At 42.9% G+C, this 71,755-nt stretch overlaps 2 protein-coding genes across 3 annotated transcripts; one reads left to right on the forward strand and one right to left on the reverse strand.

Annotated features, from left to right (window-relative positions):
* Positions 1-14,425: 14,425 nt before the first annotated feature.
* On the reverse strand, positions 14,426-27,162 carry LOC132087031 (E3 ubiquitin-protein ligase Topors-like). The gene is made up of 2 exons (XM_059493057.1): positions 27,103-27,162; positions 14,426-15,829 (listed from the first exon to the last, which is right to left on the reverse strand). Exons 1-2 carry the CDS (start codon positions 27,160-27,162, stop codon positions 14,426-14,428), a joined length of 1,464 nt encoding a protein of 487 aa, XP_059349040.1.
* A 4,159-nt stretch (positions 27,163-31,321) lies between these two features.
* Positions 31,322-36,655, forward strand: TOPORS (TOP1 binding arginine/serine rich protein, E3 ubiquitin ligase). Of its 2 annotated transcripts, XM_059492525.1 has the most exons (3): positions 31,370-31,552; positions 32,589-32,702; positions 33,138-36,655. In XM_059492525.1, the coding sequence occupies exons 2-3, from the start codon at positions 32,643-32,645 to the stop codon at positions 36,117-36,119; spliced, it is 3,042 nt and encodes a 1,013-aa protein (XP_059348508.1). In that variant the 5' UTR covers positions 31,370-31,552; positions 32,589-32,642; the 3' UTR covers positions 36,120-36,655. The 2 variants fall into 2 exon arrangements, with proteins under 2 accessions (XP_059348507.1, XP_059348508.1); XM_059492524.1 differs by lacking the exon at positions 32,589-32,702 and having other exon boundaries at positions 31,322-31,552.
* Positions 36,656-71,755: the final 35,100 nt, after the last annotated feature.

The following is a 71,755-nucleotide window of genomic DNA, read 5'->3' on the forward strand; positions in this document are numbered from 1 at the left end:
CCCACAAAGCCTAACAGAATCAGAAAAGGGCCCTAAATCCTTGAAATGGCAGGAAGGAGTATCCAGCCTTTCTACCTTAACTTTCAAATGTTAAGCTTGACCCTACCTAACTGCATCACCACAGTTTGTCTTTAGGAGCCTACAGGAGTGCCAGATGTAGCCCGGACTAAAGTAGGGACATGGGTGGAAAATGAATCCAGAGGCAGCTTGTTTTTCTCTGCACAATCTGTCCTAATGGGAAAACATGCAGGAGGACTTTACTTTTCCTTTTTGTCTCTGCACTGCCTCATGTTCACAAGTTATAATTGTGAGGGTGAAGTATTTGACTCCAAATTAAGAGGGGATGACAGCAAAGGCGGCAGGTTGGACCTTACATTGCATATGATTGCACAGCTTGGAAGGAGGACTAGGGCTCTGGGTGGAGAAAGAGAGCAAAGAACGGGAGCTGAAAGGGCTTGCCCGGGGAATAGGGTGATGCTGCAGCAGCAACTAAATACTCTGGGTGATTTTCAGCAGGATGCAGTTCTCCACATGACTGAGATCAGGTTTTTCGTTGTCGCTAGAATTAATTGGCAAAGTCTCTTTGAAATGAATTTTCGAACATCTGATGTGTTTTCTTTTTCCCTGGGGATACTAACTAACAGTTCCCTGCTTTCAAACACCATCGGAAACTTAGGTTAAAGCCTCAGAGATTACTTTTGCTTCCAAGTTTGGTTGAAATTGCCTTGTGGATTTGGATACATAATTTCATTGGATAAATTGCTAAACTGGGACTGCCCCCTTCAAGTCATTTGCTCAGAGCCACCTGCTCAGAGGCACCCAAACCATCAATGTTTGTTGATGAAGAAGAGTGTTTCCATGCTTTTCTTTCTAAAATGCTATCCCAAACTAAAATCCCTATATTCTTGTCTAGAATAACACATAGGAAGTGAAAACTAGAAACATTAGTGAGGTTATCAGTTTGCATTTCTCAGCACCTTATTGTTTGTAATTCTTGCCTCACTCTCCCTTGCTCCCAGAAATTCTGTGTGACCAGAATTTGGAACACTTCCCCTGTTTCATGGCAACAGAGCTATGCTGTAGAGGCTCCACAAAGCCACACACATTATGATTTTTATCCCTTGTTGCCGTCTGGCTGAGTGTAAACACTTCCTTCCCAGTCCTGTCTGAGCCTTTTTGGATGCAAGCAGCTACAGCAAATATCAAGTGTGACTTCATTTGCTGTAGCTATCTGCCCTCTGCCTCCTGATCCTTCGGGCTGTGGCTGCTTTCCCCCTTGGCTGCATGCTGGGAGGCTGGTGACCCACTTCCCGAGGCTGAAGGCCCCGTGGAACAGAGGGTGGCTGCAGCACCCCGCAGCTCTGCTGAAGCCGAGTGCTGACAGCCAGAAGGCAGTGAGGACTGAATGCAGTTGCCTCTGAAATGCACACTGTGCACTTCCCCCAGCAGATTCCTCTGCCGCAGCCGCGTGACAAAACGTGCTCTTGACTCACTCCTCACAGGTAAATAGTGGCTCAGTGCTATCAGCTTGTGTTTCTTCCTGCCAGGAGCCTCCAAGGGTGCTATTAAGCAGAGGGTTCTAAAGCTTTTTTTCCTGAGGAGTAGCTTTATACAAGTAGCCTGTGTCACACTGATGAAATTATTAGTTCTGTCCTTTCTTGGCAGTCCTTTGGGCATTTCATGGTGCCTTCCTGAGGTCACTGGCACTGCTCTGCTGACTCCTACCTGGCATGCTACTCCATTGGTGAGCTCAGCCTGCCAAAAAACAACTTTGTCTACCAGGGTGCTCATGTCAACAGCTGGGTGCAACTGGATGAGCTGCAGTTGTCGTTCCTTTTCAAACTATCAGATGCTCTTTTTTTTTTGTACTCTTATTTACTATTAAATATCTGTTTCCAATAATATTGTGTGGTTTCTAAGGATGCTGTGTGTAAACTCATGTGTCCTTTGTGCTTTGATGTTGTGGTTTGAGAGGAAGTGAGTTTTTTTGGGATGCTGTGGTCAAACCAATGGGTGCTCAGATTTGAATATTGGCACCTGGTGTGGCCACTGGGGACATGGATATGCCTCTGAGAACACGGGGGTTAAAAGCAGAGAACTCTTAGGAAAACTCCTTTTGTGTTCGGGTGGTGAAAGAGCTCAGAGCTCTCCCTGCCCGGCTGTGGGCTGGGCAGGAGGGGCAGCCACGCGGCCGGGTGAGGTAGGCCGAGCCTGGGACAAAGAGGGGAGGTGAAGCGGCCCCAAGAATGGAAGGGTGGAGGAACATTGGAGAGTCATTGGGCAGCCACCTGTTCCCCCTTCCTGCCCAAGGAGTGAGGGAATGAGAGAGAGAGCGAGAGCCGGTGTCTGTGCCTGGGCCACCTTGAGATTTGATAGCAGGGCTGGCCGAGAAGGAGAAGGGGAGGGATGCGGCGAGGAGAAGGTGCCCAGCAAGGCAGCCGTGGGAGTTCTGGACAGGCAGAGACTGAGATATTTAACCCTTTTCTTGGATGATGGAAACCTTGCAAATGCTAATCCTCCTCCTGAATGAGAAGAGAGATAGGGACGAATAGCAGGAAATGGGCAAGTGTGATGCAAGTTTGTGCAAGTGAAAGATGTCCAAGAGAAGTTGAGAAGAATCTTAGGTGGGAGGAGATGATGGAGTGGCCTTTGGCTGGACTTTTCTTGTATAGCCATGGACAGAACCATTTTTTTCCTGTGACACAGAGACTGCATTTAGGGGGAGGCAATGGCTCGGAGCCAAGGGAGTGCAGTGATGTTGTGTGAAGGAGTGCGTAAACAGAGACAACGGGTGAGGAGGGTGGTTGGTGCCCTCGATCTTCAGTGGAGAAGATCTCTGTTCTTGAGACCCCTTGGCCCCAGGGGGTGAAATCTGGCGGGGACAGGTGTCCCAAAGGTGAGACTGTGCTCTTTTTGGAACTGGACAAAGCACCCTTAAAAGGACCCTAGAAGCAGCTCTGGTCCCTGTGCAGTGGTGAGAGCACTGGGCATGGAAGGAAGAGGTCACGATGGCAGATGTTCTCTGGGCAGTGCCACGAGCGACATGGAAACACACGAGGTTTCAACGGTGTTTGCTGGGGAAGCCTATGGCACAAGAGGGACTCCTCTCCTCTTGATGAACTGAGAGTTGATTGTCTGAAGGGTGGTGATGGACCGAGAGTTGGTGATCTGAGGGGTGGCAACTGAATTGAGAGTCCAAGGTTTTGTCTTACTGTGATGCATTGGGAACTTGGTTGGGGGGAGGAGGAATGTTTGGAAGGTTTTCATCCTCAGTTCTGTGTGTTTCTTTTATATATTGTAAGTTAATAAAGTTTTTTTCCCTTCTATTCCTAAGTTGGAATCTACTTTGCTCTGTTCCTGGTCACATCTCACAGCAGACACCAGGCAGAAGGTATTTTCATGTGGGCACTGGCATTGTGCCAGCATTAAACCATGACAGGTGTATTAGCAGATGGAGTACTTGGGCATGTTGCAGTACCTGAGAGTCTGTCTGGCTTCTGAAGCTGACCTGATATCTGCTGATAATTTTCCAAAGCAGAAATTCTTTATGGGAACATCATGGCAAGGTCTTGTGGATGAGCTACATCTGAAGACCAAGTGACCACAGCCCCCCATGCTGCATATTTCCTTGCAGAGGCTTGCTCTGCCCCATCAGTAACACTGAACAGCACATTGTACCTGGTTCTGAAGTTTTGATTTTCAGACTCTCACCAAATGTGTGCCATTGATTCCTAGGTGCTCTCTTGCCCTGGGTCCCAGGCATAGCACTTGGTTCCTTCTATACTCCTAGCTCCCTTTAGGGCCAGGGCTATCCTCAGGAATAACATCGTCTCCTGTTAAATACACTGAGAACAGCCCATGAGGCATGGAGTCCTTGGGCTTAAACTGTAAGTATGATCCTGTGTCTCTAGTAAGGGCATTGGTTTTCCTTTTGTGAATTCCTGCCCTAAATCCCACCCTATTCTGCCAAGGGGAGCCACCAGCTGCCATGTTATCCAATGGCCTTTGGCAGAGCTGCTGTGTCCAGCAAATAAAGTTTCTAGTAGTGTTTCAGCATTCATTCTGACCCTACATCCCTGTCAGGATCTTTTCCACATTTCCTATTCAGGTGCTACCTGCAAAACATATAATCTGTCACAGGGACAAAGACTGGATTAAACATTCCTCAGCAACATGTATTAGAGAGATTCATCCCCTGTGATCAAAGGCCCTATCCTTATCCTGTTACATTTAATGGAAATTTTACTAATAACCTCAGAAGACCAAGATATTATTCTCCCTGATTAGTGGACAAGACCATTACAACATTACAGCTTCAAAAGAAATGATAAATCCCTTTGTCTACTCTTTGGGTGAGGGAACAAGGCATGTGTGATGCTTCCTCTTTGGATGATGTCTGTTCTCGCAACTGGTAATCATCTGAGACAGGAGCTGGTGTCCTGTCAGAGGAGTGTGCTGTAGCAATTTCTCTCATCATCAATTTAGCCCTGAGTTTGGAAAATGGCTCCTACTAGATCGGAGCTGAGCTAAGTTTACGTCCATGGTTGTAGCTGTGCATTTCCAGTCCCTGTTACCACTGGTGCTGCAGAACCTGGTGCTGAACTGCCACTACTTTTTATTCATTCCTAGGAGATTTGGTGAAAGGGTGTTGAGATAATTGCTCTGTCTTCCCCTGAAATTTTTATTTTTGGAGTGTGTCTCAAATGTACTTAGAGAAAAGGAATGAAATTCAGCAGTATGACTGCACTAGCAGAGCAAATGTTTTGCTGGTGGTAGCTATTTCCCCCGTCATGTTAGCACTGAATTTGTTCTGGTATTCCTGAAATGCCTTTAAACACTTCGTTTCTTCTTAAATGCTTCCTTGTGTGAAAGCTAGCTCTGGGAAGACAGTGCTAAGCCTCTTAGTAGAGCAAAGTTGTGCCTGTGTTTACACTTATTCCATCACCCTCGGTGGCACTTGAGCTGATTCTACTTTTTATGCCTATCACTTTCTCATTTCCTTTGGCTATGATCCCTCTTTCTTTCTGCTGAAATGTTTGGAGGGCAGGCAATTCCATGGCTGCCTGCAGATGAAGCCAGATCAGCTTTCAGCACTGAGCTGTGTAACAGCTGCCCAGTGTCACTTGAGAGCCAATTTTGGGACAGTGTCATCAGCTTTGTCAATCCATATGTCCCAGGGAAATTTTAAGTGGATAAAAGCCTAAGTGTCTATTAATTGGATCAAATTCTTAAATGTATATCTGAGACATCAAGTGTCAAATGGAACACCCAACTATCACAACTAACTGCACAAAACTGTAATTCAATGATATCAGAGTTCCATGAATTCCAGCTATCCCTAGGCACATGATAGCTAAAAGTTTGTCCTGTGCTCACCCGAGCCTGTATATGAATATGTGGGAAAAATATTAGTAGCGTTTTTGCAAATTTTGCCCTTTTTTTGGTGTTTTGTTAAATAAAGGTTCTAATTGTCAGGTTTGTGTTTGTCAAAAGCATGTGACAAAAAAAGCCAGTATGAATAGTATCTGAGTTTTAGTTCCACAAAGCAAGTGTAAAACTTGGAAGTGGAAGCTTGCATATATATATATATATATATATATATATATATTTCTAATATATATCTTTCTAAGTTTGCAAATATAAAAATAATCTTTCTAATACTAAAAATGTCCCACTCGCCTTAGATGTGGGACACTGTGTCCTGGAAGATGTCCTCCTGCTACCTGAACAGCAGAGCCCCAATGAGAGCATGCCCTAAGTTGCTCTTTGCCACTGCATTCATTTCTGAACAAGACAAGAAGAGTCCAGGGCTGGAAGGTCAGCTGCACACAGGCTGCATCAGATCCCAGGCGGCTTCTGGCAGGAGGTTCAGCACCAGCCCATCCTGTCAGCAAGTGCCAGGCTGCTGACGGGCTCTCCAGCTCTGCACGCAGCTCAGACAGCTGGTGGTTTGCATAGGTTTGCATAGACAGCCCCATAACTGAAATTATGGGGAGCAACACAGCTCCAGGTGAGCTGTCTGCAGAGACCCTGCCACTGAAAAGTAAGTCTCAGGACTGAGTTTGAACATTTTTCTCTTTGTCTAAACACAAAAGCATGATCAGTTCAGCTTGGCTCACTTGCCTTGTTTGTACTGGTTAAATTACTCACTAGCCTAATAGGGGCTTTCCTTCATCCATTATCTTAATATTTCTTTAATTAATTCATTCAATTTAAATAAGAAACCAATCATATCTGGTGCAAAATTTACTGAATTATAGAGAATTGTGGCTGCTCAGAAGCTCACAGTCTGACATTACCTCTAGATCATTTCTCAATAGACTTCTCTGCATCTACAACATGACAGTTGCCTTCAGGGTGGCCAGAGGAATGAAAAAAAAAATAATGCTTATTTATTTTATTTAAGTAACTCATATGTTATAAACAAACTAGTAAGCACACCTCAGCCAGGCATGGAGCATTTATAAATCAGTGTAAAGAGCTCTGTTACTCTGATAGTCAATCGGTATATATTGATTTGCATTTTTCATTGATCAGACCTGCCTGCATGAGATTAGCCTCTTACAATTATCTTATATTTGAAAAGTGAATTTCTTTACAGCACAGGATAACTTTTAATAGTACGCAATAACCTGGCATCCTGGGTCCTTTTAAACAATGGATTTCACTGTGGAAGGTCACATAATACTTTTTCCAGGAATAACCAGGAATTTTTTCAAGTTGGATAAATTCCAGCTCTAGTAACTACACTTCGCCTTCCCCAGCTTCCCCAAAGGTCCAATTAATTCAGGCATTCTTAGCATAAGACTGTTACACACTGCTACTGTACATGACTAGACAGCTGCTGCACTTCCCTCCAGTGACAAATACATCTCAGTGGTGCATGAGCTAATTCCCTGCCACCACTCTGATATGGTGTGCCTGAATGATTCCAGTTCTCACAGTCCTCCAAGAAAAACCACACTGGTAACACACAATTTTATCATGGTCTTCCTAGACCTGCTAATCTTGAACATCCTTTTTTTGTCCTGCTGGTTAAATTCACTCCTGGATCTTGAACTCCCATAGGTGGGGAGGGTCTCAGAGCAGGGGATGTGCCAGGTGCACTGTCAGGTTGTACTCACACAGCACATGTTGTTTTGAATAGCTGAGAAGGCACCCCCACTGAGGTAATTGGTTACCTCCCCATTGCCTAACAGGCCTGTGACACCTGTGTTGGCTGATGTTTATCTGTAGTGAAAGAAAAGTTAAAACCTCAGACAGCGAGTGGAGATAGAAAGCCCATAGCTGCAGTGGTGCCTGTTCTGCTTTTCCTTTTGAATGTGTTTTTGCATCTGTTATTTTGACCAGGTCTCAGTCCAATCCTGGCAGCAAGAGCGTGTTGCTTTGAGCTTATCTCTAATGGTCTGGTGTGACTCCTGTGGATTGTAAAATCAGCTGCAGTGCTCACGTCTGACCCTTGCTGCCAGACTGCAGCCGGCTGTCACATCAGAGTGTCAGAGCTTCTGAATAGGGGGCTTTCCAGGCCTTCAGAAAACTTGCCCCTGTCATAATCACTGAGGTAGTGAGGATGTTTCAACACCAGGGTTGAAAGCAGTGGCCTCTTGCTTCTGTAGTTCTGCTCAAAAGCAATGTGAGGCCCAAAGGTAACCCCTGGCTACACCACCTTGGAGGGACCTCTGTCCTGCTGGAGCAGCAGCTAAAAGCAGCTGGGCTACAATGAGAGATGGTCTCACAGAAAGAATGCTGAATATGACAAAGATCAGAAGGGGGCAGCTTCTCTACTGTGTGCCTTGCTCTTTGACCTTCAGGGATCCTCTTGGACATGTTGTAGGATTTCCAGTTGTGTCAACTCCCAGCATACACATCCAGGTCTGCAAGATGCAATGGGGACAAATTATTTGTGGAGTTGCTGTGAGATGGGATAATGCACACTTCTGTCTCATCTGCACCTGTGGATGCACCTACCTTTCAGCCCACAAGGGTCTCAGTTCAGCTTGCATTGCTTGAGGGGTAGAATTTCAGCTGGCAGCTTCTGGGTCAGGCTAGTGTTGGCAGGTGGAGTAGCTCTGGGAAGGAGGTTGTTCAGTGACAGGTGTCCTACGTCAGTCTCTCTCTGGTGTCTGTCAGGGTTTCACTCAGTGCTGATTTACAGCTTCCTTCCTGCATGGCTTTCAGGACTAGCTGTCATGGTACCAGACCCCTCTTCCGATTGTGACATTGGCATCCTCTGACCACGACACAAAGCACTGGGAAAAGGCTGCAGCAGGGAGGTGGCCTGTGCCTGCCTTTACTGCATGTGCTACCAGAGTCAGCCAGCTCACATTTCATCTGAGCTCAATCTGCAGATGAACACATTCAGTACACATCCTTCCTGGGGAAAGGCTGTTATCCCTGAAACTTTGCTTCTTCCAAGCCCATTAGCTTCCAAGATGTGGTATGGAGTGTAGACAGTAAGTTAAAGGATTAGGAAAACACATATCATTTCACATGTGTAATTAGGCAAATTGAAATTCTACAGAGTGGGATGGGGAAGAGACTGGAAAGGGTAAGAGTGAAAAAAACCCCATGGTGAGAGGGATCAATTTGATTTTTATTTATGGCTCACCATGTGGTATATATGAGGTGAAACATCACTGTAAAGACTGCACACGTGTGGGGAGTCCTGTCCCGGGGAGCCTTGGCCTGGCAGCCACTCAGGCCAGACAAAGCTTCCCCGCTCGGGCTGCGAGTGACCCCACTTGCTGGGGCGATGCTGATGCCCGGGTGCCTGGCACAAACCGCCTGGGAAATCGGGCTGCGGGAGGAGCTTTAGCGCATCAAAGCAATGAACTGCGACACCACCGATGCCATTTTGCTTTGGGTTCCTTCCTTGGAGGGATCAGGGGCTCGCCCGGAGGCTCAGCCCGGCCCTCCTCGCCCCTCGCTCGCTGTCCGCGCTGTCCCGCCGGGCTCCGCCGCTTCCCGGGCAGGACAGACAGACAGACATCCCGTGCGCATCCCGGCCCGGCCCGGCCCGGCGCGGGCACGCGGTGCTGCCCCGCTCGGGAACGCGCCCGGAGCTGCGCGGGCCCGGCCCCGCTCGCAGCGCCCGCTCCGCCCGCCCGGCTGGGGCTGAACGGCGGCAGCGGCCTGGCCCGGCCTGCTGCTCCTGCTCCCTCTCTCTTCTCCCCTCCCTGCTCCATATTCTGTCCCGCTTCGGCAGCAGCACTTACCCTGCTTTATCAACAAACAGTTCTCAGATATAATATTGCTGCACTTGTGCTTTATTTTCATCTGAGAGGTCTATCAATAGGAATCCTCCACATCTCCCCTTTTACAGCAGGATGGGGCATTCATACACCCTGTTTGCAGGGTCAGACAATAGGGATGATATATAGCCAAGTACCATATGTCTCCAAGAAGGGCTTATATTCTAATTTACTGTATTACCATATAGTCACATTTATTCCAGCTCTAGTATTTTATATATATATATATATATAAAACTAGTCACACATGACCAGTCACACAAATGGGGATGCCATGGTCTTGACAGTATGCAGAGTTCAGCTGATCTCTTTGTGCTGCTTCCAACTGGATTTTTATATTATTTGCATTGCAAAGGTCTGAGGACTACATTTTATGTGAAATTTGCAGCTGAATGTATTTGCTCATTACCATCTCATCACCTGTTACAAGAAGAAAGCCCGTAACTTCAAATGAAGAACCCCTGCCTTGGTAAAGCTGGGCTGTCTTCTCTACAGAGAAACACTGAATGTTTCACCTCAAGAGAACTAAACTAAGAAATGCTCACATTTCAGTCCTTCTTTCCATTCTTGGGCTGATAGATGGTACCTATGAGGAGTTACCTGTTCAAAATAAGACAATTCAAAAGGCAGTCAATGAAGCCACTATCCCTAGCTTAAGGCAATGCAACATTAGGCCTTAGCTTTATTTATTGCAACCAGAAGGGTTTTTCATCAGAAAATAGTGGAGGGATTTAGCCTAGTGACAAAGGTGTCAGCAATAAACCCCTCTTCAAATAACTGTATTTCATTAGGCCTGATCTCAGGTTTCAAGGAGGTCTGATAGAACTGTTGTTAGAGCCATCTGTAAAAGTAACACTGAGACAGCTAAATTTTTTGGGGAGTGCAAAAGATAGCAAACTCCATGGAGTTTATGGTCTTACATAGAACAGCTGCAAAACAAGCAAAGGAAAATATAGTCGTGGCTGTTTCCCTGAGGAGGAGCTGAGGAGATGAACTGGCAAATAAATTGTCTGTGCTCTCAGGCAAGGTGAGAGCTACTGATTGACCACAGCCCTCCTGTGATGACACAGCATCTCCCAAGCCAGACAGGGTTTTAAAGAGCCATTTAAAACACAGCTAACATAGAATTTCTATTAAAGACTTCTGAAACTGTACTGAAACACAGACATAGCTGTGATGGGAAATGTGGGCTGCAAATGGATGACAATGGAGAACTGTAGAGATTAAGAGAAAATAAAACCTGTGGTGTCACATTGTAATGTCCCAGATTAAAAGACAGATTAAAATAAATCTGATATTTAAAAATCTGAGCAAGATGGACCCTGCTCTGAAGGGTAGGATAGGAAAGGAGACAGTTCCACTGGGCAGGCAATGGCAAACTGCCCTCCTCAAGATGGAGCAAGTCAGCAGAGGGGGATATTTTTTCCATCCACCTTAGTCTGTCCAGCACAAGTGACCATATGGGGACATCAGCAACTCATAGATGATTGATTTGTATTTTTCCTGACAGCTTGTTTCTTTCTGAGTGGTCCATTAATTTTGGCATCAGGCAAAAAAAAAAAAAAAAAATCCAATGCAAAACCAAACAACAACCAATCAAAAAACTTGCATAGGGAATTTTGGTTTTGGATAAAAAGAAATGTTTTACAATAAATAGTAGGACAGACTTACAAAATTCAGAAACAATTTTCATTACTATTCCAGATATAATGAGATTTATTAATATATATTAGGACAAAGTCTGTGTAAAAATATGTAATTTAATATGCTTTATAAAATGGTTGTATCTCAAACCACCAACTTTACCTTTGAATGGGTAGTAAAGATAATTTGCAATTTCCTGAAATACTAAAAGCTGAGAAAACCATGCTTTCCTAAGACAGATATTGGTAGACTAGAATAAACTGGCTGTGTTTTCTGTGCAAGATTCACCCACAGATAGTCTATGAGTAAGTCAATACTGCTATCAATTTTTCTTAATTAGGAGGCTTTTACCCATGAGGAAGAAAGAAGCATAACTACATCTCAGAACTACTTCGCTCATGCTTCAGCCTGCTGTTGGCCAATTTATCTTTTTCAGCCACAGCTCTAAACAGCTTCTGGGAAAAGGGCTCATTTGAAGAGTACATACTTCCAGTTTCAGAAGCAATTGTAAAAATAGCTTAGTAGGATTCTTATTAATAAGCGTATGTTCTTTTAGTGCTTCCTCAGGGTCAAGCATAACTCATCTATGTTGTTTTTTGCTATTTAAGTTAGATAATGAAACTGTAAGTGATGCTTTAGAAATCAGTATAAAACTTCTGTGCTGAATTAAGTGGGCAATATCAGTTGCCATATAGAACTGAGTTACTATTATTTTTAGAAGACAGGAAGCTGTGCCTGTAGCCTGCTGATAATTTACATATTCACAGACATATTTTTCACTAAAAGAAATGCTTTTTTCCCTGCTATGTTGTGTGAAAAGCCCAAATGAAAAAAAAAAAAAAAAAGATTGATGTCATGCATGTGAATGTAGAGAGCTGTCAAATCAGGCACACACCCTCGTCCCTCCCAGGGAACAAAATGCAAAGTAGAGACTTCTAAAACCACTTGCCCTTTAGAAAACGAGACCATACCCACCAAACTAAAGTTTGACTCTTTCCTGGCACAACTATCTCAGTAGACACAAAGTCATGCCTGTGAAAAAAAAGTAGAAAAAAGCCTGTTTCTTCCTTTGCTACATTTATAATAAGTTCAAGCACAACTTGCCACAATTTGAAAGTGAAAAACTCAAATTGAAGTCGGGTTTTTGCTAAGTTCACACAGTGTTCCTTTGAAAATAGTAAAGTAGACAGAGGCAACAGTCTCATACTCTACAGTGTAAAAATGGTGCTTTACTGTTATCAAGACCCTTGAATGAGGCTTTCAAGCTGCATAAAAAACTAACACACAATTAAAAGACAGGAGATAAAACCTGTTTTATATTCCATATTTACAAATCTGTAATTGTTTTAAGGATTTCATTCTCTTCCCATGCCTGCATGTATAATTTGAATTACTCTAGTATGAAACTAGATTAGGCCAACATATGAGAACTTAGATAGATATTTTCTCTTTACAGCCATCCAAGAATTAGATATCTAGCTTAAATTGTCCAACTAGGCTTTCATCCTAGGCCATCTAGTTTTTGCTGAAAGATTGGTGTCTTGGTTTTCATCCATGGGCCAGACTCATCAATGAATTATTACTCCATGCTCTGTTCCCAGATTTCTCCTGGGCGCTTTAAGAATGTGAATCAGACATAAATCAACAACGCACTTACTACCTGCATGGGAGTACAAACATCTAAGGGGAAGAGCTGCAAGGGGTTTTGCTATGCCACAGCAACACTGCTCCAAAATGCATCATCACATCAGCTTAAGCAGTGTAAGGTGGAAAAACGTATGTAACCACTGCCTGAATTTGGGACATTATCTGTATTTTTTCTCCCTGAAAGTGCCCAACCTTTTGCCACGTACGCAAGGTGTTTCTGACAGGCAAAGATCACAAACTCCTTGCATAGACTCAGAGCAGATGTTTTGTCTTCTGAAGCAAAAACTTTTATCAAAAAAGTAACCTGAATTAATGGATTTTTCATAAGGGGCATATGGCAGAGAGATGCCACAGGGATGACGCATGGTCAAAACCATTGAGCATCTCATCTGCTTGCGCTCTTCATCTTTCCATAGCTTCCAAAATGTGCAAAACCAATGTTAAACTACAGCTTTTATTAAACAGAATGAAGAGAAAAACATGGAATTAACCTGTGCATGGAGTGAGACATTTTTACCATTCATGTATAAAGCCTTTTGATTTTCAGAAAGCCATGTGGAATATGAAGGATAACCAGGAAGTTATTTCTACAGCTGGCCTTCTTGACTTGTTTCTGGTGCCTAACTATGCATCAGTCACATACTTTATATTCTCCTAGTGACATTGATATTAGCAACTTGAAACAAACCTGTCTAAATGCTTCAAAATTATCAGGTGAACTTCTGTGAAAAAATTCCCAATTACTTACAGTGATAACAAGGTAACAAAAGATTAAGAAGGTAATTTTTACCATTAACAAAGCCCAACATAATCCAACACACTTCAAGTATCTACGAAAGTGTATATTATCAAGTATGCTCCATTTCCTGGACAGAGTCTCAACTGACAGTGCAAAAATCAACACCCTTGATTTATTTTTCCCTTTCATTAGGGTCTTCTGATGGTACAGGAGGAGTGTAATTTGAACAGAAAGGCATATTGTTTAAGTCTCATCTCATACATCTCTTTCCCAACACTGACTCAGGATCACTCCACTCCCAAGTCCTCCAGTGCACACAAGAAGTTCCATGTTGGTTCTTCCTGTGTCAGGAGAGAGCTAACAAAAGAAAGAAATGTCAGGAATGCTTTTCTGGGAGTGAAGTGCATTTCCCACTGATCATTCATAAAGGGAAGCTGGCATGTGAAGTATGTATCTAAATAAAATTATAAGGACACAGGAGTGAGGAAATAGGCAAACTTCATGCAAGGTACGGGTTTCTGCTCTCCCGAGAAGATCAGTACTAAAAAAAACTTTGATTGTGTTTGTCCTGAAAACTGGGCAGTATCCCCTATTGTCCTCATGAATCAAAGAATTAATAAAATAGTATTTAAGCAGCATTTTCTACCTCTGCCTGTAGAAAAGATGCTTTCCAATGGCTTAGCCCTTCTTGCTAAGCTAATGTTCCAGGCTGCACTGTCTGCCAGACTAGGGAACTTGATTTGGAACAACGAGATCCAGTCATGCAGTGAGGAGATTAACTCACATCCGTTATAACACCTTTTGAGACAACTCATTAAATGTCTGGCTGTGAAGTCCAGCAACTTGATGGCATTAATCTAATGTCTCATCCCAGCCCTGAGGTTATCAGTGGACAGCTGTAATTACAATTGATTGAAAAGACATTTTCACAGAGGAGTTTCTGTTTCCTGGAATTCAGGCATTTCTGAATATTTTTCCTGTGTTGCCCAGCCCAGTCATTCCAATCTTATTATCTGCAGGCAGGCATATGCAGCTTTTTAGTAACTTGAAATCAAGGTATGAAATTGGCAATATTCTGATGACAGGCAAGCTACAAAGTTAAGCTCTAATGACAAGCTCACATGGTCTTTTAATGGCACTGTATCTACTTTCTGCAACCTCCTACATCCTCCCTGTATGTTGGGGAACGTGGTGAGAAGCTCCTGCTTGGTTCACTGTCACTCCAGCTGTGACACTGGACTGGTCGCTGTTTCTTGACCTCTTCCCTTTTCTCTTCCTTGATGGACTCCTCAGAGTCAGAGGACAGCTCGACCACTTCTGGGGTCCTCTCAGCCAGCGGCTTAACGTACCCAACAATGACACAATTGTCTGAGGAAGAGCCACTGTCGTTTGAGTCAGCATTGGCCTGTAACTCAGTCTGCAGCTTGGTTCTTCGGCTCCCTGAAGCAGAGTCGTCGTCAGAACTTTCTGATGACTCCAGAGGAGAAGCTATGGTTGCACGAACCTCTTCTGAAACAGAATAGGAAGGCCCCGGAGTTTCGTCATCCCACGGGGCCTGACCAAGGCCAGGAACAGACAAACTATTATCCGGCCCTTGCGGGTACGCCACATTGGGAGATATTGTAATGATTGATGAGTCTGAGTGGCTTCCTTCCTCATACGACGGGGCAGGACAGTCGTAATTGGCGTGTTGATCGTATGCTTCTAAGTTAAAAGGACAATGAGCAAAACTGATGAATTCGTGCAGGAAGTGCTCTGTCCGATTCAGCAGAAATGGCTTCAGGTCCTCAGCAAAGGCCTGGCTTTCCAGATCGTACCTGGTTACGTTGCTCATGATGATGTGCTGCACAATGTTGATCAGAGACCCGTGGGCACCAAACAGGACCGTAAGCTCTCGCTTCAGCCAAGGAACCAGGTGGTGAAGGCAAGCAGGGTTGCGGCGGAAGAACTCGGCCGAAATCTCTCGGTATCGGCCGCCGTCCTGGATGCTGCGGATGCGCACGCCGGTGCGGTACAGAGCCCTGCGGAAGGTGATCATGTCCTCCTCCTGGATCTGCCGCAGAGATCTGCCCTCCGCGCTGGCCTTCCTCCTTGAGGCCAGCCTCCTGAGCATCTGCTGAATCTCCCTGTGCCTGTGTCGCACCGGCTCGCTCGACAGCCCTTCAAACAACATCCCGTTATCCGGAGGGGACGGCATCCTTCGGGAAGGGGAACCGCGCGCGCGGCGTTCCCTCGTCAAGGTGGTGCGGTAACGAAACCTCCGGCCGTCGGGGCTGGCAAATAAAGGGCTGAGGATGTACTCCTTGAAGTCATCTTCAGCATGAATCGTGTGGAAAATGGAAAAGAAGGGTTGCTTGCAGAGCGGGCATTCTGCTTTGTTCTTGGACCACTCTTGCACGCAGCGGAAGCAGAACCTGTGCAAGCAGCGATCCAGATACGCCACGTTGTCAAATCTGTCCAGGCAGATGGGACACTTGGAGTCGGGAGACGCATCTGTCGGCAGCTTACTGGTGCTGGCTTTCGGAGAAAAACTGCTATCTTCTGCAATCTCTCAGCTAACAGAAAGCACCTAGTACCTCCCACATTTTAGGATTACCATTTGGCAAGTGAGGTCATCCCTGCTGCAAAGCACCTTGGAGCATGAGTCACATCCTGACCTGTGAAGGACGGGCTGAGTTTACTCACTGAGATAAGGAGTTTTTCCAAGCAAATGCTCTGTGTGCACCTCCTGTTTCCACTCTTGGCTCTTAGCCAAAGGGTGCCCACAGGGTCATAACTTGCAGTAGAGATTCAAGGGTCTTTCTCTTTTTGTTTTTATTTTAGTTCCCTGCCGTCTCAAGGATGGTCTTAAGCAACCATCTCATCTTGATGTGACCTGCAGGCAGCTGTCAGATGGCAGCATTGCTCACTGATATGTGAATGGGAATTGAGTCAGAAACTCAGAAAGCAATGGTTTAGCTTCAACAACCACTATTTTAAGCCACCCAGTTCTCACAATCAAGTGAGCTATTTTACTTTATAAAATAATCATGTTCTAAGGCAAAAAAATAAAATAAAACTTGTTTTAAAAGAAAATTAATTATTTTTGTCCAGACAAAAATATAGACTCAGTCTTCTGGACATGAAAGGAATCTAAATATACCATCCAAACCAGCATTATAATCCAAAAGACCAAGAATGTACAACATGCAGTCACTTACCAAAGGGACTGAATATTTGCAAAATAGCATGCTCCTCTTGAGGAGCTCTCTGGGTAACAATTGGAAGGGAAGATAGAAAGAAATTCAGTATGATCTGCAGACTTTTATTTCTGAACGTGGAATAATATTTAATATTCCTGGCACAGGCTCTTCTATGCAAAGCCTTCAAGCTCTGAAATGCACTGCCTTCTACCAGCAAGCTGTAAATCCTCCCAGTCATTCCTCACACTCCTGCAGGGCTGCTCATCCACTGGCCAAACAGTAGCCACATTAGGAACCTGACACCTTAAACAAATTCAACACTTGCCCTTTGGTTGGCTGATGGCAAAGCAGCAAGTTAAACTGGAAAGGTCAAGTGGAAATCTCTGAACAGAGTGAGCCATATTGCAGACACAAAGTAAAGCGAGCAATGAGTTCTTGAGCTATGTGAAAACTGGGTCAAAAGGGCCTGAAACAGAAACTGTTAGGCAAAGTGAGAAACCAAGGTTGTTATTTCAAAGGCGGTCCATGTGGCAATATCGCTCTGTGGCCAGGATGTGCTTTGCTTTTGGCTCTGCTCAAGACTGCAGGCAGTTTTGAACTGAAAGCAGAGGTTGTATAAAGCAGATGCAAACTGCATTGGGAGCAGAAGCCATGTTCAAAAACAAGGTGTGCAGGGAAAAGCAAAATCAACAATCCTGATAAAGGGAAGAAATTACATCACATGCTTTCACAGATAGGCAAGGACAGCATTGAAAATCTTCCACACTCACTAACAGGACACATATTCAGAACTTTTAACCTTCCAAGGATTTCATGCATGTTGTCCTCTTAAGTCACAACATCTAAGCTTCCAGCCTTCTGCACCATGACTAAATCTGCCTCAAAAGAAGAGCAATGAAACCAGAATTGTCTCCATCCTCCTCAAAGAAGGGTGCTAGCAGGACAGTGCTTACAAGAATCCCTGTAACACCCTTTGGTAAGCATTTCAGAACTTACAAAGGTGGTGCTTTGTGATCCTGGGCAGCTTCTGGTCCTTCATTGCAATGTATTCAGAGCACACAACACTGAGCGTAGAAACAGGGAACTTTGAAAAAAGAGATGCATGGCAGGTGTGAACACTACGAAGACAACCCATCCTTTCCCTGGTGGAATGCAATCAGAAAAAGCATTCCAAACCAGGACTGCGGGAACTGGTGTAAGACAATAGCAGAATCCTGCACTGAAAAATTTACCTGGAAATTTGTACAGAAATACTAAGGGCACAGTGGTTTTACTAGAAGCCTTAGCCTGTTATCCCACATTATCTGTCCTTACATCTTGGAAAAAACAGCCAGCACTTGTGAACAGGGACTGAAGTGACATCCTACTGTAACAGCAGCTTCTTTTAAAGAGGATGAGCCAGGTTGAGTAGAGACCATAAGGGAAAGAATAACAAAGGTAATTCACATTCTGTCTTGCTTCCACAACAGCTGAGCCCTGCACACAGAAAGGCTTCTGAGGCTCCCTCCTCTGCTCCTTGTATGCAGTGGAAATGCTGCTTTTATTGTATGCCACATCATTATGTTGCAGCTGGAGAAAGAAAAAAAAAAATATAAGCCCTTTTTGTACTTGCCTATAAATGGTCAGGTCATGAAAGAAATAAATTGCAACAAATTATGAGGTCCTACTCAAACTGCAGCTCTGTGCAAGCACAGAGTATTCCCAGGTAAGCTTGCCCATTTATTTAATGTTCCTTTTTTTTCCATTTAATTAATTTTCTTTTTTTCCCCCTTTTGTAATTAAATATACTTTAGACATCAAAACAGCCAATATGGAACAGCCTGGTTTTGAAATCCAGCATGCTTTGTAACCGTGGCAAGCTCTCAGAGTCAGGCCGATGCTGCAAGGAATGAACTGCACATTTAAGTTACATAAGCAACTTTCACTAGAGAATATATAAAATGTCAAAATCTGGTACTATGCCTTATGTTCCTCTGTTTCAGAGTTTAAAAGTTAAAAACTACTGCAAAACCACCAAAGGTTTTCAGTCACAAAGGTGCATGCTTTGAGCTTTAGATATTTGAGAAGTATTTTAAGATGAATCTTGGTGATTTGAGAAGGTTTCAAGGTCTGATTTTTTTATTTAGTTTATTCAATTTTAGCATTCCTGGAGTTTGGAAAGTTAGATGTCCATCTGGATCCCACAGTTTTAAGATTTTTTTTTTAATTCTGAGGTAAAATAACTTTCCTTGATATTCACAAAAAGGCAGTTTACAAATATAATCACATGTGATTTCCTTTACCATGGACGCATGATTCAACTGGCTGCCAGCAAAACAGGCTGCTAAATGCTGAGAAGGTTTGCAATCAGTCTGCAATGAAAAAATCTATACCCCCTCCACCAAAATTTACATGGCATAGTAACGAGATAACATAATCATTGAGCAGAAAGCAACCACATGAAATAAATGCAGCAAATATTTGCTTATCCAGCCACTAAATAAGTAAAATGCAACCTAGATTGAGTGAGACAAAAATGGAGAGTCCTTATTTTTCATATGATACAAACTATTATCATACTCTTCCTTAAAAAGCCACGTGAACAAGTTGAAGTTACAGCGTGGTGGAAGGAGAGCACAAGCACACTCGTGCTGTGCCACATCATATTTGTTGTGTTCTAAAGGCAAGTTAGCTCATTTCTTGCAGCACTTGTGAAAGCAGGAGAAAAAATAGATGAGGGTGGGGCAAGAAGAGAATTTGAAATATAGAAACAGAGCAAACCCCCATTCTCTTCTTCAAGTTTCAAAGGCATCGTCATTTGCATTTCCATAACTGAAAATTGAAAGTGCACATTTACTTCTACCCTTTCAGATGTGATATTGTACAAATTCAAAATGGGCCCACAGTCTGAAGAACCCTGAAGTACCAGCAGAACAAAACCTGTGCAGGGATACAGCAGCCAAGATCAGTACATAGCAGCAGGTCAGCCCCTCAGCTTGGTCTGAGGTGCCTGTACTTCAGAGACTGTAAAAATAGAAAGCAGCAGGTTTTTAAGAAAGCACCAGCATTCAGTAGTGCTGCAGGTTAATGGTATCCTGTTAAAGCCATATGGATCAGTGTCATGCAGACACCAAGGAGGAAGGAGAAGGGGACAGGGTGATGAAGAAAACTGAGACAGGAGAGTGGGAAAGCTGAGGAAGAGAAGAAGGGTAGCTGCATCTCCGCTGGTCTCTATGGCTATTGCACAGTCAGGAGCTCATCCTGAAAATGGCAATTTAATATGTCCACGCCCTAGGCCCAGAAACACTGGTTCCAGTGTCTGCTCCCCACAGGGATTCCCCATCTGGCACAAGGTAAAGAGCAAATCAAGCTCTGGCTGAGCATCCCATAATCCAAAACTAATCCCTCAGATACTCCTTTGGACACCAGCCACCTTTTGTGCCTGATGCCACACACTGGGTAAAGCAGCATCAGCTCCTTATGGCCATTCTCCTTGGCACAGAAAGGCCCTGGGTGCCGCCTGTGCTGGCAGGGTGCTGTGTGGGGAGAATGCCAGCAGGCACAGCTTTGCAGCCCACCTTGAACCAGAAACATATCCATGCACACACACCAGAGTCAGACAGCACTTCAGATCAGGTGAGGCACCCCTCTAAAAAGGCCTCAGGTTATGTGCAAAACTTGGTCATCGTTTAGGCAGGTGTATAAGAACAAGGACAAGGAGATGGTCTGTGTGCTGGTTTTGGCTTAGGTAGTGTCCACTTTCTTCACAGTGCCAGTATAGGGCTGGGTTTTGGATTTGTGATGAACAAGGCCTTTGTTGCTCCTCACCCACACCACCAGTGAGAAGGCTGAGGGAAGGAGAAAGGCAGAAGGAATTGTGAGAGGACACAGCTGCAACAGCTGACCCCAAATGATCCAAGGAATATCCCAGTCCTACAGCTTATGGTGCCATGCTTAGCACGTAAAACTCGGGGAAGAAGAAGAAAGGGGAGGAAGTTCAGTCATGGCATTTGTCTTCCCAAGTCATCCTTACACAGGATGGGGCCCTGCTCTCTTGGAGATGGCGGAACACTTGGCTGCCTATGGGAAACAATTAATTAATTCCTTGATTTGCTTTGCTTCTTTTACTTTCCCTATAAAACTGTGTTTATCTCAACCCATGTGTCCTGTCCTGCTGTAAAAGTGGAGATGTGGAGGATTCCTATTGATAGACCTCTCAGATGAAAATAAAGCACAAGTGCAGCAATATTATATCTGAGAACTGTTTGTTGATAAAGCAGGGTAAGTGCTGCTGCCGAAGCGGGACAGAATATGGAGCAGGGAGGGGAGAAGAGAGAGGGAGCAGGAGCAGCAGGCCGGGCCAGGCCGCTGCCGCCGTTCAGCCCCAGCCGGGCGGGCGGAGCTGGCGCTGCGAGCGGGGCCGGGCCCGCGCAGCTCCGGGCGCGTTCCCGAGCGGGGCAGCACCGCGTGCCCGCGCCGGGCCGGGCCGGGCCGGGATGCGCACGGGATGTCTGTCTGTCTGTCCTGCCCGGGAAGCGGCGGAGCCCGGCGGGACAGCGCGGACAGCGAGCGAGGGGCGAGGAGGGCCGGGCTGAGCCTCCGGGCGAGCCCCTGATCCCTCCAAGGAAGGAACCCAAAGCAAAATGGCATCGGTGGTGTCGCAGTTCATTGCTTTGATGCGCTAAAGCTCCTCCCGCAGCCCGATTTCCCAGGCGGTTTGTGCCAGGCACCCGGGCATCAGCATCGCCCCAGCAAGTGGGGTCACTCGCAGCCCGAGCGGGGAAGCTTTGTCTGGCCTGAGTGGCTGCCAGGCCAAGGCTCCCCGGGACAGGGCTCCCCACACGTGTGCAGTCTTTACAGTGATGTTTCACCTCATATATACCACATGGTGAGCCATAAATAAAAATCAAATTGGTCCCTCTCAGGTATGTGAATTTATGATTTAGAAGGTACCACATAGTGATACATAAATACTAATTAATGAATGGCAACCCTGCAAGGATTTTAGTTTGGTGCTTATGTGTAGTTAAAACTGAATTAATTGGCTTTACGTCCTGAACATGGAAGTTCAGCACATGCTTTTGTATGTGAATAGTCACCTTGAAGTCACTGGGAACAGCTGTCAGTCATGGGAACCTTCATATCTGTCATGGATCTGAAGCCTACTGCAGATGTTTATACGGAGCATGATTTTTTTAAAAATTGTTTGCTTTTATTGAGTTTGATGCGATGATTTGCCCCAAGTCAGGTGAGTAATTTGTGTGGATTTTGGATTTAGTCTTCTAAAGAAAGGAAAAGGGGAAGAAATTGAAACAGAGATTGTGCTAGGGATTTATCCTTCTTGAAACAGACACTTTTACCTGCCACAAAATGTATTGTCCGTCCACAGTTACATCTGAAAAATAACAACAGAGAACTCACAGTGTGTTTTCCTGCATTTGAGAGCCTTTGTAGCAGTGTGCAGTGACAGCAGGATGACTGCAGCTGATGAAAAATTATAAGATGTGATTATCAAGCTGCATAACCAGCAAATTATTTCACTTGCTTGGGTTTGATATTTTTTCTTTTTGTACTCTAATGCTGGCACCGAGCTTTTGGTTCACGATAAAAAACCAATATATGGTCTTAATTGTAGTTCATAATTTAATTAATTTTGATTACTTTGCTACTTGAATCAGTGTAAGGATAGAGTCAAAATATCATCTATATCTTTTGTAATGGAGAACTATGAAAATCACTCTGTCAAAAAATAATTTGTTGAGGAAAAATATATTGTCCTGATGACTGTAATCAGTAACACACGTAGTGTGAACAAAGTAAATGTTGTCTTTATCTGCTGGCCATGGGCTCTTAATTGCTGCAATTATTTCAAAATGAGTGGAAGAAAATGTGTTTTCCTCTTCCTTAGAGTGACTGTTGTCCTTCTGTTCTTAAGTGTGACGTGTGCCACAGAGGAAGGAACTAAAGGAACGTACTGTCTATGATTTTTGGTCTCACCAAGTCCAGAAATTGCTTTTAGAGCAATCCTGAATAGCCACACATCTGTACCCAGTTAAAAGATTATTATGACATTATTATTATTAGAAATCGCTGCAGCAACAACTTGTCAAATGAACCATTAAAAGCAAGCCAGACTCACTGAACCACAGTAAAATCAATTAACGGCTGCTTGGGGCAACATATGGTCTTTGAAGGTCTTTATCTTTTTAACCATTTGTCTCTTCCAGTGTTTGTGGCAGAGCTCTCCACCTCTTTCATTTGAATGCAAAGAGCCATTTCAAATATTGTAACTTCCTCTTAGTAACAAACTCATTTGGTGGTGTGTCACTGTTAAATTGGACCTCTACTGACATGCAGAAATTTGAATTAAAGGGAGAAAACACCTTTTACTGTTAAGGAAAACGGTGTGTTCTTTCTGCTTTGGGAATTTCACTTGAGCCTTTTTGGCTGTTGCTCTACCCTACGCCCTGAGCGCCTCTTTTGTGGTTGTTGTTTTTGAGGCTGAAGTTTCAGAGATGCTGAACCATTGGTTTTTTCAGATGACAAAAAAGGGAGGTGGAAGGGCGATTCCCGCGGCTGGATTTGCACAGTGATTGCCGGCTGTGCCGGGAGCGTGAGCCAGCACTGCCGTCTAGCCTCGGCCGTGCGCCCTGCTGCCTCCGTCCGTCCGTGTGCGAGCTAACGCAGCTCTGCCGAGCCTCCGCCGGCCAGTCTCCTGTTGTACTCACTTCTGTTGGGAAACACAGGATCTTCTGAAGTGGCCACAGCACGAGATGAGGGATGGAAGACGGCAGCAAACAGTGGAGGAGATCTGAAGTGGCAATGCATCAAGAAAAGTCACCGTCTGTGTTTGCAGATAGGGAAATGAAACCCATCTGTCCAAACTCTTACAAGATATCTGGTGGCACAACAAGGCAGAAAAACCAATTCCAGGTCTGTTCAGTATTTCCAATGACAAAGCATTTGCAATGTCATTGAGCAGGGTCTCCTGACATAGCACCCCCTGCTATATCCTTTGGGCTCTGTGTTGAATCCCACTTTCCTATGTCTCTCTCTTCCTTTTCCTTCTCTGTCTCATACCAAAAATACTTCTTTTTTACTCTTTCCCCACAGAAGTTGTAGCTTTTGCTTCTTGGTGTGTGGTGACCTGTGAGCTACTTGACTGAAGTAGTTTGAAGTGCTGTGTTTAGGTTTTATATGCATATTTTGTCTGGACATCTTGGGATTTTAAAACTGTATTGCTTCCATTCACCATGAACTTATGTTTGTTTACCAAAATCTGTGTCTATATAGCCTTTACGTTACAGATGGTAGTGCATAAATAATAAAGAGGATAACAAATATATAAAACATTTTTACTATATATGTGAATATATGTATAATTATTTTTAAAGAGGCAGAAGGTTCTATTAGGGCTCTAATAGAAGAAATTGCACAATTCCTCCATTTTCAAACAGCATGTAATGCAGGAATGAAGCAATTATATTCAAGCTTTCTGGGTAGTGTAACTTGTGAGAAATTGATTATTATGATATATTAAAGTGATTTAAAGCTGTATTTAGCCCAGAGTGGCCTGACAAGTGATTTTGTTTCTTGTTTTTACTCATTTTCAATAGACTTCTTTAAATAATTCAGCTACAACAGTAATCATAGAATCATCAGGGCTGGAAAAGACCTTCAAGATCATCAAACACAACCTTTGGTCAACCACACCCTGGCATTTAGACCATTACACATCCAATAATTTCTTGAACACTTCCAGGGATTGTGACTCCACCACTTCCCTGGGCAGCTTGTTCCAATGCCTGCCAGTGAAGAAATCCATCGTGATGTCCAACATGGACCTCCCCTGGCACAGCTTGAAGCTATGTCCTCTCCTCCTGCCAGTAGCAGCCGGAGAAAACAGGCTGATCCCCACTTTCAGGTAGCTGTAGGGAGTAATAAGGTCACCCCTGAGCCTCCTTTTCTGCAGGCTAAAAATCCCCGCTCCCTCAGTCACTCCTACAGAACTCACTCTATACACACTCTACCATCTCTGTTGCCCTTCTCTGGACACACCAGCTCCTCAGTGGGTTTCTTTTAGTAAGAGGCCGAAAACTGGATTTTTGAATTTTTGAATTGAGGTGTGGATTCACCAAGTACAGGGGCATGGTCACTGCCCTGGTCCTGCTGGCCACGCTATTGCTGGTACAGGCCAGGGCACCACTGGCCTTCTTGGCACACTGCTGGCTCCTGTTCAGCCATTGTTGACCAACACTCCCAGGTGCTTCACCTCTGGGCTGATTTCCAGCCCCTCCCTCCCCAGCCTGCAGCTCTGCAGGGGTTGTCGTGACCCAAGTGCAGGACCTGGCACTTGGCCTTGTTTAACCTCACACAATTGGCCAATCAATCCAGCCTGTCCAGATCCCTCTGCAGAGCATTCCTGCCCTCCAGCAGGTCAACTTGGTGTCATTTGCAAAGTGACTGAGGATGCACTTGATCCCCTCACCCAGATCATGAATAAAGATGTTAAACAAGACCGGTCCCAACACAGAATTCTGTGAAACACCCCTGGTGAGCAGCCACCAGCTGGATACAGCACTGTTTGCCACCATTCTCTGGGCCTGGCCATCCAGCCAGTTTCTAGCCCAGTGAAGATGCCAAGCTGCAGGCTGCCAGCTTTTCCAGGAGTGTGCTGTGGGAGACAGTGTTAAAGGCCTTGCTGAAGTCCAGGCAGACACATCGACAGCCTTTCCCTCATGCTCCAGGTGGATCACCTTGTCATAGAAGGAAATAAGGCTGATCAAGTAAGACTTGCCTTTCCTAAACCCATGCTGGCTGAGCCTGATCCCCCCTGCTTGTCTTGTACATGCCATGGGAGCACACTCAAGAAAATCTGTACCATAACTTTTACCGGCACCAGGTTTAGCTGTCCTTACATATTCTTATCAACCTTATAATTAACATGTATCCATGGGTACTGCCTCATGTTAATGAGACAAGATTATATTTGAAGGAGAATCTTTTGTCTCCATTAAAGCAGCTGTTAGTGTGGCTGCATACCTAGGTGAATCAACTAATCATTTCATTAAATGAAAGTCCTCTTAGGTATGCTAATCAAAAGCATGCTGATCACAATTTTTTTTTCAGACAACCCCCCTGAAACCTAAACAAACAAACCACTTCAAGGTTTGTTGAATAAACCAGACTTACTCTGACATATAAGCTATGCTTTATTAAAGAGGATTAAAGAAAAAGAAGATCTGAGGGAGATTTCATCAGCATTATGCATATATTCCTTTAGCCATCTCTGGTGATGTCATCTGAATGGTTAATGCTGCCTAAACATAGTTATTTGCTGCATCATTTTGAATGTGACAGGAAACACAAGGTTTCTGCTCTGAACTGCATCTTCTTGGGTGAGAAGATGGTGGATACTGAGCACTGAAACAAAACCCTTCTGATTAAATCCCAGAAGCAGGCTGAGGGGGTTTCTATGTGCTTCTTGACTTCTATGAGCAAGCATACAAGCAGAAGCTGAACAGAGTTTTATCAAGAAGGAGAGGTGGAATGTATAACACTGTCAGTGAACAGTTTCACAGACAGCTTTTTCAGAGGGAGGGAGATCAGTGTATTAAAAAATGAAATAACTGGCTTTAAAACTTCATAGGTGTGGTTTAAACCCAGCAGGCAACTAAGTACAATGCAGCTGTTTGCTCACTCCCTCTCCAGCAAGATCAGAGAGAAAATCAGAACAGTAGAAGTAAAAACCTTATGGGCTGATAAAATAACAGCTTAATAGGTAAAGCAAAGGACACATATACAAGCAAAACAAAACAAAGAATTCCTTCACCACTTCCCAGAGGCAGGCAGGTGTTCAGCCATCTCCAAGAAAGCAGGGTTCCATCATGCATAACAGTAATTTCAGAAGACAAATGCTCTCCCCCTTGGTTCCTTCTTCTTCACCCAGCTTTATATATTGAGCATGATACTACAGGGTGTGGGATACCCCTTGAGTCCACTAAGGCCAGCTGAACTGAGAGTGTCCTGTCTTCTCCCAACTCCTTCTGTGTCCCCAGCCTCCTCCTGGTGGTGTGGGTAAGGAGCAACAAAGGCCTTGGCTCTGTGGAAACCCTGCTCAGCAGTAACAGAAAATGCTTTATATTGTCATCACTGTTTTAAGTGCAAATCCAAAACACAGCCCCATACTAGCCACTGTGAAGAAAACTACCCCAGCTAAAGTCATACAATTTTTGTCATGCTGTAGTCCAACATGATTTTATAGAATCTCATTGACACCCCCTATTTCCTCTCCATCCTTTGATATAATACACAGATATAATTCTAGGGACACCCCCTGCAAAAGCCCACCAAATGCTAACATATGTCCATAGAATGCCAGCTGAATTACTTTCAGGGCTCATGAGCTGAGGCTCTGTCTGTTCTGCTGGTCACTCAGGACAGGATAGGAGAGGTGATGTGCTGTGGTACTGTGGCCTAGAGCCAGCTCAGGTGAAGTCACTGCTGCATTTGCACTGGTTATTGTAAGAATTGTCCTCCATTGGTTCATGTGGCTCCTATTACAGTAATTCCTGTAAGTAAAACTCAAATAATGGGTTACAACAATTTAAAGGCATTTTGTGCCAGACTGAAGGGTTTAAGAGTGTAATGAACTACTTACCTTGCTTCTAGCCTGGCTAGAAACAGGGGTTCCTGCTATAGCAATTACAGGGTCCACCATGGACCTCCAGAGGATACAGAAGGACAGCCTGTCTGACCATGCCTTCACCATGGGCTGCAGGCGAATCCCTACCTCATCACCTGGCTCACATCCTGCCTCTCCTTCTTCTTCAGGAAAAGGGTTTCTCACACTCTTCCCCTGTACTGTGGACTCATCCACAGGTCACAGCCCCTTTGGCTCAAGTTCATACTGGAATTCCAACCTGTCCCATGCAGCAGACAGCTCCAATGCCCTGGCCACCTGCCAGCCCAGGCACATCGCGGCTCTTATCAAAATGTTCCCAGGCACAGCTGAGTGAGATAAGAAGCAGAGCACTACAGCAAACAGCCACCAACAAGCACTGGATTGCTATACAGCGTCAGGCAAGTGACCCCTGTGGGCAAGCACTGCAACCTGCTGATTAATAATTTAACAGCCATAACAGCTGAGAGTTTAATCTAGCACATTCCAATCTAGTCTGTCATAATCTGAGTTTTCTGAGCTCCCCATTGGGTCCAAAGAAGGACCGTTGTGGTTTAACCCCAGCCAGCAACTAAACACCCCATAACTACTTGCTCACACCTCTGTAGTGGGATGAGGAAGAGAACTGGAACAGTAAGTGAAAAAACCTCATGGGTTAAGATAAACACAGTTTAACAGGGAAAGTAAAAGTCACAAAAAGAAGCTATGCGAAATAAGGAATTCATTCATTGCTTCCCACAGGCAGCCAGCCAGGTGTTCAGCCATCTCCAGGAGAGCAGGGCCCCATCCTGTGTAAGGATGACTTGGGAAGACAAATGCCATGACTGAACTTCCTCCCCTTTCTTCTTCTTCCCCCACTTTTACATGCTAAGCATGGCATCATACAATATGGGATAGGGATATCCCTTGGGTCATTTGGGGTCAGCTGTTGCAGCTGTGTCCCCTCACAATTCCTTGTACATCCTCAGCCTCCTCACTGGTGGTGTGGGTGAGGAGCAGCAAAGACCTTGGCTCAGCAGGAAAAAAACCATCCCTATGTTATCAGCCCTGTTTTCAGCACAAATTCAAATCAGTCTGAGAGCGTGAAGAAAATTAGCCCTACCCCAGCCAAAACCGGCACCTTCCCACTGGACTAGGAGGTATTTTCTAAATCTCTATGGGGCCTTTAATCCCACTTCTCTCTTATGGGGGATGTAAAAGTGGCTTCTTGCTTCTGCCATCATGCTGACATGACTTCAGGTCAGCATCAGGATGTGGAAGTGGAGATGCTTTTTGACCCTTGACATTTACTCTAGTATTGAGCTGTGACAGCAGTTTAGGAGAGAGGTTACAGAGAATAGACAGGCTAGAGAAGTAAAAGCTCTCGAGTGAGACTATCAGTTCTTTCAATATATGCAGAAACATCACACAGGTTTCTCAGCTAATAAAAAGAGAAAGGTCTCCTTCTGCCTTAGCTTGCTGTCACTGTGCAAGGTCCTTGTCCTCAGCAGAGACATTATCAATTGTTTTATCTCTCTTGTGAGCAGTCACAGTCTCTGCCTTGGACTTCAGGGAGATACGAGTAAATGGACAGGTCTTGATCCTCCGGAGATTTTTAAAGAAGCATCTCAGACAATGCACATTAAGCAGCAGGCTAAGATGAAGGGAGTGAAATTCAGCTGCTGTTGCTGCTGCTGCTTCCCCATAGTCCTGCACGGCTCCACCTGCGGTGCAGGCAAGCCAGCTTGGAGGGGATGATGGGGAGTATTTTGCCATCTCGTGGCAGCTCTGAATTAAAGCATCTCTACGCGATCACAGAGACTCGCTGCCCAGAAGGAGCAAAGCCAAAAAAGAGATTTCCATTGAGCTGGCTGCAAAGTGACCCTTGGAAGGTTTGCAGCAGAGCAGGCTACAACCCTGAACTGCCCGGTACCTGCCCATGTGCCGCTGCAGGTGCACACCTGTGGTGGAACCTAAAACAAAGGATGAGAAGATAGCACTGAAGAGGACCCAGCCTGGGGCAGGCCAGTGGTCAGAGACTATTTCTAACTCCTGTTCTTGGTGTCATGCTGCTGGAGATTTCCAGCTAGTACGGGAAAGGGGTGGATAACTGCAAGCTGGTGAAGTCTTCAACCACAGTGAGGACAAGGGCACACTGAAGCTGAGTTCTTTTGATGTGGACAGTGAAGAATGATCCAGCCAATCAGCTTTGGCTCAGAGAAAGTCAGAAGAGAGGCAGTGAGCCCACAGAAACCTCTGGAGGAGCACTGCTATAGGTCTATCACAATTTTAATGTATTTACAGGTGATGTAGCTAAGATGGGAGATGCTGAGCAAACCCAGGGATTGAACAATTTGCACCTTCCACTGAGCTCCTTTCCCACAGGAACTGTTGCTGCTGTGCCTGAGGGAGCACTGTCCGAGGTGCCAGGGTACACCAGAAATGGGGCTGGGGGTTGTCCCTTGTCAGGGACTGCAGATGTCACTCTCAACAGTGTGGCACTGCCAGGGCTGTGACTGATGCTCAGGGAGACACGGGACCTCTCCACACACCTATTCCTGAAAATCAGCAGAGAAAAATCCTGCTGATGACTAAGGGACTCCAAAGGCCCTGATGGCAGAAGGAGGAGGGCCAGGCTCACCAAGAAAAGATTGTTCCCCAGCTTCAAGAGGTATGTGGGATGAGGTGCTGCCAATCCTCGTGGGCAGTGGCCACGAGTTCTGCTTTTCAAAGCTGTTTAGAAAACCAGCACCTCAAACCGGATCCATTTTACCTCTAGAATTGCTTCTTTTCAGCTCAGAAATTATAAACCCCTGTGAAGAGCCCGGAATGCCTTTCAAGTATACCTTTACAATTCCACGACCCAGAGATGAACTGTCCAAGAGGGTCCCACCTTGCCTAGGAGCTGACACATGCACACAGCATTTATCAAGTTGACAGAGTACAACTATTTGAGATACAAATCCCTCCTATTGTGCCAGCAATGGGAGCGGGTAGGTGCCAGTGTGGGGGCAGGATGGGTATGTGTGCCCCAAATGCACCTGCTGGGGAACTGAGGAAAGTAAAACCAGTGAGTCTTGGCACCCACACACAAAGCAGGGCTGCAGGTCACAGCCCACATGCCTGGTGCTGCCTACTGTGGACATAAGAGAGGTTGCATCTGCCCTGAACACCAGGGAAAATTACTGGGAGCAGAGATGTAATTCCTGAGCAAACTTCAACATGGGCTACCTGGTGAGGAGCAGGCAAGTCATGAACAATAGGCCTGTGCTGCTACCTGGGGAGATCTTTAGGAGTGGAGTACCTGTTGGGAAGCGCCAGAGCAGGCATTTACTCTTGAGCAAGAAGGACCAGCTGGTGCGTGGGAATGAGTAAAATGGATCAGGATGTGGGGCAGGGCTATCACATGAACAGAGGGCTGTGCTGGTACTCTGGGCATCTGTGAATTCACGTGTGCTTTTGCAAACTTTAGTCCATACTGACTGTGGGTAAGAAAAGGGACAGGGCTGGCTGTGCTTGTGTTTTACCCAAGTCCTGGTAGTAATAAATGCAGGTACCGTGGCAGGCTGCGCCCCACCTGCGGCAGCCTGCACAACTGGTCTCGTCCGTGTTCTTTGCACACTTTTATCTACTCCAGGTATGCACTTGTAAAAATCAGTAAGGACAGTTATTTTTCTCTTTCCTAATAACGGCTTATTAAGAAATGCTTTTTCTGTCTCCTCTTTGCTACGTGCTATTTATGTTTTACTTGCTCAACCAACCACAAGACTACTCCAGTCTTCCATGGAGTCCTCTGCGCTCTGGGAGACAGTGCCAAGCTCCCGCTGGCGCCGCCGGCGGGCTCTGCCATTGCCTCGGGCAGCCCCTGGGGCAGGAAGCGGCTCTCCCGCGGCCGTGGGAGGCCACCCGCGCCCCTAGAGAAGGACACGCCGGCCGCGCCCCGCCGCGCCAGCCGCCACCTGCGGAACAAAGCGCGCTCCGCCTTGGCGCCGCCACGGCCGCGACTCCCCTCGCTGTCACCCGCCCGGGGCCGCCGCCGCCCGGGCTGCTCCCCGGGGCTGCTCCGTACCGCCAGCCCTGCCGCTGCCCCGCGAACACTCACCGGGCGGCGCAGCGGGCCGGAACCCGCCCACCCCCCGCCGCCATCCCGGCCCCTCCCCGGCCCCCGCCCCGGAACGGCGTCACTGCGCGGGGCGCGGATGTGACGGCGCCGGCCCCGGCCTCGCTCCCGGCAGATTCCGGCTCAGCTCCGCGCCCGCGGGCAGCTGTTCCTGTGGCAACGCCGCCGCCGATGGCGGACTCGTCCCGGCGCCTGGCGGAGGGTGCCCGCCGCCGCCGCCCGCCCGGGGAGGAGCGGCGGGAGCCTCCCGGCACCGGGCGCTGCCGGACGCGCCACAGGCTGAAGGCGGCCGCGGCCCTGGCCCGCACGGGAAGCGAGGGCCCGGCGGCGGTGAGTGCGGGCCTGGGGGCGGGCGGAGCGCCGTCTCCTCCGGGGCGCTGGGTGGCGGCTGCTGAGGCAGGGGTGGCGGGGAGCGGGCGGGGGCGGTGTCGCAGCGGGCGGAGCGGGGCGGGGGCCGGGGCCGGGGCCTGCTCACCCGCTCGGCAGTGCCGGCACTTACTTGAGCCCGGGCTGCGCCTCTGGCGCCCCAGCGCTGCTGCTGCCCCATCCCCCGGTGTCCTGCCCCCGCAAAGGCCTGCTGCCAGACAGGCTGCAAAACATGGGGTAATGGATTTTGAAGTATGGTGGTAACTTATTTCCACCGGATTGTAATGCCTTAGGGTAACGCCAAAACTGAAAATAACTTTTAAATCGATTTTTTTGTTGACCATGTTTGAGATCTCTCATTATTTCACCGCAGCCAAGCACCACATAGCCACTTGCACACTCCCTGAGATCAGGGAGGAAATTGAAAGGGTGAGAGCTGAAAAACTTGTCAGTTGAGATAAAGACAGTTAAATAAGGATGCCTAAAGCCATGCACAAAACCAAAATAAAACAAGGACTTAATTCACTGCTTCCGATGGACATGCAGATGTTCAGCCATCTCCAGGAGACCACAGCCTTATTGTGTCTGATGTGATTTGAGCAGACAAGCATCATTACTCCAAACATCTCACGTTTTCTCCTTGTTTCCCCCATGTTATATATTGAGGATGTCACATGGTCTGGAAATCCCTTTAGTCAGTTTGGGTCACCTGTCCCAGCTGCATCTCCTCCCAGCCTCCCATGCCCACCAACTTCCTCACAAGTGTGGAAGTACAAAAGGTTCTGTGTAAGCCCTGCTCAGCAATAATAAAAAATATCTCTGTGTTATCAACACTGTTCAACGCCAATTCAGAGCTCAGCTCCAGACCAGTCACTGTGAACAAAACTTACTATCTCAAGCAAACAGCATAACAACCTACTAGATAAAAGACAGTTTGTACTTCAGCATGACATCTGGTTGTTTGTCCTTCGGTCTTGAAAAAAAATACTTATTTTGGCAGGAACACATCCCTGGAGATTGTCTTGTCCAACAAACTGTGTGTGGTCCAGCATGAATGCCCAACAAAGAGGGGCAGACTGTGCAGGAACAGAACAGGTCCAGCAGAACTTGGAAGGTGATAACATAGTTAAAGTCCAATTACTTCTTTTGGTTGGTTTGTTTCAAAGTACAGAGTTAACTGTTCTCATACTTTTCATATTTAAATGCTAGATTTTTTAAGCTATATATTGGAGGATACGATGTAAATAATAAATGTACTGACCACATCAACAGAGTTATTTAAGGGTGGGGAAGAAGACAGGCCTGCCTGTTACCTTCATCAGTGCCAGCATGATTTGGGTGCTGTGTAAAACTTGCAGCACTGAAGAACTAGACCTCACTGTGAAGAGAAGTCAAACCAAGTAGTTAGGTCATACTGCCTCTTTGTTCAGCATTCTCTCAGAGCTCCTGTTGGGTTTTGCAAATGTGAAAGAAATTGTTACGGGTTTCTACAGGGTAAGATTTTTGCCTCTCTGTGACAGCAATGATCTTCTGTCTCTGTCTTTTCTAGAACATGACATCAGATAAGGAGTTTGCAGAAAATAGCAGTTTTTCTCCGAAAGCCAGCACCAGTAAGCTGCCGACAGATGCGTCTCCCGACTCCAAGTGTCCCATCTGCCTGGACAGATTTGACAACGTGGCGTATCTGGATCGCTGCTTGCACAGGTTCTGCTTCCGCTGCGTGCAAGAGTGGTCCAAGAACAAAGCAGAATGCCCGCTCTGCAAGCAACCCTTCTTTTCCATTTTCCACACGATTCGTGCTGAAGATGACTTCAAGGAGTACATCCTCAGCCCTTTAGAAACAAGCTCTTTTGCCAGCCCCGACGGCCGGAGGTTTCGTTACCGCACCACCTTGACGAGGGAACGCCGCGCGCGCGGTTCCCCTTCCCGAAGGATGCCATCCCCTCCGGATAACGGGATGTTGTTTGAAGGGCTGTCGAGCGAGCCGGTGCGACACAGGCACAGGGAGATTCAGCAGATGCTCAGGAGGCTGGCCTCAAGGAGGAAGGCCAGCGCGGAGGGCAGATCTCTGCGGCAGATCCAGGAGGAGGACATGATCACCTTCCGCAGGGCTCTGTACCGCACCGGCGTGCGCATCCGCAGCATCCAGGACGGCGGCCGATACCGAGAGATTTCGGCCGAGTTCTTCCGCCGCAACCCTGCTTGCCTTCACCGCCTGGTTCCTTGGCTGAAGCGAGAGCTTACGGTCCTGTTTGGTGCCCACGGGTCTCTGATCAACATTGTGCAGCACATCATCATGAGCAACGTAACCAGGTACGATCTGGAAAGCCAGGCCTTTGCTGAGGACCTGAAGCCATTTCTGCTGAATCGGACAGAGCACTTCCTGCACGAATTCATCAGTTTTGCTCGTTGTCCTTTTAACTTAGAAGCATACGATCAACACGCCAATTACGACTGTCCTGCCCCGTCGTATGAGGAAGGAAGCCACTCAGACTCATCAATCATTACAATATCTCCCGATGTGGCGTACCCGCAAGGGCCGGATAATAGTTTGTCTGTTCCTGGCCTTGGTCAGGCCCCGTGGGATGACGAAACTCCGGGGCCTTCCTATTCCGTTTCAGAAGAGGTTCGTGCAACCATAGCTTCTCCTCTGGAGTCATCAGAAAGTTCTGACGACGACTCTGCTTCAGGGAGCCGAAGAACCAAGCTGCAGACTGAGTTACAGGCCAATGCTGACTCAAACGACAGTGGCTCTTCCTCAGACAATTGTGTCATTGTTGGGTACGTTAAGCCGCTGGCTGAGAGGACCCCAGAAGTGGTCGAGCTGTCCTCTGACTCTGAGGAGTCCATCAAGGAAGAGAAAAGGGAAGAGGTCAAGAAACAGCGACCAGTCCAGTGTCACAGCTGGAGTGACAGTGAACCAAGCAGGAGCTTCTCACCACGTTCCCCAACATACAGGGAGGATGTAGGAAGTTGTAGAAGCTGTTTATCTCCTGCAGTTGAGAAGATGGAATCAAAAGGGGATGAGAAGAACAAATACAAAAGAAAAGATCTGCCTCCACAGGACTTGAGTTGGAGCCCCTCTCCAGGGAGTGATACAGTATGCTCCCCTTGGAATCACAGATTGTCTAAAAAGGGAAAGTCTAGAAGCCCACAGTCCTGTTCACGGGACAGTCGAGGCAGCCATGGCCATCGGTCTAGAAGGGAGCACCATAGCAAAAGCCAACTTAAAAAGAGACGATCGAGAAGCAGAGATAGTAGCAAACATAGGAGCAAAAGAAGCAGCAGAAAATCAAGGGCTCATGACAGCAGAGCCTCTCTGAAAAGCCAGAGGGGCTCTCTAAGTGGTGAGAGCACTGCATCCAGAGAAGTGAGCAGATCACGTTCATGCAGCAAAGGCCACAGTAAAAGGAGATCAAGAAGTAGAGACAGCGATCACTATTATGTAAGAGACAGTTACCAAAGTAGACACCAGTGGGGTTCTGCTTTCTGTAGTCGAAAGTTGTTTGGAGACAGCTATGAATCCTCCAGCAGAAGGAGGACCCGGTCTAACACTCTTTACTCGCGGCAGTCTGCTAGTCCAGAATACAGGATACGATCATTTATTGAGAGGACAGATCTGCATAGCCAGAGGGGACTCCATGAGAGGCACTATTACTGTTACGAAAGATGCAGGTCAAGGAGTCGGTCAAGCAACAGATCAAGGACTCCTTCTGGAGGAAATGACAGAATGAAAAGTGAAAAGCCTGGTGGAAAAAGGAAGTACAAAACTCGCCACCTGGAGAATACATTCATGGAAAGCACAAGTCTAGAAAGAGAAAATGAGTCCAAGAAAACTTCCTCAAAATTTGGTGATTGCTGCAAAAATGAAGATAGCCTGTCAGACAATCGTGCAAGCAGCGAGACAAAGCGTAAGAAAAGGAAGAAGAAAATGAGGAGTCCAAGCGTGGAGATAGTCTATGAAGGAAAAGCAACGGACACAACGAGGCATCTTAAAAAGAAAAAGAAAAAGCATAAGAAGAAACACCGGAAACATCAGAGTAGCTCAGTACATTCTTCTCCGGTGGTGATTACAATTGATAGTGATAGTAGTAGCAAGGAACCAGAAAGTACTGGATGGGACAGCAGTATTACATGGACAGGCACATCTCAAATAAATGAGAGGGAAAATGAGTCTCCATCTTCTTTTCTGAGGAGGACAGGATGTGAGGAAACTGCAGAAGTAGACAAAAAGTGTGATATCTCTGACACAAGGGAAAACTTAGATGGTGGCGTTAGAGATGCTGATGTCAAACTTCAGGAAACAGCAGCTGATCAGAGTGTTACCACAGTGAGTACCAGCAGTAACACCTCTCACACAGAAACTGTAACCAGTTATGTTCAGGAAGCACCAGCAGCGCCTTCCAGTCAACTGCCTTCCCCCAGGACTTCCTTCCTAGAGTGTCCAGAGAGAGAGCCATTGATACTGAGACTTCCTAAGAGACTTGTCAGCAGATCCTCGTGGTTTGATTTCCCAGAAGAAAAAATGTAGTAGGCTTTCCTTGGAACACTTGTTAAAACTGTGAATTTAACGACTTTCTTTTTCCCCTTGAAAACTAAAATGTCTGATAGGGTTTCTGTCTGTTAAAAAGATGTCTAGGAAATGTATAAAACTTTTGAATGTGTATGCACTTTGAAGTCAAAGAAGATAGAATATTGCTAGTATGTAATTTTAAAAGTTTGTTAGAGGGCTCTTTGGAAGTTTTAATTTCATAAAGCCATCCACAGAGTGGATTTCAAAGTTTTGTGTAAACCAAACAACAGAAAAGGAATCCAAAACAAGAGCCTAGAAATGCATTTTATGGGGATTGTTCTTCTTAGACCAGAAAAATGTTTAGTTCATAAAAAGTGATTCATTCTGAATTCCAGCATCATTTCAATTTCTGGTTTAAGCAGATCTCTGCTGAAAAGCAGTCACTGATTTATTTCCACAGAAATTCTCAAATATGTCAAAGTCTGAATAAAGCAATAAGTTTTTTTTTGTTGTTTGTTTAAATATATTTACATATGTACTGTGTGTTTTGCAAATGGAGTTTTTTCTTTTGGTTTTGAGTGTTTTACGTATCCAGACCATTGGATATTTTTGCAGTCAGGAGAACTTCAGGTTGGAAGGGTTGTTTGGAGATCAGTTGGTACAAGCCTTCACTGAAAGCAGGAACTTTGATCAGATTGCCTGGGTTTGGTTCAGTTCTGAGTTTTCCCAAAAGCTGGGTGGCCGCTCTGTCCTACCCTTTCTAAAATAAGAGTTTTCCCTTGGGAAACATTTTTGTTTTCAAATTTCTTATTTTTATTTCCCTTTTTGGAGCCTGTGCATTCTATAGCTGTGCAATCTTCCAGAAGTCTTTTCCTCTTCTTTATATCCTGTGGCTGCATACTTGAAAAACATCTGTCTTGTCTAGCCTTGGCAATAAAAGGTCTTCCTCCTGACCTCCTTGAAATAACCATCATTCACCCAGGTCAGCGCATCCTAGATGTCCTGCTGCAAGTATGTGCAATTCACAGGGCTCTGGCAGGGTTTTGTTTTCCAGGTTTGGCCCTTTTCTGTGTGCACAGCAGTAGCTCTGAGGGCTGAATGAAGAGGGTACCTTCACTGTCTCTCCTGCATTACCTCCATGAGTTTTATGGATTTGACCATGGCTGGTTGCTTGCCAGGTAGTCAAGCTGCTGCTCTGTCAATTTCCTTTGTCTGCAGGATGGGGGAGAAAGTAAGATGGGAAAGCTGGGTTGAGGCAAGGACAAGGTACTGTCACTAGCCAGATAGAGCTGGGTACAATTAATGTCTTGTATTGCCAGTGAAAAATTGAGTAGGAGGAGAAGAAAAAAAAGGCAAAACTGAAACTAATCTCCCCTCCTTTCTCAACTTCACTCTTTCATATGTGCTCTTCTACCTCGTCCTCCCCAGCTGTACAGAAGGATGGGGATGTTAAGTCCATCACATTCTTGCTGCTTCTTACTCCTTACACCGTTCCTCTGCTCTAACATGGGCCCTTTCTACAGGTATGCAGTACTTCTGAAACAGATTGCTCCAGCTGCCAGGAAACCTGCTCCTGTATGTGCTCCTAAGCATAGGCTTCAGCTCCTGACAGGAGCCTGTTCCTGTGTGAGATCTCCATGGGCTTGAGCTTCCATAAGGGCATCTCTACCTGCTCCAGAGTGGGGCTTTTTCACAGCCCTGGAAACAGCAGTAACTACTTATCATAGAGTTGGTCCTCCTAGGAGGAAAAAACAGACTCCCAAATCGACTTCTGAGTCACAACTTCCCCTGGTTTGTCCTGTCCCCACACTGGATTGGTATCCCTGGTGGCCACCCCCCTTCCCCTGGAGACCAAATTCCTCTGCCCAGCCTTTAGCTCCACTCCCCACCCCTTCCCTTTTTCAAGCTGCCTGCTCCATGTGGTTCTCTTTTCCTCGCTGGGTCCCCTTCAGCCACGCTCCGCTGGAATAAAACCTTGCAAAAGAGACTTTCTTGCCTCTGTCGCTGAGCCAGTTGTGGTGAGTATCGAGTGGGGGTTTGACTGCATTGCCTGAACGTTAACTCCGCTTGCTTTTCAAGAAGAGCATTTTATTAGGGACAGATAATAGGCAGCAGCACCCACCATTCTGACACCGCATTTTTACACCGTCGTCTTCATCACCTGGAAGTGCCCAGGCTGTGGAGAAAGGCTGCTCCTTCCAGTCAGTTGGCACAGCATAGCTGAGCCTGAGAGGGAGTCAGGAGTGGTGACAGTCAGTCACCTCCACTCTTGCCCTGGGAGCGTCTCTGGGCTGCAGGGTCAGGTTGGTCCCTACCATGGGATTAGGTTTCAGAGAGCACAAATGTCTGAGGGAGCCAGGGCACTGGGAGGTCCGGGGGCCGCATGCTGAGAACTGTAGTGGTGGGCTTGCCGTGGTCCAGTCTGGCTGTTGGCTGCCAAGAGCTCTCTGGCGTCTCCTGGGAGTGAGTGTGGTGCCTCCCTCTGTTCTGTTCAGCACCAAGTTCTCCTGGGGGGCAGGGGCTCAGGGCCTGGGGTGTCCCTGGCAGATGGCTCAGGGATTGCTGCTGCAAGTGCTGTTGACTGGAAGGCTTGGTCCATTCACACAGCTGGGATATCCTTGGCAAAAGTGGCACTTCTCCTACACCCAGAGTGCTGGGATGGAGGGTACAGGCTATCGAGGAGAGGGCAGGGCAAGGTGGAACTCTTGCACTAAATAGAAGGGAGAAGTTTAATACAGCCCTTACAGTGGGTGGTGATGTGGTTGGGAGTCTCTGGGTGAAGATGATGTGGTGGAAGACAAAGCAGATATGGTGGGTGTCTTCTATCAGTTGCCCAGCCAGGATGCCAGTGCCGAGAAGTTAATTTAACAGGCAATTAGGAGAAATCTCTGGATCAGCAGCCTTTCTCCTTGTGGCAGATTTCAACTTTCTAGAGACCAGCTGGAAATGCCTCCTGCTATGGTGAGCAGATTTGAAAAATTCTTACAGTTTATGGGAAAGAACTTTGTGTTATAAGTATTCAGAGAGGTGCCTAGGGAAAGGAAAGGTATCCTAGACTTACTGGTTTGTTATGAAGAAGGCCTGTTTGTAGATGGCATGGTCTTGGGCCACAGTGATCAGGAGATGGTTCAGCTTAAAAATGTCAGTGCAATGAGGAAAAATGAACTGCAGGGTTGCTTCTCTGTTTTGAGAGCAAACATTGCACCACCCAGGAGTCCCATGGGAATCTGCTCTTGAGGTCTCGGGAGCTGCATGCTACATGGGATCTGCTGCAAACACTGGAAAAGAGCAAGCTGGCAGAAAACATTCTCAATACTTCAAAGACATTTACAGCATGGGAAACTTCATTTGGTTGTTTTTCATTACACTGATTGCTAGGAAATTGTCAGTAAAACAGGGTGAAGGGTGAAGGGTGTCTAGGGCAGTGAGCACAACTGAGGAAAACAAGTGTGCTACAGGCCACCATTGCTTTCCAGTGCTGCTTGTGTAAAATCAGCTCATGACTCCCACTGCACCTACCTGCCTAGTGTGAGTAAGCAGCATGACTTGGCGTCAGCTGCTACTAAGGGTTGTACGTGTATAGAGAAGGCATTATGGCTTAGCCCCAGCTGGCAAATAACTACCGTGCAGCTGCTTACTCAACAGCACCCTACCCCACTGGCATGGGGAGAACTGGGGGGAAAAACAAAAGTGAAACTTAACAGTTTAATGATTGAACTGGAGGAAAATATAATAGTAGTATTAGTAATAGTAATAAAAATGAGGGAGAGAGAGAACCAAAGAAAAGTAAATAATGGACAACATAAGTGCTCACCACCTGCTGGCCAATGCCAAACCCAGACAGGCCCTCATCTGGATAACTCCCCCCGTTTATATACTGGGTGTGACATTCTATTTTGTGGAACATCCATTTGACCAGTTCAGGTTCCCTGTTTTGGCCATGCTTTTCTCCACCTTTTGGTGTGCTTCCTCACTGTTAGAGCATGAGCCGCTGAAGAGTCCTTGGCTCAGAGTATGCATGCCAACAACAACCAAACCATCAGTATGTTATCAGCATCATTCTCATACTGAATCTGAAACACAGTGCTGTACCTGCTTCTAAAAAATACCTACTCAAATTCCAGCCAAAACCAAGACAAGGACTGAGCTGTGTTAATCAGCTCAGGGCAGGAAATGAGCTTTATCAATTCTCTTCTAGAGTTCCTGTGGCATAATCTTGTAGGCTTAGACAAGACTTCAGCCAGCAGTTGTGTTGGATTTAGCAACCCACATAACCTTATCCAGGGCTATTTGACTTTTCCTGGATATTCTGCCTGTTTTCCAGGTGCCTTTTGAGAAGAAGGTGTCTTACCTACCTGGGGTGTAAAGCCCTGGACTCTCTTGATATGTTTCTTTAAGGTTAAGATTTTTATTCCCTGGGACAGGCATATGGGAGAAACACAGTGTTCTCAGGAGGTTAAACAAATTTTTACAGGCAAACTTAAGAGAATAAGGGTACCTGGCAAATTTTAAAACATTCAATTGACATAAAGCATTTCACAAGACATTGACTTAGCAAACTCTAACCCATCCAACTTTAAGTTACCCAGATTTCAAGAAGAAGAAGAAGTTAGGGAGATGGTATTTGTGCAATTGCTTTTATCTGCTTTAGCCTCCTGGAACCCCCCCCTCCATGTGGGGCTTCTGGTGTGCCAGTGGCTGATAACCATTTTAAAGCTGGGTTAGAGGCTCCAGGGAGGTGGAATATGGAAAAGTGCATCATCCCACTTTTTGCAGAGCTTGCCTTGCCACCCTGCCGTGCACACACACACTTTGGTTGTTTTTGAGCAAATAATGATTTTCTCCAGTCTCTCACACTGGGGTAACTTGAAATCTCAGGAGAGACAATGAGAGCAGATAAACCCACCAGAGTTATTTTGCTGTACATGCATGCAGAGCTTACTCATGTAGGCCTGGGATGTTTGTGGTTCATCCTTTCAGAAATACATAATAACCTAGGGTGTTCTGTAGGGACCTCCTCCTTTAGTACCCACCTGCTGTGCTTCAAATGAGTTTCTAAGGTTCATCACATTGAAGTGAAACTGCAGAGATGAAGCATATTTCTGTCTCCAAACTGGACAAGAATCCAAAAGGTGGCTGCAGAAAATACTGCTGCTGTTGTCATGCATACCTATTGAATATTTTACTGGTAGATGAATCATCAGCAGTGCCACAGATGTTCAGTGCCGCAGTTTTAAGAAGTTTCAAGGGCCAGTTTCCAGCAAGCTGGAACTATCTGCAGTTCAACAGGTTTCATGGCTTTTGCCATGGAGTGATAGAAGACCTGGAAACATCCCAAGCCTAGCTTGGCAACCTGCTCATCTAGGTATGTTGTCAGTAGTCTCCAAAAAAGAGAATTAACTGAAGCAAGCCTTTTGTTATTAGCAAGGACTGAGGAAAAGTTCCCTCTTAGGATACTTCAGAATGCTGAGTCCTGAAGAATTTTTTGCCCAAGGTGTGGAATGACCAACTGCACATTTAAGTTAGTCTTTAGTCCTGATGAATAGCATATGAACCAGTGTGGGTTCATATGTTATTCTTCAGGGTGGCAAAAATACCATTTATCTTTTGAAAACCTGTAGCCATTAGAGATCAAATGTCCATCCAGAGTGTTATGCACAGAAGTCACAACTAAGTGACAAGCTGCTGTCCAAGGCATTGAGATGAACATCAAGTGCAGAGGGCAAAAGACATGCAGAGCATAACTTTTTTTTTAAAGATCTTTCACTTTGTGAGTGTAGCTGGGATGGTAAATTTAATCCTCAGCAAATTACTAGAGCCAGGTCACACAGTTCCTCCAAAACAGAGGGCTTTGTGCCTTGAAGTCATAGCAGTTTCTTGTCCATTAGCTGAAAAGTCAAAAATTAATGTACATAGATGTACATGTACGTGTATGCACACTGCATGCATTATGTTTATGGGGAGGGAGGGATAGAGAGCAGGGGGTAGAGCATGAGTAAGCCTCTTGTACCCTGGGAGAGGAGAAAAGCAACAGCAAATATTGTGCATCTCCTGCATGAACTCCTATTTTATTTGGATATACAAAAGAAGGAAAAAATCTGAAACAACAAACCACTGGATGGATTGGTGTCTTGTAAGATTTATGAACTACTAAATTAAGAAGAGTCATTTTACTCTTGCTGTTGTATTGCAGGCTCTTATGCAAGAGTCAATAAGAAAAGAAAAAGTAAGTTACTTTCTCTGTGAGAGCATGTACAAGTACATAAAATAGGTTCAATTAATCTTTTCAACTACTGAATTTACTCTGGATAAACAAAGCATGTATCAGATTATACATTCTAGAAAGGTAATCAGCCTTTTAAAATGCTTCACAGCTCTGCTTTTCCCATTATTGTATTTCAGATAGTTTTCTGAATGGGAAAACTGTTCAAGTAAAATGTTAAATGGCATTCATTTGTCATTTTCTTGCACAGACCAAGCAACATCCTGCTAAATCTCAAGATACATAGTCATTATGAAGCTTGCATTGAACTGTTCATCTTTTTTTACTCTTTTTCTGAGGTAGTCCTCCTTTTTAATGTTTAATTTCCAGAACTCCTGCTTCAATTGCTAGAGGTAAAACTCTGCAGGAATCACACAGATGATTAAAAACAGAGGACCATCACAAGCTAGTGATTGAGCTGTGTTCAGGTGACCTGTGCAGGCAGCCTCTGCTGCTTTAGCTGTACCTATAGATGTTTCTTCATGGCAACAACCCGTGCTCCAAACCACATCACCAAAATCATGGCAGAAGAAACCTGTAATTTTAGGCTGAGGCATTAATGAGTGGAAACAGATTTTATCGATTCCTTTATATGGTTAATTTTTTCAAGAAGGAAAAAGGAAATCTCTATATTTTTCATGGCAAGTTGTTGCAGCAATAACTCAGGACTCTTGCTATGAATTAGGTGATAGTAAACAATGGAATTAAATAGTCCCTTCCAAGTTAAAAAGAAAGGGAAAAAAATAAAATGTGAACTAAAGAATTCAGCCACAAAAGAGAACTTCACGTTGTTCAATGGCACAGCTGTTTGTGAAGGCATCTCAGTTTCAGAGAGTGAGAGATTTCTTACACTTTCATCATTACACACTAGATGCTGTTGCCCACTTTAAAATTAATGCAAGAATTTCAACATTCCAAAGTGTGATAAAATACCACCAATTTATTTTGTTTTAATTCCAAATTTTCTATTGTTTTAGGTGAACTTTGCTATTTACTGCCAGATTTACAGGGCTGGTTGGCTAAACTAGGTTAGAATGATCTTCCTAGGGAATATTAATAATCCTTGTTTCAACATGTCATAATTGTCAGAAGTTAATTTCATTATTGCTGTCTTTTTGCCCAGGCCTATTGGTTGGTACAGAGCAGTGATGGAAGACAGTGTACAGTTAGAAAACAACTTGTGCAGGAAACAGCTGGCACCACAATGAAGATTGCCAAAGAAAAAGTTGCTGTCACAGAATGCCCCTACCATGTCCCACAGGCCAAACAGGTGAATAATGATCTCATCTCCTACACAGCACTGAGCAGAGGTGTTGAAATAGTATGTAACATATTATCTATGTTGTAACTACAGCTGCCAGAGATAGTTTCTTATAAGAATGCCTTGTTGTCACCAATTAGAGAGTATCATGATCAGTTCCAGTTCCATCATAACTGAAGGTAAAAAAAATAATAAATTTTATCAATGATTTAGCAACATCTCTACAAAATGGTTAAGAGCCATAGGGCTGGCATTTTTCCTCTGCTCCTTCCTCTCCTCTTTATTAATCCTTTTAGCACCTTTTCCATTTGTTCTGCAGGTTCCCCGAACATCTCAGGTATTTGATCAGATAGGGCATTATGGGCAGAGTGTGAATCTTGTGAAGTTAATGTCAGGGCCCTTGGGGCATTGCAATCCAGCCTTCTCCCCAGCTCTTGTCTGCCTACATGGATGTCCAGCTCTGGCATGGTGCAGCCATTAGCCCGGGGTTGTGGTGTTGGGGTGCCAGGAGGTGCCCATCACCTGGGGGCTTTGCATCAGCTCAGCCCCACTGGTTTGTCCTTGTGCCCAGACCCCCAGCTCCTCAGCCAAGCTGCCAGCTATTGTCACTTGCCAGTATTTGGTGGAGGTGCAAACTGTTTGGGCTTCCAGTTACCTTAGCTTTGTGCTGCATGCCTCGAGTCTGATTGTGTGCTGCTCTGCTTCCAGGTCCTGAAATATTACATTGCCAGTACCACTTGACAGTGATCTAGCAGGAGAATCTAGAAAACTGTCAGAAGAACAGCTTTGTGCCATGCTTTCATGTTGAGTAAAAAGGACAGGGAAGTAAATGTCTCTGCAATGGTGAACTTTCCTGCACAGTTTCTCTTCTCTGTTTTCCCATGGTCTTTCTTACTTTAACTTAAATTTGTCCATGCTATGCCTCATTCACATCTGCATGTACTTTTGCTCCATCTGCTCAGGCAGATTGTTTTCCTTTTATTTATATTGAAGCACATAGATGTATCAGAAGCACAGCTTAATTGCTCTGCAACTGTCAAATTCTCTATGTGCATAAAAGGAGGGAGAGGGACTTTTTATATGGGCAGACAGTAACAGGACAAAGGGAAATGGTTTTAACTGAGAGAGAGCTGTTTAATTTAGATATTAGGAAGAAATTCTTTTCTCAGAGGATGGTGAGGCACTGTAACAGGTTGCCCAAAGAATCTGTGACTATAACATCCCTGAAAGTGGTTAAGGCCAGGTTAGATGGGGCCCTGAACAGCCTGATCTAGTGAATGCCATCCCTGCCCATGTCAGGGGCTCTGGAAATAGATGATCTTCAAGCACAAACCATTATATGAAACTGAACATGCAGAGTGAAGTTGAGAATAAGCAGAGTAATGATAACCCAACTGGTTATATTTTCTTTTTCATAATAGAATCCAAAGTGATATCTCTCAAAAATTAAACTTTGCTAATATCTATAGGCATTTGCTTTGCACAAGCTGTTTTTTGTAGGGGACTAAAACATCGATTTTCCAGTCTTTTTTCTAAAGGCAACTTTATTTATAATCCAAATTGCATCTCTGATGCTATTTTCATACATCTATACAAACTGGAAATATTGTAGACCTGAAGAAATTACGATTTTTTTTCAGGAGAAGAGAGACAAATAAGGATAGGGTAAGTAATTTTTCAGCCATCTGCCTTCTGAAAGCATGCTGCCAGCATTCGTGCCTTGAGTTGAACCCCACAGCATCATAACCTCTAGAGATGAAAATAAGAAAGCACGGACAAAATGGGTAGTGGTATTTGGCCAATGTGTTCTGTCTGATTCTGACTGTATACATTACTATGGCTATAAACAATATTTAGGTTTTCTCTGAAGGCCTGCTGAAGTGAAAAATCCTTTGGCAGCCTTGCAGCTTTTATGGCTCCAGGGTAAGTCTCCAGTGGAAAATGTAGCATATAGAACAGAATCAGAAAACTTCACAATGGTAACAGGACGTTTCAACAGCAGTATAACTTTTGAACCTCGTATTTTTTTTTTGTGAAACAACTGCTTTTGTGAATTTTCAGTGAATGGCATATAAGTGAGCATTTGCATGTACAAAGTTATATCAGACATAGTGAAATAGACTTACAGACTTCCTGATGAAGTCTGTCAGATTTACTAGTGAATTATTTTATTTCTACCGACTTTGTGAACTATCTTGTCGAAGGGCATTTTTGTTGATACAGAGTTTCTGAGTGGCTTAATACATGGCAATAAAAATGAAAAACATTCTAAAGGTCTTTGAGGTATTTCTTTTAAAGTCAAAGACAGAGTTTTCCTAAGTCATGAGTTAGAGTGGAGGCAATTCTAGATAAGCCACTCCTTTTGAATTAAAACATCTTATGGGAATGTTAGGAATATTTGTTTCATTTTAGCACATTTTAGAGATCTCAAAAATGCCTTATTTTTCTAATTTTCCTCTTCTGGACACTTGACTCCAGACTCCCTGTCATGTTAGTGAGACAAACTCAAGAGTTTAATGACAGCTGTTGCTGTGACCTAAGAAGGGCTTTGTGCAAGGTGGAAGTTCTGAGGGTGCTGTCAGCCTTCCTGGGGCATGGATATAAGAGCCAGTGGTACCCTGTGCACCATTAGAAGCACCAACACTTGTCTTCAGCTACAGAAGAGCACCCAACAACTTTTGGTGTTCTCTTTTGAGTGTGGAAAGTACATTAGTCAGACAATTATTTTCCTTTCTCTTTGTCTGCCTGGGCTGGGTTTTTGCCTGGCTTTGGAGTCCAGAAAAAAAAAATAAAAAGAGCATGCAGAGAACCCTAAACCCTTTGGTTGCATCTTTTCATAGCATTTCATGACTTTTTACTCTTGTATTTATTTTAAGTTTAAGCTTAGAATAGGATACTTGAAAAGCAATTTTCTTGAGTTGCGGAATTTCACAGCATTTTTGGAAGTAATTTTCTTGTCTTGAGCTATCTTGTGTGCTGTTTGCACAGCACATGATAAAAATATTTCCTCTATCCTCACACTTCCTTCTACTGGATGAAAACAGACATAATTGCTTGACTTTCTTTATATGCAGCTTTTATTTCTGTCTCCTTTTCTTAATTCTTCTCATGTTTCCTGGTTCCAGTACAGCCTCTGCATGACTAATTGATCCATCTTCATCAGGTTGCCATCTGAATAAATGATTATCACAATGTATAAATATGGTGTTTACTGGGCAATGGCATTTTAAGAGATATTGTACACTTCCAATTTATCATGATGGCTTTTTGTTATGAATTGTACTAATCTTAAATATATTTGGCTGCTTTTTCTGCAGGAAAACAAAAAACAGATCTGTGAGTTTTATCTCCAGGACTGTTTTTATCTCCTTACTTCAGTCTCTGGTCATTATTGGTGCAGTCAAGTATGTGGCTGGTGAGTTCTGGAAAATTGGTTGTCTGGGGTATTGTTGGTGTCTTTCAAATACACTCTGTATGCTTTTGACTGTACTGGTTTGCACATTTCTAGACCTTTTTAGAGGCATTTTGAGTTTTAGCTAAGGTCTTCATGGTTATGGGGCTAATTTCTGGTGGATTTGTCCTTTGATGGTGCTGAAGTCATGAGCAGAGCCAGCCAGAGGCTGCTTGTCAGTTTTGTTTTCAGAAACTTCTTACTAGCAATTCTGTTCCCAGCAAGAAGTTTCCAGGTTTGTGGTTTCCATATGTTTGATATGGAAATAGTGATTTTTTGCAGGGCCTATATCTGTCTGGCCGCTTCAGCTGTGCAGTGATAGCTAAAGTGCCTCTTCTTTGCCAAAGGGGTATAATACTGGGTTTTTTTCCCCAGCCTATCCACTGGGAGTGGTTGGACTGTGCTCTCAAGCGCATGTTGTGACTCTTGTGGTGTCCTGTGCAGAGTCGGAAGTTGGACTTGATGATCATGGGCTGTCCCTTCTAATTCAGGATATTCCGTGACTCTGTGACTCCAAACCCACACCTCACAGCACAGGAAATAAGAACAGTGATCTGATTTCCTGGCCAAGCCCTGACAGACTGCCTTCAGGAGGAGAAGTTGGAAAGTGATTTTTAACAGTGACTCAGTGTCATCATCTTCAGCCTAGCCCTGACTCAAACTATCAATGAACCTGAACTGAATCAGGAAGAAATCTGCATCCCAAGTTTCATGCATGCAAACAAGTTCATGTCTCCTCTAAGGCCTTGTGTGGATGAAAAAGCTGTGGTTTGCCTTTCCCCCCAAGACTGCAACACTACTTACATTGCAGTTTTATGGAGTTTTAAATTATTTTGAAAATGGTCTTTCTAGTTCTGATCACTCTTAAAAATGTAGCCAAGCAAGGGTATCATCTATTAAAACAAAAGTCAGCCAGCCAGCCTTTGCTGCTCAGCTTTTGCTACCAATCTGTTACGCCTGTCACAACAAGTTGACAGATTGTCACAATAAATGGCAGAAGTTTAGGATGTTGTTTTGTTTAGCCTTCATATGAAGTGCTTTGAAACACATTTTAATAGAGGAGTGTAATTAAAGTATAGCAAATGAATTCTGAAAGAGGGGAATAAGTTACACAGCAGTTAAAAATGGATAGAATACTATTCTCTATTATTTTTGGTTTACGTGGGGGGACAGCAGATTACCACAAGTGGTTGTGAATACTGAGGAAATAAGTATTGATAAGGAACTTATTGCCTGAAAGCAAACTAGGAATGTGAATATTTTATTTACTTACTCAAATTACTTAATTGGTAATTACTACTCTTAAGCAAGTTCAGATATTGTGCAGCCTGCCAAATATTCACCCTGTAAGAGCAAGAAAGCCTAGTGTCAGTTCCAAGAAATAAAAATGCCCAGCCATTGGTATATTGGTATATTTTTTTATTAGGTATTCCTGTTCTGTCTGATTTTTCACAGAGATCTGATATTTTTCTTTGCCTTTTTTTTTTTTTAACTATTCTGTTCTAAAACCACCTTCATATCTGTCCTGAACAAGTGTGTTTGAGATTGCTCAAAAAATCACCAGCAAGAGAATGAGCAAAAGTCAGATTTAATATTAAACCACGAAGCACAACAGATTTGTTGGCAAGATTCACTCTACTTACAAAGGACAGCTGAGGCACAACAAGGGGGGAGGCAAGCAAAAACAAAGCCAAACAAAACCTCGGCTATTAAAACAGAAATTAATTGAAACTACCTAAGTGTGTATGTGTGTCTCTGTGTAAAGACAGTGCAAAAAAGAATGAAAAAGAATGCATCTTAAAGCTTAACAACACTTAAACTGAACAGTACTTTAACCTAACTCATATCTTTATTTACAGCTTAACCTTAACAATCTAATAGAGAAATAACACTTAACAGCATTTATCCTAAATTATAACATAACCTAACTTCCAGACATATGCACAAAGAGTGCATATGCAGACATATGCAGACATAGTGCAAGACAAGGTACCTGTGGAAAAATTCTCCTCAGAGGTCAGTGAATATACTCACTTCAGATGCTTTTGCATCTCCAGATGGGTCCCACTCTGTTTATAGGGTTGCATGAGGGTGAACTTTAGTCATTACAATGTTTCATCCTGGCCACAGTTTGGGTTGGCACTTTCTTTGATAGTGTGAGAACAGGAAAGTTATGCCATTCAAGCCAGATAAATATTTTCCAAGGCCTGTCGTGGGAAAAACAGAAGCTCGTGAGGAGTTTCTGAGAGGAGACAGTCGTTTTTGATAAGCTCAGAAGGATCTGAGCCCAGGTGGCATTTTCAAGGATGAGGTCTAACAAGCATTTTCTCAGAGAAAAATGCAGCCTGAGAAGGTGTTAAGGGGGATCACGCCACCACAGTATCTCAAGCCATCACTGTCAGCAGCATGGGACATTTGCCATTCAGACATGTGACCTTGTTCAGCCTTGATCCCTCCTCATCTTGAATCATAGCTCTACCTCTTGTTCTAGTCAAATGCTTTCAGAGGGACTATTCTTTACCTTACTGTACACAGAGGACTTCCCATCCATGCCCTTGTGTTTCTCTGTCTTGGCTTTCTGCACATGCACATTTTTCTTTCTCACAGGAGGTGAATGCCCTTTGATTTCCCATCCCTCTGACTGTATCATTAGAGTTTTGGCTAATCTCATTAGTTCCCATTTAATTACTTTGATTTGACTTCTTCATGACTGTGTTATTTCTTCTTCCCACTGTACTTCCAATCACCCCCTGTCCTGTCTGGTATTCTACTAGCACTCTGTTGTGCCAGTTTCAGCACCCCTCTTTCTCTCTCTCCTTTTGTTATTACTCAGTTTTCCATGTTAGTACACAACATGGAAAGTAATAGAGCTTCCATTGCATTTCACTGAAAATTTGAATTTTCAAAGATGTGGATAAGATTTTCCAGGTCTGAGGGTGGTGAAAATAGAGATTCTCAGAGTATCACCTGATTCTGATGGGGCCAAAAGGTTCTCCAAATGCTCACTCCTGCAGGCTGGACAAAGAAAAGACCTGCCAGTATTCTGCAACTTGTATAACTGGAGAAGTGTTCCTGGAGTGCACAGTCACCTAACTTCTCTCCTGAAGGGCTTGCCTTTCACATGTGCCAGCCAGACTGCAATGCAGTGTGGATGTGGAAAGCTTTTACCTCTAGGGCTTGGCATATTGAAGAAGTTACTAGAAATTATAAAATAGCAGTATTTCTTATTAAAATTGCTGATGTTTATACTAGACTTCTGTACATGATTACATTGCAGAACATTGCCAAAGCAAGCAAAAATGTTTGTGTTTTTCAAAATTAAAGAAGAAAGATCATTAATTCTTTTTTGTGTAAGGAAGGGACAGGAACTGGCTACACCATATAATGTAGTTATCTTTTCAAATCAATGCAATTTAAAAATGATCACAAATGAATTAATATTATTATTGTTCATGTATACACACACAGAGACAAATTTTCTAACCAAGTAATGGTATCACAAACAAATATTTAGAATTCCCTTGGTTATTTTGTGTTTTTGCAAAGAGCAAATACAAGGACTGGACCAAGCAACCACACAACACTGTTAAAATGCCTGCTCATGCCAGGGGGTCACTTCTGTGGATGAGCCTTGCAGAGGCTGGACATTGGGTAAAATTTGTGAAAATTTCTCCTCACTGAACCAGTTCAGCCTGCATAGGTTAGTGTACAGATCATCCTGTTCAGCACTGCTGAAAGATTCAAAACTTAGGACAAAGGTTTCCAGGGACCTTCTTTGTCTTGGTTGAACACTGGCCATCTCTCTGTACTGACTCAAACAGCCACAGCATGACCTCTCTGTCAATTTCTTTGAGGCCTTACAGGCCATGTTGTTGTGTTTGCCAAGAGAGATGGTGCTTTTTGCAGAGGTCTTGTCCTCCTCACAGGCAAGAGTCAAGGCCAGCAGAAAAGATATATTATCCCCATCCTTTTGGTGATGTGGAATTGAAGGATGAAACTGAAGGATGAATTGAACCATGATAGTTAGCCAAAGTCAGAGAGTACTGAGACACGCTAATCTGAGACAAAGTCACTAGGATCTGACTAAGAAGAGGTTTCCTTATGGTTTGTCTTAAAGAGAAACCCCTTGGAAATGATGGTCAGCAGAAACCCTGAGATTCAGTTTAATAAAATTAATAAACATGGTAAAATTATTTCCACTAGCAATAGTGCAGTCAGTTTCATAGAAGAGCAGGAGAAAAACACACTTCATGAATAAAGCAATCCAAGGAAAGAGATGAGGAAGGAATTCTATTAATTTAAATATTCATGTGAGTTTAACTAAGTTCCTAGGAAATAATGAACTATAGGCAATGGCATCCCATCTTCAGTAGTGATGGGTTTCTAAAGAAATTAATGTTAAAGTATTTGGTTGAAAAACATATGAATCATTTAGTTGAATGTTCAGTAGGAAGGAAGTGGCTTTTCAGGCCTGTTGCTTAGATTTCTGAAATCAGTGAAAATGGTGCTATACAATCATTTTGGTATTGCCTCAGCTTCACACTGGGGCAAGCAATGTGATCTACAAGCTGACAAAGACCAGAGGGTGCACTAGACCTCAACAGGCCAGCTCCCATCAGTAGAGCAAAACCTTTTTGCAAAATTGAAAATCTAACGAGCTCCCTGTGTGAGTATTTAAAGGATTTGGATACCCATAAGGACTGTTTTTGACACCTGAAGTCTATAGAATTTACACAGTGTTTGTCAGACAGGCTTGTAGAACTGATCCACAGTGCATCCCGTGTCATGTCTTTTACCCACATTCTATTGATACCATCCTCATAGTTCTATATATTAGATTTTCAAATGACATAGCCTTAGATAAACAGCAATGTATCCCTTCCAAGGCAAGACATTGTTTATAGAAAGCCACAGGTGTTCACAGAGCTCTGTGGCCCTGCATAATGTCAAGCAGTGTTCAGAGCTCAGGAGAGCTTCTGTTGCTTCACATTTGCTAAATAGCTTCTGTGAAATCTCCTGTTTCTTTCTTCCCTACTAGGTTTCTCATATTTAAGTAGTCTTTCCCGAACCATAAATATTCTTCCTACAATGAGCACTATCACATATGAAGATAAAACAGGAAAGAATAGGAATCTAGATTAGGAATAGGCATTTAGAATAGCATTTTTTGTCTTATGTGCAATTTATTCTTAGAATACATAGTTCCCTTCTGTGATTTATTTTATTTTGTTTTGTTTTCCTAATTTCTGGGGTTTTTTTTTATCTAAAGTTGTTCATTTGCAGAGCTACCACATTTCTGTGACTTGTACACTGAGATCATTTAAGTGATCCATCAAAGCAGGTTCTCTTAGAGTAGGTTGCCCAGGACCATAACCAGTCAGGCCTTGCATATGTTCAGGAATAAAGTCTCCAGAACCTCTCTGAGCAACCTGCTCAACTGTTTGACCACCCTCACAGCAAAAGTGTGGGATTTTTTAAATATTTAAGTGGTATTCATTGTGATTATATTTGTGCTATTTGCTATTTATCTGCTCCCTGGGTACCCTTAAGAAAAATCTTTCTCTGTCTTCTTTAGTCCCATTTGTATATAGACACATATGTAATCCTCCCCTCACCCTCCCTCAAGTTGTCCAGAGCAATTGCAGGTCCCTATCTCCTGACAGACAAGGTAGCTCAGTTATTGCACAAGAATATGTATAATTCTGAATTTATATTTAACCCAAAGCATATTAATTTAATTTTTCTTATTATAAGTGGTGTGAAGGGACACCAGAATAAGCCAAAATCAGGTGAAAGAGTGATGGCATAACCTATATTAATGTCAATTCACATTATTTTAAGGCTCCTTCATCTGTTTAAATAAAACTGGTGCCATTTCTGAAATTTGAATTGGTCTCAGTTTTCTTGGAAAATGGTTTTCTGTATTTTGTTGCCTTGCATCTATTTTTGTCTACCACAACCCAGTGTTTGACATTGGTATGGTTTTAATCCTTTAATCATGGCTTCATTGTGATACTCTCAGAGACCTAGAGATGGGGGCTTCATTTCTTTGTTCCTCACATGCTCATGTTCCTTGCATAACTTTGAAAATTGAAAGTAAAATGCAATCACTGAAAATCACTTTTGTTTCATCTTACAAAGATGAAAATTAACAGACAATCTTTTATGAAGGTAAAATTAAGCATTTTTCTCATTTTCTCTATGCATTGTTATGAAAAAGGACTCAAGGATATACACACTCAAGTCTTCAGCTGCTGTGTAAATTTGTTCCAATTTTTTTGCTTATTCTGGTGATTCCAGAGCTTACTGTTTTGACTATAAAGATGCAAGCAATCCTTGTTAGATTAAAATTGTCTCTCTGTAGCTAAGAGCTTGTACCTCTAATGTTTCATATACAAATGAAAATTAAATATCTAAAAGTACAGGCACTCTTATTCCTAAATACTCTCCATTCTGTTTGTAAGAGGGAAGAGCTGACTTCAAGAAAATCTGCTCTTTAATCTTCTCTAGACAGGCCCGTGTGTCATAGTGCTTTTGACTGGGCAGGCTGATCATCAGCTTTCCAGTGCAATGAAGTATCTTATGAATTGAGTGCAAAAGCTCCTTAAGCAGCAAAGTCTGCAGTTCTGCCTCTCAGCAGGGAGGAATATTGTTTCCTCAAAGAGAATCTACTACAGTGGTTTGTAAGGAGTGGGAGGCAATCCCCCACAGCTTCAAAACAGTAATTTCAAAGGAAATTTCATGTCATCAGATGGCCAGTGGAAAAAGAAAGAAGCCCAGTAGTAATATAAATGTTCTCCTGCTGGTGTTGTGAGAGAAGGAGAGAGAGGAAAGTGTGGCAGTTTGAACAACACCAGTTTATAAAGGCAACACCAAAAAAATGCCATTATCAGCACTCATGTCTTTCAGTTAAATCCTGAATTGCTTTTGAAAGCTTAGACCACAGATAATGACCCGAATAAGAAGCTTAATTGTTTATGAAATCTTTCATTTCTGCTGTTGAGTGCTTCAAATTTAACTTCATAACCCATATTACATTGAGAGATAGAGGATATCTGTTTATTTTAAAGGGAAATACCCTTCACCAAATGTCCATTATATGAGCAGTGGAGCAGAGCAAGACTTCTAGAGGAAATTAACAAGTCCAGTTGCTTCCTTCCATAACTGGAAATGGAAAACGTATTAAAAGTGAATTATTAGCACATTTATTGAAAGCCAGGCATTTTTGAAGTGTGTCAGACTGCACATTAAGTTATCTGGAAACATTGAAAATGTTCACTAGAGAGTCTCAAAATTTTAGGACAAGTTAGCAAAACTTTTCAGTGAAATCTGTCCTCAGTTCATAGATGGTAAGGGGAATTCCTTAATCAGAATAATCAATGACTTAAGGAGACTCTTATGGATAACTCCAGCTGCACAGGGGTCTATAAGACAACCAGGGTCCTAATCACTTGTTAACAGCTCTGACTGTCTCCCATTAGTATTGGTTTTGTCTCTAAATTCCCCTTGAAATTCATATGTGTTTGGAAAAATTGCTGAATTGTTTCTGCAAAATGCAAAGAATTTTGACAAACTTCCCTAAAGTATGAGGACTAGTGAGATGATACAATTTTTAAGGTATTTAAAGTTGGGAGTAGAAGTGTATGCTAGTAATTGTGGGTTTATTTTTTATAAAATATACTACCTTTTTTTTATGTACTATTATTTTGAACATATTTTGCTGTTGAACAGTGACAAAGGATCACTACTAGCAGGAGTTTTATGCTTCTTTCTATTTCCTTACTTGACAGTCAACATTAATATTATTTTTTGTGTAATTCACTTGGATGGACAAGAGTTTTTACTTGTCCAACAGAAAATTTTTGAAACATTGCGTAATGGTTGTACACAATGTGTCCTCCCCCCCTCAGATAATGAGTGTACTAAATCTGTGCACGTAGACCTTAGGAAATATCGCTGTGTCCTGGTTCGGGGCAAATTTGGGAGAGAACCCCCAGAGAGGCTTCTCTAGGAAAGCAGATTCAATCGGCCCCTCCCGCCCTAACCAGTCCAGGAGAAAATACGTCCTTGGAGAAAAGTGGAAAAAACCTGTTTATTAAACAATAAAACCTAAACAATATTATTAAGTAAAACCCCTTGCTGGTCCAAAAGAGATGGCAAACTGAGAAAGTCCCTGCCCGGGTTGCAGCTCAGCTCACTCAGTCTCTGGTCAGTCCCTCGGGCGCTGGAAGTGCTGCGGCCCAGGCCCGGCCCGGTGGGTCCAGGTGTGGGCTGCCGGTGCTCCCCTGGGTGTTCAGTCCAGAGAAGGTTTAAACAGCTCCAGAGAAAAGGGAAAAACACAGGCCAGGGAACTTCTTTGCCTCAGCTAGCTAAACTCACTAAAAGCAAAGGAGAGCTTGTCCCACTGTCTGTCCATCCGCAGACAACACAGTCAGGAGCAGGAATGTGGAGGAGTGAGTGCAGTGTCTGAAAACAAACTGCTGCTTCTTCTCTCCCCCCTTCACTCTCTGGAACAAGTCTTAAAGGTGCAAAACTTATTCAGCATAAAGAGAACAAGAGAATTGGGGATAACAGCATCATATAGTCAACACAGGACACGGTGATTTTGGTATAGAAAGGAACTAATGAAGGTGGCATCTGCTCTCTGTGTTCTTTCACTAGCTGAAGTACTCTCCTGCAAGACTTTGCTTTGGTAGCTGCTGTCTTCAACAGGATTTTCAGATGGCTGCTTTGGGTAGTCAGGCTTGGCTGATTAACTTAGTTGATTAAGCATGTTGCTAATAATGCCGAGGTTGTGGATTTGATCCCGGTATGGGCCACTGACTTAGGAGCTGGACTCAGTGATCCTCATGGGCCCTTTTCACCTCAGTATATTCTGTGATTCTGTCACTCACAAGCAATGATGTGGTGTGTAGGCTATGCTTATACGCCTGAGCTGTCACTTTTGTTTGTCTGTGGGTTACAGTTCCTGCCTGCTTAATCTTCTTCAGCTAAGCCAAGCAGTGCAGGCTTTTCTGAAATGTGGTAGAAGGGAACAACTGATTGGAGATGCCAGCAGCACCACACTGTCACTGTCCCAGCTTTGGCATGCAGACACCATTGTCTCAGCCAGAAGTCTGTAATTTAATGGAAAATAAAACATCTCCAGAGCCATTGTTCCCAATTGCAGTTCCTGTCATGTTATTTTAATTACTTGAATTTGTTTTGCAGTTAATCAGGTAATTTATATTCTAGCTTATTCTGTTTTAAAATTGTCTGCTCTTATTTTTCTTTCTTTACTAAATGTGTGAACAAATTGCTGTGGTGCCAATGTCTATATAAAAACAGCAATGAGATATAGATCCCCATCAATATTTTCCATCCACATAAGTTTTTCAAAGGTAAAACAGTTAACAGAAAGTGGTCTATTGGGTAAAAGGTTTCAATGAAGGATCTCTTCTTTTTTTCTAAACAAGTATTGTTTTATTTTTCAAATGTATTGCCATTACAAAGGACAATAACTTCTAATTCTTAGGTGTCAGCTTTGGGTATTATTTGGTACCTTAGATTCATGTAAAGTTGTTTCAATGCATGCATACACATGCCTTTGCACCTCTGTGTATGCATCAGGTGTGGGGACACTTTGCTCTGTTTGTTTCAGTGAAAGGAAGGCAAATAACAAAATACAGCCTTTGAACTAACAATAAATTTGTGGTGTTCCATGGATTTCAGCTGAGGAGCTGGTGTGTTCATAATCTCTGGATCAATTTTCCTGGTATGAGGCTGCTCTGTATGAGTGAGAATAGAGCTATGTAGTCCTTGGATGCTAGAGGTATATGATAGGCTTATAACAGCTAAAAGCCTCTGATCAGGTGGATGTGAACTTCATCTTAGTGGACTATGATTTGCTTTGTGACATGTGCAACATCACATGTCTGATGTGTGTCCTGGGGAAAAGATCACCTCTTCTACATGACTGGATGGCAAAACCTTTTTGTAGTTATAATCAAGCAGCAATTATTTTGTTGGAGGGTAAACAAGATAAATGTTTGTGAATTAACAACTGCAACATCATTTCTTATTTCACTACTGGAGATGTACACCAGGGCCTAAAATGCATCTGCCACTCACTTTTAAAGCAGTTCTAGTTGAGGCTGCACCAGAAGAGTTTGTTCTGGGTGCTCCAGAGCTAATGTTGCTACTCTTATCTCTAAAGAGCTCAGACCCTTGTGTCCTGACAGAAGCTTCCATCCTGCTTCTTTCCAGATTGCCTCCACCTCTCTCGAACCTTAGGGCCAATACTTCTCTGGGCTCCAGGAATTTCTGTGCAATTGGTTTTGTGAAAAAATCAGTTTCCATCAAGTTTAGCTTTTTCAAACTATGCCCCACTAAGAAGCATTTTCTGTGACCTTTTGGCTCCCAGTGCTGATGAACTGTTGTTGTGCCATTTCCCTCATCTGCAGTGCTTGTGACATCAGTGAGGACCACAGGATTACCTGCAAGTCTGTGCAGAAGGACTGAGCCTGTCTGGCAGGTTCAAGCACCAGTCTTTACAAATGCTTAAAGCTGATCTCTTCACTTGGCTACTTGGGCCTGCACCACCTGTTGATCTATTAATTATTTCAGCCCACTGAAAATCTCTTTGGTGTGTTTCTTTCTGCTTCATAGTTTTTGAGGGTCAGCTTGAACTGTTTTGCTTTGACTGCACAGACAAATACTTTGGTATGAATTATCTGGCACTTTTACAAATTTTATTACTACTGCTATATAAGTGTGAAACCCTTTATCTGCTGCCAGTAGATCTCTCCTTCTGTCTTTTGCTTCTTTGGCTTTGTTTTGCCTTGAACTTGCTCTAGTTTTCACCTTCTGTTTTATATTCTTTACCATCAACTGCCCTTTTCTTACAGATAATGCATATTCATATTAACCCCTCCCACCATCTATGTCTTTCCATATTTTTTTGTTCAGTTGGATTTTTTTACTACTACTTTGGCCTATGACATTGTTGCATTTACAGAAGGGAGTGGGAGCTGGAGCAGGTACTGTAAGCCTGCTGTAAATTTGTATTACAATGGAGGTTAAACTAGGTGAACTGATGGTCTTTCCTTGCCTGAACACGTGTCAAGAAGGCATGGGGTGGGAGAGGAATTCAGAAACAAGATGCTGTATATCATCTGGCATGTTTCCACTAACTCCTCTGGGGCAAAAAAATTACCAGGGACTAAAAAATTACCTGACATGATTATGGGCCCTAGATGCTTCATTTTGTCAAGTGCATTTTTGAGTAGGTATTTGATGCCAACACAGTGAAGCATCTTCTTAAGGAATGATTATGCCTAAGACAAGTCTGAGGCAAATTGAGGAAAAAAGTTGGACTATTTTTCAGAGTAACAGAAGTAACAATTTACAATTTACAATTTACAAAGTAACAAGTAACCTTGTTTTTTTATGCAGTAATGGATGTTGTATGCTCAGTTAATTTTCAATAATTCATATTCTGGTTACTGCATTTAATAATTTTTGAAAAATCCTAATATATTTTGTCCATTAGAAGAGCATTTAACAAACAAATCTAGTCATTATCACTAGAATTCCTACTTTACCTGCTTGTAAAATAGGTAAAGTATAAAGATTATAGCCTAATAGGCTATAATAATTTTTGAGACTAAAAATTTAAAACTACACAAGAGAAGCTGTTAGGATATGTGTTGGGAATCACTTCAGATTTGGTCTAGATACATTTCTGTTGCTTTGATCAAGGTTTTCTGTGCAAAACATCTTATGTGCTGCAGGACACGGGAGCATAGATGGCAGTGGTGGTGATCCATGCAGCTCAGGAACGTTTCCATATGTTGAGGAACATGTTCCCTGAGGCAGCTCGGGGTGCAGCTGCAGTGGGAGCTGCAGGCTGAGCTCAGGCTGGGCCAGCCCAGGCACAGAGGCCCTGAGGAGCCCATCCTGGGCACACAAGGGCCCGGGGCCTGTGGCCCAGCCAGGGCACCGGACACTGGGACACGGCAGCAGCCGGCGGTCCCACACCTTCCCATGCTCGGTGAGGGGATAAAAGCCCAGGGGTTCCTTGGTTCTGGGTCCCTCCCCAGAGACACCAGCCCGAGCTGTTTGTTTGTTATTGTGCTGTGATTAAATGATTTTAATGGCTGGGATGCCTGAGACTGCTATGGGAAACCTGGGGTCAGCCCAGTGAGGAAACCTGTTCAGACTGTGGGAATGTGGGAGTTGTAACTGGGAAGAGCCCCAGGTCCAGCTCAGGTGGTGCAAGAGTGACTGCCAGGCAGGGAAGTTTCCTTAGTACTGGGCATTGTCAGCTGCACCAGAAGAGTGTAAAAACAAACTTTAGACTCCAGAGAAAATGTTCATTTTCATCAAACCTGATTCAATTATGGACAAAAGGATGAGAGTTTGCTTTCATTGTCATGTTCACAATGATCCTGAATGCTCCTACAGCATAAAGAGATTTATGCCTTTGAGTGCTGCAAAGTTTCTGAGCTCAGGAACATTTCTTGGCAATGAGTTTCACAAGGTAGTTGAGCACTAAAAAAATGCATTTCCTTCCATTGGTATGAAATGTGTTGTCTGAGAGTTGTATAGGCTATTTCCTTTCCTATTATTTTTTGATATTACTGGTGAAGATGTTGGTGGTTCAAATTCTTTTCTCTGTCTGATGCCTGCCCAGCCCACCAAATAGCTTTTAGAGGTCTTCTGGGGGTGGTGAATAAATGGGCATTATTACCCTGTTGAATCTTAGCTGTCTTTTTCGTGTGTTGAGTTGTTATAGAATTTATTTACTCTAGAAAGTCTTTATATCTTATATGCAGAGTCTGCATGTGGAGCTAAAAGCAGCTATGCATGCTGACCCAAGAGATGGTGGTAATAAGCCCTCAAACAGGAAAGAAATACTGGAAGAAAATATTTATCTGAAACAATTTGTCACTACTGTATCTGTTGAAATAAAATGCAAAGGCACCTGAAATGCCATTTGGTAAACAAACCTTCAAAATCTGAAGTAACTTAAGAGGTATTTTCCTTTGAAAGAATATGCAGTACTTGACAACCAGTATTCAAGCAATTAGGGTGCCTTGGTAAGCAAATTCCTTTTGACATTTCCTGTTAAACCTGTGCCATCCATGACAACCATACTATTGTTGCTGAACTTTGACTCTCTTCAATGTGATTCTATACTTTTTTATTTTTAATTACTCAAGCTAGAAGTAACTGCACATGTGTCTTTGGTGTATTATAACTACAGCTAGCTACTAAATAACTGCTTTTAAGTTGGCTGTATTTGGCTTGCAAAGTATCTCTGAATTATTCAATTTATTCAGAAGAGGGAGGTAATATTTTATTAAGCCCCTTCACCCCTTCTATTTGTCACAGATATTTGGGAGATCTTTTGATAACAGCATTAACACTGTTGATGACCACTGTTTGTGGTTTTTACCTTTGCTATGAGCAGAAAAGTGCCAAGACTAAACCTGAAAAGGACCATCAGCATTAAACTTTCTGGCAAACTGGAAGGTTTCTTTAGGTACAAGTATTTTACTCATAATGGGTGTAGAGGAGTTGAGGGAATTATTAGTGTTCAGAAGTCTAGAAATAGGTACTGTTTTGTGCTTTGTTCTGACTGTCATTAATTAAATTGCACCACATGGGAAAAGCTGGTAGAGATAACAAACATAGAAGTGATTCATTCAGTGTTGATTCTGTATGGACAGATTTCTTTTACTGGCCATGTAGATTCTCAGTAGGTTCAAAAAATTTGCATTTCATTCAGGGTTATTGTCCTCCCTGCCTGTTTTCACAGCTGTTGCTCAGCTGTGCTGATGGGTAACACTGAAGTGTATGTAAGAATTCTAAGGTCAAATGCTCTGAAATGTTTTTTATCTCCTAATTATCAAATATTTTAATTCAGAATCCTTATATGAAAGCTCTAATTGCTCAGAGTTCTGATGTCATATTTGGTCACTAAAAGTTATCACTGAAAATGTAACTAAATTATGTGCATTTCTCATGGCTGTGTTTATCACACAGTTACTCATACTATCTCCAATACATCATTACTAGAACAATGTCCAAACTCCCTGATTAAAAATTTAATACCTGGAATAAATCTGATATGGTATCTACCTGGAACTCTGTCTAAAGTCGTTGCCAGTAAAAGATTCCTGATTTGATATCACAGAGACAACAAATGCAGGAAAAAATAATAAAGGAATTTCCACTCTTTCATTGTGTTCACTTTAAATTAGCTGATACAGTCTATGTTGTGATCTCTGAAAGTCCTTTATAACTAGAGCTTGGGAGAATATTTATGCTGCAATAATTATTGACAGCTGAGATATATATCCCTCATATACTCTAATCTCCATGCCAAACAAACTGAATGATGAGGATATACTGACATATTTGTTATTAAAAATGTAATGTCCTGTGAGTAGTTGTTGAATAAAGATTTCTACATACCCCTTTTGTTATGATGATTCTACAGTTTTCTTAAATTGTCTTTAAAATATCTTGTGTTGTTCTGTATCACTGTAGTGAACAGTCAGTGTATAGCATCATGAACAAATCTGTTTATAAATATGAACATTTCACACAGGAGCTCTATAAACTGTTCAGCCAGGTAACAGTTTATAACTTGCTGTATTTAAAATAAATTGCTTTTAAAAGCTTAAATTGTTAATGATTTCTGTAAAAATGGCTTCCTTGGAGAAAAATGTGCTGTTATGAGCATTATTAGCTGAGAAATCCTTCACACTGGTTTTAGATACGTTGTCTGCAAACTTGATTTTATTAGAGTTGGTGACATCATGCAGCTCTGACAGAGGATGATTTTCTCGAGTGCATTTCATGCATGGTGATTTGGTGAAAGTATTATTAGGAGGAGTATTTTTCTAGCTTAAAATGTTCTACTCTTACAGTGAAAGTGTAAGATACCGTTTTATTTGTAAACAACTGAAGTGTAGTATCTGCAATACACCACACAAAAGTGTAATCACTGTCAAAATGACAAGACAGCATCACAAAAATTGACTGCTGGAATTGATAGAGGTGACAATCAGGCTCTGAAACTGTTTTGTTCTGATTGCATATTCATGATTCCTCTCTATAATGTTACGGTGACTGTGTGAGTTGTTCTAAGCAGATGTTTTGACATAACTAGACTGACACCTTGTACTTTGTGAGATTTGCAAGTCTAATCTTTCACACAGTTCCTTTCACCTTTTTTCCCAATGTCTAAATCTTGACTTGCAGGCTTAGTTATGGGACACATCCAGGAACACGTGCATGCAGGAGTGCAGCAAACTGCTGCACCCATGTTGCTGCACCAGTGATGGTGCATCACCGGTGATGCAGCAGTGACCCTGTCTGACACCGTGCAGCCGACCCAACAAGGAGCTGTCAGAAACTGGTGAACACTCATTCAGCAGCAGCTGAGAAATGTGCTTTCATGCACACCCATTTGCCTGAATTTCTCTCTGTCCTCGGGTAGCTCTTTGTAAGATGACTCTGTTGTTTGCTGTTTGTTTGACTCATATGGCTTTTAGGAAGTCTCTTCCAGCATGCTGTGCCATAACAATGACAGCTGCGGGTGAGTGAATGATAAAGCTGCAGACACTTGTTGAAATAGATGGCTCCATTTGCCTCTTGGATAATCAGAAGGCAATTTTCTCTCTTATTTTATGATTTTCATTCAAGTTCAGAGAAAAATTTGGAAGGAACAAAGCAAAGACATTGTCCCTATTTTTTCTTTCATTGTTTGTTTTTCAGACAAAGTCAAAAGAGTTTGTCAATTTTCCAAATAAATGATGATTTAATTTTTTTTTCTTTTCCCAAGAAGCCAAAAAAACCCCTGAAGTTCTATATAACTACATTCCTGAAGACTTTCCAGATTGTATCAATACATAGTCAGTGGTCCAGAAAGGAAATTACTATAAGGGCAATTTATGAAACTTGTGCAAAAAGAGAGATGAGTGAATTGCATTTTTATTTCACATTAATTCTCTCTTTTTTCTCATTCTCCTGTTAACTGTACACAGAAAAGTTTTAACTTGATCTTGATGCAAAAATAGAAAAGGTGGGTTTTATAATTAAATAAATTATAATTCTGTTGTGCAAATAAGAACTTCTAGTTCCTATCCATCTCCATTCATGAACAAAGGAAATATATACTATAGGATGTAATTAAAGACTCAAACACATGGGAGGAATCCCAAATTTACTGTTGCTTTGTCCAGTTGCTGCCTTACATCTGACTTTCCTCAAATCACAGTCTTTCCACCATTTTTCTGGGTGCTGCTGCCCATGTTTTCATGGCAGAAAATACAGAAATCTTACACTGGCTAATCTTTTTCTCTGTGTAGGCCACATTTAATTGCCATCATGCACCACAGTCTTATATATGGATATAAGAATCCATTTTGTGCAATAATACAGAACCCAGTGCAAAACAACTAAATAACTATTTAGTGCAATACAAAATATGGATTTGACTATTTTTTGAGTTAAATATGCTTCTGAGTGAAAGAAGAGAGGGCTATCCCTCTGCAAAGTGGGCAAGCTTGCCGAGAGTTGTACAGACAGCTGAAAGCTGAGTTTTTTGCCTGAGGGACAGTGACCAGGGTAACAGGGCAGTTTCCTTTTGCTCTCTTTGTGCATCCAGTATAAACACATGTCTATTTGTTGGACATTGAGGATGAGTAAGCTGCACGAGTGGAGGATCTGCTGTACTCAAGATTAAAGCAATAGGTCCTGGTATTTTGACAAAGCCAGTCAACGGCAAACCTAGACTTTTCAGACCAGGTCACCTGGGTTTAAGGTATTTGAAGTGAGTCAACCAGACAGAGAACATTGTTGAGTCTGGTCCTTCAAAGGGGAGTAGTTCACATGGCAACACCTTAGACTATTGTCAACATTTCTGCAGTACCAAATCAGCCTGAAGCAGCAGCTGCAAGAGTATTCAACCTACCAGAAAGCACATTTTGATGTCTACTTAAATGAGAGAATGCATTTATAAACTTGGGTGGAACTACAAAACAGCTGGTGCCTTCACAACGCAGCATGCAACCTTTCAAGTGTCTCCATGTCCCTCCCAACTCCTAGACCTACGTACAGCTGAATAGAAAGAGTGAAATCACCTAGGATGGCAGAGCTGTTCAAGCCTTGCTGTTGTCAGAGGGGAGGCACAAATGGCTTTTCTTACTCTGCCTGCCTGTCCCCTGCTGGAGGCAGGGACCTGCTCCTCTGCTGCAGCTGCCGTGGGAGCTCAGGGTCCTGCACTGACACCTGTCTGCTTCACACAAACCAGAGTGGTGCTGTGCCGTAGCCTGCTCTGATAACTCTTCCATCAACTGAGGGAGCAGACAGCCCACTGCTGGCCTTGCTAAAACCATAAAGATGTTCTCTTTCCCCTAGATGCATGGTCCAGAAAATATTGGTGATCATGCAAATTTTGGAAGAGGTGTCAAAAAGGAAGAAAATTTTTGTAGGATGATGACATATATTTTGCAATTCTACTGCTTTTTAAGATGTCATACATTGAAATGAAACCTTGTAAATTTTCTTATGATACCTGTAAAGTTTGTTATGTTAGTGTTAATACCTTTATGAATTTTTAGCATATGCTGGTGCTTTTTTGGAAACAACAAAAACAAACATGATAAAATGCAGTTTGTTAAAAATGGAAGTGTTTTATAGAAATCTTTCTCTTAAAAAAAAAGAGAAAGACCTTTTTTTAATTTTTTAATTTTTAAATTTTTTTAAAAAAATTAAGACCTTAATTTGGTCTTAAGCACATTTTCTGTTTTCTTATGTCAAGGCGTTTCGTAAATGTCAAAATAGGTTTCTTCAATTTATAGAATACATTAATGTGCTGTATGTGCATAGATATTATGTTAGTAGATGTTAACGGAAACATTTTTGAGTTTTATAATAAAAGGAGAACAAAATGTTTTAATGATGTTGGCAAATACTTAGATATTTTTGAAGTAAGTATTTCTGCATTTTAATTTCGTGGTATTTTTTTATTTCGTAGTAAATATATGATTTTTGTGACTTTTGACTTGCATATGAAGTAATATATTTCTGCTAACTGCTAGGAATATCTTCAGAACACAAATTGTATTTCATGAGTTTTCTTCACCTTTTTGTGAAGAAATAGCAACACACATTTTCCCACAAGATGGCAGAGGCGAGTTGTGGAATTTATGGGTGAAGATTTAGGGAGACACATGAAAATCTGAAAATAGAAGATGCAGGTTCAATAAACTAACAAGAATGAGGATATTATGAAGTCAGAGGGAAAACTCCAGATTTAATTCACTTTTTTCTGACCAGAGTAGCATGTATTTTATTGTAAGATCATATACCATGGCTTTCTGACAGCAAGCCAACATTGACTACAAGTTCTTATTACAGTTATCCAAAACCTTATCTTTATTTTAAATGAAGTGTTTTCAAGTACAAATTTCACTCTCAAATACATGTTTTTATATTCATATGGCTGAAAAGTGTCCTTTATTATTTTATGCTGTTCACTGTGTAGTTAGAACTCACAAATTATTAAAAAAAAAAGAAAAAAAAGAAGAAAATGTTTTTGAAAACACAATAAGTTTCATTACATGTGTAGAGATAAATACATATTTTAAAATTTTATTTATTAATATTATTAATTAATATTTTATTATGCCAGATGTTGTTCTAAAACTCATTCAAATTGACATTAAAACCCCCATAGGTAATGAAATACTGCATAGTTGAGTTGTCGTAAATGTATAATAAAGTCCTTGCTAAATAATGAGAGAAACCATCCATCATCAGTGGGCATACAGTGATCTTCCCTGTTCCTAACTGAGAAGCAGACACATGTTTTTCACACAACCTTCATAAAAATCCTGACTTTTTTTTTATTCTGATCTAGTTTGAGCTTGGCAAGGAAAAGAGCGGAGTAGGAAAGCCAAAACAGCAAACTCCAAGCCTTAAGTAAAAGCTGGTGTTTTTTCCCTGTTTTGTATGAAGCAGCTTGGACTTTTGTCTGTCTCTCTATGCATGTGTGCGTGCACACCTCCCCCAGCCCCCCTGCCTAATTCCAGCTTTTCCAACCCTATTTCCCAAAAGAATGTTGGGGGACAAATCTATTCTGCTCATTATGAACACTACTTTACCATGATAGTGCAAAGAATGATCATTTCCGAAGATGTTGGTGCGGAGTGAGTGGAGATGTGGTGGAAACACAGGTGACCCGAGGTGCAAAAACAGGGGACAAGGCCAGCTTGCAGCAGCTCAGGAGCTGTCCACATGAGTTCAGCCCTTCCGAAGTCACAGCTCTTCATGAGGGATGGTGGATTTACTCAAGGAAATGTAAAACCTTCCTGTGAGATTTGCATGGGGAAATGGTTCATCCAGATGGATCCCAGCTGAGGTTAAGAATTGCCATTCAGAAAGCAGAGCTTGGCCCCATCCAGCAGAGGCACTTGCTGATAAAGGGTCACTCTTGGATACCTGTGTCTTTCCAAAACGTGAGAGGGACAGCTGAGGGTGTCTGCTCCACAATGCAGCAGGGAATTCTGGCTGATTCTTGCTCTTTTCTGCTGACATGGTCAAGTCAGGTCAGGTTTCCACCTCGCACCTTTCCCAGCAAGGCGGCATCAGCCCACTTTTCACAGGCAAGGAGAGCTGGCACAGCCCAAAGCCAGCAGAGCAGCAGACGGGAGCGATGGACTGACTCTCTCAGCTGCTCTAGGGGCAACAAGAAAAAGGCTGCAGGGGACTGGAAGGTCTTGGACTGAGTCTTTCAATAAACTTAAGTTTCCCTGTCTGTCCCTCAAATGCTGTTACTCTGTTGGGTCTTTGAGTGTACATTTACAGAAATGCGTGTTTTGATGTCAAAATGACTGTGCAACTCATTTCTCTATTGTTGAACAGATACAGATACTGCTTCCATAAGGTCTTGGAAAAGAAATTCCACTGGGAAGGATGCTCCACAATTCACCCAAAAAGTTTCCCCCTTAGGTGTTTGAGAACTTTTGCTAATCTTTAGCATAGCTTTCTTTAACAATTATAATTTGTGTTCATGATTTGGAATTTGGTTTGGATTTTTTTTTTTCACCTTTGACCAAATTCTAATCTGCTTTGCAATTGCTAGGTTGATTGAGGGCTTTGAAAGCTGATTTTTATTTCCTGTGGTTTCTTTATCTTGACTACAACAGCTTTTTTTCTTCATTATATTTTATGGCTTTCCTCCTTTATACAAATCTTTGTTATCTCCATTTGCTAATAGGTAGATTCCACCTCTGATGAAATCACCAGGAGCTACACTATTCTCATGAATGAAAGTTAAATAAAGTTAGGAATGCTTTAAAGCTAATTGATGCATCATGTAGGTATTATATTGGCAAATGCAAATAAGGTGCAGGCTTTATTCTGGCATCTTGGTATCCTTTAGTTTTAACCTGCTACTGAACAAAAGTGACTGTCAGGTATTTTTAAGTTTTCAAAACCCTTTGTTGCAACATAGACTGAGATGATGATGTTTGCTCAATGGAAAACTTTATAAGATGTGGTTTTTGACTTACAGTTTCAGGTTGTCACTGCTGTTTGGATGTCTCAAAGAATGGGAAGAGCCTGATTCCCATGAAACCACCATAGCTTGTACAAACCAGTTTCACAGAAGTAAAATTCGGCTTGGCTTCTGAAATCAATTGCCTGCAAGAAAAACCAGAGAAGCTGAAATTAAAAAGAATTTGCCTAACGTGTTTTCAGTTTGCTTCTGTTGTGGTATCATCTTTTTGATGTAGGATTAATTTTATCCAAATAGAGGGTTCCAAATGGAAACCACTAGTGCTCAACGATAAATAAGACATATTCTTACCTTTTCCAAGTGTTACCTACCATGCCCTGAAGAGTTTGAAAGTTTTACCTCTGTTGTGAGTTGGTTTAAACTCTTTTGACTGCATTGTCACAGTAGGAATATATGCTCATAAAAAAGTCACCATAAAGTTTAATTTGGAAACTCATTTAAAAAAAAAAAATCTGTAATCCTGATAAAATTGATACCATTACCTCTTTTAGAAAGTACAATCAAAGGATGTAGGAATAGGAATGATTTTTGTGCTTTTTAATTTTTCAAACTGTGAAAAGAAAGTGTAGCTCACATGTGAAATTTCAGGCTGTTTGCAGAGTCTCACAAACATGTGGTGGCTTGTAGTTAAGCACAACAGAACAAATGGAATTGGCTTCTTCTTCTTTCCAATTTCCAGTGAGAAAGCTGGATTGCCAATTGAAGAGAATGGGTTTAAAATGGATGATATAACAAATTGTTACTTTTTAAATTCTCGCATGCACAAACAAGAATAGATATTGCTTATCTTTTCACATTTTTTACACAGTGGAGAATAATATTGTCTTGTATATATTACTCTGTAAAATCCCCAAAAAGTAATATGCAAAAGTATATCACTTGGTTTTGGAAAGAGGAAGGCTGAATCTAGGATGTAAGTCAGGTTCATATTGTAAATAAAATCAACAAATTAATTTAGGGCAGTTTTCTCTTTTGAAAATGAAATTAAATACATGATTTCTTATGCATTTTATTCATTTCAGCATCTCTTAGTTTGGGCCATTTACATGTAACATTAAAATATTCCATGATATCGGGCTCCAAAAAGACCTTGGAACTGGAAAGTGAAAGTTTGTCCTTTACATTTCACCAGAAACAGGGATTCTGAGCTCATTGGTTTTTCAACTATACTGTTGATAATAGATCAGAAAAAAAATCTGATCCATTCTTCCAGCTCTTTTCATCTACTAATTGGAAAAGAATAAAAGTATTTTGAGTATATAATGCTACAAGCAACTCTCTGAACACAAACAAGGAATAGAGATATCAGTACCTTGTCATTACTTTATAAATTGGAAGTTTTACAAATAGTGCAAATTAAAGAAGGAGGAAAAAAGATTGACGCTCATATTAAAGTGGATTCAACAGTTCTGTCTGACTTGCACTTTACAGCTGAAGTAAAATGTTTTCTCTCTCCTTCAGGTACTTTCAGAATTTCAAACTGACTTATGCATGAGTTTTTCCAAGGTCTATTTTTCTCTGGTTGAGAGGCTCCACATTTTTATTTATTGCTTACAAGTTGAAGAAATTCACTTGTATATTTAGAAACTTCATGAGGTTCTGTAAAAAGAGCAAAAAGACACTGCTGCCTCCAGAAGAGCTTATTGCCCTCTCTGAGAAATGATGCATGAAATACGCTTTAAAAAAAATTGAAATAAAATGTATAATTAAAATTCAGGGATAATTTCACCTTTTTCCTTGGTTATTTTGAGCAAAGTATGTCCATTTATCAAACAGTTTTGCCACCAAACTAGGATACTCTGAAAAAGCCAAGGAAAAATGCCAAACCACTTGCATTTAAGTACTACAAATCCATTTTTATATCTGCCAAGTTTTGCTGGGCTTCACACCAAAATTATGTGAAACTATAAATTTCCTACTGTGCCACTCTGGCTCTCCAAGGATTAATTTAGAAAAGAGGAGTAATAGCCCACATGTGTGTATACCAAGAGTCTTTCTTGAAAGTTTTGTTTTAACAGCATTTTTAGGTGTTTTCTATCTCTTTACAGTTTTAGAGAATAAAACCTTCTAGCCAAAAGTTTTATATCTTGCACTGAGCACCTGGCCATTAAATGCTCCTGAGTTTTAATCAGTGCAATAGTATGAGGTCTCTTACACTTGTGACAAGGAATTTTACTACAATACTATCAATGAACAGCTCATGCAAAAACCCCTCATACACTTAATTTTTTGGCAATTGTCCTTTCCTTGCCTTCTTGACAGAACAATTCAGTACTTTCTTCTACTAATTATGACACTTAAGCACTTCAGAAAACACTTTTGGTCTTCAAAGGTTTCTTCAAGCATTAAGTGATATTTGTTACATGTCAAAACGTTGACATGGGCCAGGCAGAGAAAGAACAGCTTCTTTGTAGGAGCAGGTGAAGGTCTGGGACTTGGTTCCATTTGAAGTTGTCCTCACACAGCCTTTTCTGCAGCCAGGCATGAGTTCATAGCCAGTAACTGCACCCCGAATTAGCCCCCAGCTGCCTTCCAGAAGGTTCTGCACAAAATAAAGCCAGACCCAAGCCCCAGCCTGGATGCCGCCTCTGCTTTCCCGGTGCACGAGGGTCAGCTGGTCCCCCCCTGCTGCATGCTGGCCAACAAACCGTCTGGGCACCCTGAGCACGCTCCACCACGCCTGCGGCACTGGCATCCCTCCTCCTGGCTTCCTTCTGCAAAACAGAGACAGCAGCGCTCCAGCATCCCATGGCAGTAGTGCTCCTCCCTGGAGCAAGTGGGGTCCCTGCAGCCCTTCCCAGCTCCTGCAGAGGGTGAGAGCCTCTTTATGTAGTCTTTGAATCTCACTGAGTGACAGGATACAAGCCAGAAATATTACAGAGTAATGTGTTCAAGCCATTTAGTTACAACAGCCAGTATCACAAATCTTGGGGTTTTTTAGTACATGTGGTAGTGAAAACCCAATGGGATAAATTTCAGGAAAAATGTTATGGGGTTGTGTTTAATCTGCTGTAGCATACATACCACACAACACCTGCAATAAAAGAGTTGGATCTATGGTTCACTGAGCAGCATGACTGACGTGTGAACCAGAAAGTCATAATATCCAGAATGTTTTTATTGTGGGCTCTTTTCCTTACCTAATCTCCTTTGTCTCCTTTGTATCTTATTACTGGACACATTATATTTTACCTGTGCCTCAGTTTCTCTAACTGTACAGTAATGAAATTCATGCTTCCCAAAGTGCTTAAAGATCTCTGGACAAAATCAGTACTTAAAAATCTCTGGACAACTGGCAAATCTTTATAACAGCAGAGGCAAAGCTTTGCAGGTAAAAGGATTTCTACAAGATATACCACAATATGAGACTCTCTGTGATTGCAAAAATTGCATTGACCTAATAGTCCTTGACACACAATTGTTTTCACACTGGCAGTACAAATCCAGTCAGACCTAAGAGACCAAGCACTGTCTCCAGGGTAGCTGCCAAACTTCGGGCTAGTAATGACATATGCATCTAAATAGAAGTGGTTCCTTTCAATTTGTACAAATTTTTCCTGATAATATAAATAAATGACATCTGGTGACTAAAGCCCATGTTTATATTGACAGTTACTGACAGTCTCCATACAATTTCTACACAAATCTTACCACTGAAGGGAAAACATTAGGAAAGAAAATATTTGACATACAAGCAAACAAACAAACGATGCTTAAAGCATCTAATTTCCTCTTACTGGGGTGCAAACACTGACCTAAATTACACTGTTTCAGGAACAGATGTTTCATACCATCCTCTGAAGAGCAGAAAGAAAAGTTGTGTAGTTTGAAATAGATCTCAGTATTTTTTGTTTATTAGAATATAACTTATTTATCTGGTTTATAGAATAATTTTCATGTGCTGTTGATCACAGTACATCAGTCATCGGCCTTTGTACAGAAAATATACCAACTCCTAATTTGTATTACCTGCAGTAGCATGCAGTGGTTCACCCTAAATGCTGAACCTGGACTTCTGTGTTCCTGGCTGCCAACATCTCTGTACAACAATCCTGGAGGAGCTCTTATGGTGAAACAAAGTCTGCTTCATACTGACTGCTTTAAA

The sequence above is a fragment of the Ammospiza nelsoni genome, chromosome Z (assembly GCF_027579445.1).
Source record: "Ammospiza nelsoni isolate bAmmNel1 chromosome Z, bAmmNel1.pri, whole genome shotgun sequence".
Taxonomy (NCBI): Eukaryota; Metazoa; Chordata; class Aves; order Passeriformes; family Passerellidae; genus Ammospiza; species Ammospiza nelsoni.

Coding starts and splice junctions, on each gene's coding strand:
- LOC132087031 (XM_059493057.1), bottom strand. CDS start 27,162: ATGGTGGACCCTGTAATTGCTATAGCAGGAACCCCTGTTTCTAGCCAG. Junction 15,830..27,102: donor CTAGCCAGGCTAGAAGCAAG/GTAAGTAGTTCA, acceptor GTTAGCTGAGAG/ATTGCAGAAGATAGCAGTTT.
- TOPORS (XM_059492524.1), top strand. CDS start 31,394: ATGGCGGACTCGTCCCGGCGCCTGGCGGAGGGTGCCCGCCGCCGCCGC. Junction 31,553..33,137: donor GAAGCGAGGGCCCGGCGGCG/GTGAGTGCGGGC, acceptor TGTCTTTTCTAG/AACATGACATCAGATAAGGA.